The sequence below is a fragment of the Glycine soja genome, chromosome 15 (assembly GCF_004193775.1).
Source record: "Glycine soja cultivar W05 chromosome 15, ASM419377v2, whole genome shotgun sequence".
NCBI classification, from domain to species: Eukaryota; Viridiplantae; Streptophyta; class Magnoliopsida; order Fabales; family Fabaceae; genus Glycine; species Glycine soja.
In genome coordinates this window covers 44,049,183-44,100,360 of record NC_041016.1, presented here as the reverse complement: position 1 = coordinate 44,100,360, position 51,178 = coordinate 44,049,183, and the positions used below count along the sequence as shown (strand labels likewise).

The 51,178-nt window shown below is 31.1% G+C and overlaps 2 protein-coding genes and 2 long non-coding RNA genes across 5 annotated transcripts; 2 read left to right on the top strand and 2 right to left on the bottom strand.

Annotated features, from left to right (window-relative positions):
- The first annotated feature begins 468 nt into the window (after positions 1 to 468).
- LOC114387653 (protein LONG AFTER FAR-RED 3-like) lies at positions 469 to 13,053 on the top strand. Its single transcript, XM_028347860.1, has 13 exons — positions 469 to 640; positions 1,008 to 1,080; positions 1,596 to 1,702; positions 1,783 to 1,906; positions 2,884 to 3,078; positions 3,611 to 3,700; positions 4,745 to 4,851; positions 5,074 to 5,164; positions 5,247 to 5,312; positions 10,468 to 10,580; positions 11,583 to 11,714; positions 11,819 to 11,932; positions 12,605 to 13,053. The coding sequence occupies exons 2-13, from the start codon at positions 1,008 to 1,010 to the stop codon at positions 12,638 to 12,640; spliced, it is 1,248 nt and encodes a 415-aa protein (XP_028203661.1). The 5' UTR covers positions 469 to 640; the 3' UTR covers positions 12,641 to 13,053.
- A 5,529-nt stretch (positions 13,054 to 18,582) lies between these two features.
- Positions 18,583 to 21,041, bottom strand: LOC114386879. The gene is made up of 4 exons (XR_003661191.1): positions 20,720 to 21,041; positions 19,920 to 20,016; positions 19,297 to 19,330; positions 18,583 to 18,846 (listed from the first exon to the last, which is right to left on the bottom strand). It is a non-coding gene; the product is annotated as an uncharacterized LOC114386879 (long non-coding RNA).
- Positions 21,042 to 22,555: 1,514 nt separating this feature from the next.
- On the bottom strand, positions 22,556 to 24,272 carry LOC114386906. Its single transcript, XR_003661198.1, has 5 exons — positions 24,013 to 24,272; positions 23,670 to 23,715; positions 23,359 to 23,473; positions 23,048 to 23,196; positions 22,556 to 22,697 (listed from the first exon to the last, which is right to left on the bottom strand). It is a non-coding gene; the product is annotated as an uncharacterized LOC114386906 (long non-coding RNA).
- Positions 24,273 to 29,128: 4,856 nt separating this feature from the next.
- On the top strand, positions 29,129 to 35,815 carry LOC114387493 (protein LATERAL ROOT PRIMORDIUM 1-like). 2 transcript variants are annotated; one of them, XM_028347689.1, is made up of 4 exons: positions 29,129 to 30,252; positions 31,039 to 31,346; positions 34,489 to 34,518; positions 35,484 to 35,815. In XM_028347689.1, the coding sequence occupies exons 1-2, from the start codon at positions 29,589 to 29,591 to the stop codon at positions 31,332 to 31,334; spliced, it is 960 nt and encodes a 319-aa protein (XP_028203490.1). In that variant the 5' UTR covers positions 29,129 to 29,588; the 3' UTR covers positions 31,335 to 31,346; positions 34,489 to 34,518; positions 35,484 to 35,815. The 2 variants fall into 2 exon arrangements, with proteins under 2 accessions (XP_028203490.1, XP_028203489.1); XM_028347688.1 differs by lacking the exon at positions 35,484 to 35,815 and having other exon boundaries at positions 29,130 to 30,252; positions 34,489 to 34,683.
- The last annotated feature ends 15,363 nt before the right edge of the window (positions 35,816 to 51,178 follow it).

Sequence of the window (51,178 nt, the reverse complement as noted above, 5' to 3'; positions counted from 1 at the left end):
TAACATTTTGTTTAGATTTTTTTTCTTTTTCAGATTTTTGGGCTTGGAAGTCACAGTTGTCTCAGCCTGTGGCTGATTTGGTTTTGAGGAATGGGGTGATATATACCAGCGATGATTCTCTCCCATTTGCAGATTCCATGGCAGTGGCCAATGGGAGGGTTCTTCGTGTTGGCAACCGTTCATTTTTCCAGGTTATACTTGTTGTGCTGCTAAATACACTTCCCCATTTGTTAAAAAAACAAAAGAAAGAAGAGCAATTTTATTGGACTTTGATTTTTATGCACGGTCAGTGGATTTTTTTTATATTACTAACCAATTAGAAATCATCTTAGATACTACATTTAAAGTAGTCTTTGTAAAAGTCAACAAACTTGTTGTACATATGTGATTGGATGACATTGTAAAAATCTTTACACCCTCAATAGATTCTAATTTTAATTCATTGTATTGAACCTTGTTGTTGTTGCTGCTGCTCATATATGTGGCCTTCAGTTGCAAACTGGGTCTGATCCAGATGTGCTTTTCAACTTTTATGTAGGAGCTGGAAGGATATGGAACTCAAGTTTTGGACCTTGGTGGGAAGGTTGTGGTTCCTGGGTTCCTTGATTCCCATGTGCATTTCATTGATGGTGGATTGCAGGTTAAGTGCATGTCCCGGTTTTTTTAATGTTTCTTATGCCCCATTTCTTATTATGTGCTTGTGTCTGTTTATTTACCTAGTTTTTCTGAAATGATCTTATAGGATCGTCTGATAGTAAGAAGATTATAGTAATCTCTAATGTTTGATTCTTGAAGGCACTTATGCAAAACTACTAGTCTATCAATCAAGTGCAGTTCAGAAGTGTGCACAAGTTGTATTGTTTAGGATGGATTTTGGTTGTCTATAGGTTAGGATGCTTGAATCATTTGAATATGTAAACTTAATTTTGATTTTACTATCTGAGAAATCCTTTATGTTTGTGAATCTACAGTGTGTTCCTGTTTTAAAATCCTATTGGTAGTTACAGATGATGCAGGTGAAGCTGAGAGGTGTTAATAAAAAGGAAGAATTTATCAGAAGGATCAAAGATGCTGCGCAAAGTAAGTCTCAAGATTTTGCATGCTTTTTTCCTAGTTTTGAGTGCCTGCTCAAATGCAAAGTGTATTCTACTTTTCAAACTTGATTGAGATTCCAAAGCTAAAATTATCATCTAAATATTCTGTTGATACAACTAAAACAAATTGATGATACTTGTGGTTATGTTTCTATGTGTCGTAAAGCATATATTTGATTCCATTAATTCTTAGTTTGACTCCATCAGATATCTTAGTCTCATTTTGCCTTTTCATCTGGTAGTAGATTCATTGAAGTTGACTGCATTTACCTCTTGTTCCTTTAAGATGAAACTACTTAATGAGCTTTAAGAAAAGATTGCCATTCTTGCTCTGAGTAATAATAAGCTGGAATAGAAAGCTTAAAGGCATGTGGTTAAATCTGCACGAGTATGTTCATCGAATGAGAAAAATAACAGAGAACAATTTTCACCTTGGATGCATTCGAGTTCTAAATTATATTATATATCATGTTTACTCATTTTGTACATTTTCAACATTAGGCACAAAACAAGGTTCCTGGATTTTGGGTGGTGGATGGAACAATGATCTATGGGGAGGAGATCTTCCAGCTGCCTCTTGGATCTATGATGTTACTCCTAATAATCCTGTGAGCCCTATACTTATGTTCTTTCCCTTTTGAATATCTTCATTCACAGCAATATAATCTTATTTAAAGTACATGAGCAGGTTTGGCTGTCAAGAGTGGATGGCCACACGGGCTTGGCTAACTCAGTGGCACTTGTGTTGGCTGGGATTACAAATTTAACAGATGATCCAAGAGGGAGAACTATATTGAGGACTGCTAATGGAGGTAATACTCTATGATCTTTGTAATTAAAGGATTTTGATCATTCTGGTGGTTTCATTTTTTTGTTGATAGAGCGATGAAGTGAATTTCTAAAGAATATAAGACTGTGAGCATTAGACCATCATACAAATAATATGGGATTATCCTTTTTGGCCTTTTGCATATCCTACTCTTTAATTAACCATTTTTCTTTGTGAACTTGTAAATTTCGAAAGTCAATAACTTGAGCAACAAAAATTTTAGTTTCTGCATTTTTATGATGATTTTCCTGATGCTATATTGTGTGTTTTTACTTTTTAGTTTCCTTGACATGGTATCAAACCCACTATGACTAAGAGTCATGAATTTAATTCTTGCCATCCCCATTATTCTAAATCAAGTTGAAATTCAACTCAAGGTAAAACAATCTTGTGCATTTTCCATGCTTTAAAGTTCAAAGCCCAAAGGGCTCTTGCATGAGGGGGCATTTGAGTATGTCGGTGTCAGCAGTATTAATTGTATACTCGGAAAAAAAATACAATTACATCCTTTGATTCCAGAAATCAATATAACTTAATACAGTATCAAATCTATGATATGGTATGCTCTTTTAAACAGAAAATAGGAAAGTAATGATGAAAAAGATTTAAAGATATTCAGCAATATTCAACAAAATAAAACCATTCGTGAGTCTCTACCTAATAGCTTAAGGTTTTAGGAGCATCCTTATCAAGCATATTAGCATGTCTTATTGCCATTCCTTGTCAACCTTTGTTGACATTTCTAGTGTCATTTTCCTTACCATTACCATGTTATTACTCACTTGTTTGTCAGTCTGCTTCATGTGTTTTACAATGTGGATTTCATGTTTATTATGTTACAGTCAATATATGAATTTATTACAACAGGGACAAATGCTACTGCTAATTTCATTTCAATATTCTTTTTGGTTCTGTACTATTTAAACTGATACGGTGTAACTAATTGTAATCATCATGCAGAACCACCTGGAGTACTAATTGATTCAGCAAGGACACTTGTTACGTCCAAGATTCCAGAGGATTCAGTGGATGATAGAAGGGAGGCATTGCTTAGAGCAGGCAATCTTGCCCTAACAAGGGGGGTGACAACGGTTCTTGATATGGGAAGATATTATCCTGGGTTTTCAACTGAACTTTCTTGGGATGATTTTTCTGGTTTGATCTAAATGTTTGGGTTATATTTATAGCTCATAAGGTGATTCATTTATTTTTTTTGGTATTTTCTAATTTTTTTCCTTTTATTTTGTATATCAACTGAATATGTCTACTTAGTCATAAGCGGAAGATTGTTTAAATCTACAAAGAAGTCATATAGCAAGCAATTTCTGTTGTACTGCATATTGAACTATATTTGAAGAAACCCACGTAATCCATCCAAATGCAACATAAAGTAATGGATTTATAACGAGACTAGAAGATTCAACTTATTCCATTGCATAACTTCATTTGTGTAATATCTTGAGTTGATCTAATCATCTAAATTATATTATTTAGTATTTGAATTAATTAAGAAAAAGGGAGTAGGAAAACACACATGATGTAGTTTTAATCTGACTGATGCAAACCTAAAGCCAAGGTCCAAGGATAATGCCTTTGAAAATTTGAATTTTGATTGATGTTTACTCTGATTTTATTCTTGAGTTTAGGTGTATTCATTTTATTGTTTATTGTTTTTTGGATTGCACAGATGTTTATCAATGGGCCAATTCTATGTCAAAAATGAAAATTAGAGTGTGTTTATTTTTTTCAGTGGAGACATGGTCACGCTTGGTGGCACGTCTCCTTTCTGACATATGATTTATGAATGTTCAGTATATTATCACCCTTTCTCAATTTTTGGAACTTATTTTTATGTGCTCCTTCTTTTCTATCTTTCTTCCTTTTTTGATAAATTATTATATGTATAAGATTCATAGTCATATTTTGCCCAATGTCTTGGAGCTTATTCCGTAGATTTTTTCTTCAAGTGAGGAAGCTTAGGTGTGCCCCTCACAATTAGACAAACTCCTACTAATTGGATTAAAAGTGCTTCCCAAAGAACACCAGTAGAGTAGATTATAGTGGAACTTGTCTTATTTTGTTACTCTCAGAGCATTTGGATTGAGAGGAACTCTGGAAATTTAGTAATCAAAGCACCACTACTGGTAGATGCCCTTTTATAGTTCTTCAGAGATTACTGTCACTGCCCAGCATCCTCCATCATAACCAATGTTGATTGTACAGTCATATTTTTATTTCCAGTAAAATGATAACTAAATGTCTTAACTCTTACTATTATACGTTGTAGGTAGAACTCTTTTTGTTTTTTCATTAGTTTAGCTTTTATGGCTTTATGTTAATTTAAAATCCAACCAGTGGTCTTATTAGAATTGAGAAGAGATAAGACTTAACTTAATCTCAAAAGCTAACTTAAGAAGGGACAATTGTCCACGTCATTAAAAAGAGTAAATTTGTCATGTCCCAAGTTAATGTGGGATGTTAACTCATGATCAGTACTGAACATCTAAAACATGAAGTTTTGTGAGATTAGATATTTGTGGATGTCTCAACATTAGTCTGAGATAAACTTTGATATCATATTAAAATTAAGAATGGACTAGGCCGAAAAGCTAATTCAAGAGGAAGGATTGTATAAGTCATTATAAGGAGTACTTTCATCGTATATTGATGTGTGATCTTAATAGATGTCTCTCTCTATTCGCCTGAGTTTGGTATTACAATAATAATTGTTGTAAACTCTATCAAAAAAATATTGGAATATATTTATTTTATGTCCTGAAAATTTTAAAATTTGTCCGCTAAAGTTATTTTTCTACCTTAGGGTGTGATAACAAAGTCAGCCATGCCTTGAGCGAATGGATTTATATAGGTGGTGTCAAAGCTTTTTCTGATGGGTCTTTGGGTTCCAATAGTGCATTGCTTTATGAGGTGAGATCAGACATTCAAACTTCCCATTTAAATTATCTTAATAAAAAATTTCAAAATCCATTTACTTGTCCATTTTTCATCATGCTTTTTCTAAAGGATATGGGTATGGAGTGACAAGGAGAACATGTGTTTGTCGGGACAAAAATTTAGCTCCTAGTTTAACTATGCACATCTAATCATGTAGTTGTGATGGGATTAACCATGGCATTTCAAATTTTGTAGCCATATGTTGATCATCCTGACAATTATGGTGTACAAGTGATTGAACTTGAAGCTCTTCTCAACATGACCTTAGAGTCAAATTTAAATGGTCTTCTTTTGTTATTGGTTACCAAACTTTTTTTGTGTTTATATAACATTTCAGTTACCAGCTGGCTGCCTTACTGGTGATTCATTTCAGGTTGTTATTCATGCTATAGGGGACAAAGCAAATGACCTTATCTTGGACATGTATGTGGTGTGTGACTCAAAATCACAAATGGCACAAGTGGGAAGACTATAAGAGGTGTTGTCATAATTGAATTCAGTTATGATAACTGAATTGGTTTTGGTACCAAAGCATAGCTAGAGTGTATATATATATTCTTGATCATGTAATGCAGTGTGTGGTGGTTTTTTTTAGAGTGGTTGAAAAACAGAGAGGCTGAGAAATCAAAGTTGCTACAGAAAACAGAGAGTTCAATAGAGAGAGAGAGCTAGGTGATTGAGAGAGGTTTTCAGAAAGAAACCAAGAGAGATCAAAGCTAGTTGCTGCTTGTATTGAACTTGTAACTTCATGATCAATGAGATGATGAGGAGCTGCACTTTCCCGTGGATGTAGGCACATTGCCGAACCACATAAATCTTTGGGTCTTGCTCTACTGTGTATTGCTTTGCTGTGTTTGTTGTGTTTTCTTGTTTTTGATCTTGTGTAGGTTTAAGAGCAGCAGAAATTTTGCATAGAACCAACAAGTGGCGCCGTATGTGGGAAGATCAAGATCAAGAAATATGGGAACAACAAAGTACGACATTGAGAAGTTTTTAGGGGAAAATGACTTTGGGTTATGGAGAATCAAGATGGAAGCAATCTTGATTCAGCATGGCTGTGCAGAAGCTCTTAAAGGAGAAGAAAGGATGTTTGAATCTCTAAGCTCAAAGGAGAAATCAGAGATGATTGATAGAGCAAGAAGTGCAATCATTCTATGCCTTGGAGATAAAGTTTTAAGAGAAGTTGCAAGAGAAAAGACAGCAGCCTCAATGTGGTTGAAATTGGAGTCATTGTATATGACAAAGTCCCTTGCAAATCGACTATGCTTGAAGCAACTACTGTACACCTTCAAGATGACAGATTCAAGAACAGCCACTGAACAATTGGATGATTTCAACAAGATTCTTGATGATTTGGAAAATATTGAAGTAAAGCTTGAAGAGGAGGATAAAGCTCTTTTGCTTCTGAATTCCTTACCAAAATCCTTTGAACATTTCAAGGATGCAATTCTTTATGGAAAAGATCAAGACATTACCCTAGAAGAAGTCCAGACCTCAATAAGGACCAAGGAGATGCAAAAACAGCAAGACTCCAAATCTGAGGATAATGGTGAAAGCCTAAATATTTCACGGGGAAGGAGTGAAAAGAAGGGAACAAGAGGAAAGAAGTCCAGATCAAGGTCAAGGGATTCAAAGAATGACCAGAAAACAAAGTTCAAATGCTTTAATTGTCACAAAAATGGTCATTTCAAGAAAGACTGTCCAGACAAGAACAAGAAAGGATCTTTGGACTCTGCTGACATTGTTGAAGACTCTGAAGGTTATGAGAGTGCAGGTGTTTTAGTAGCTTCTAATACCAAAACACAAACAGAATGGATTATGGATTATGGATGCTCATATCACAACAGCCCGAGAAATAACTATTTTGAAACCTTGGAACTAAAACCAGCAGGAGCTGTACTGCTAGGAGACAACTACCCCTGCAAGGTACAAGGCATTGGAATTGTGAGATTGAAGATGTTTGATAATAGAGAGTATCTACTGAAAAATGTAAGGTACATTCCAGAACTCAAAAGAAATCTTATTTCCATAAACATGTTTGATGATCTAGGATATTCAACTAGAATTTTAAATGGTGTTCTTAAGATTTCAAATGGATCTTTAATCATAGCTAAGGGTAACAAGAATAAAAGTAATGGCTTGTTTATTCTTGAAGGTTCCACTATTGTTGGACATGCATCGGTAGCTAGTAATACTTTGATTGATAAAACAAAACTTTGGCATTTGAGATTAGGTCATGTTAGTGAAAGAGGATTACATGAACTTGAGAAACAAAATCTGCTAGGTGGTGATAAACTAGATAAACTTGAATTTTGTGATCATTGTGTGGTTGGTAAATCACATAGAATAAGCTTTGGCACGGGTATTCATGTTTCATCTAGGCCTTTTGAGTATGTGCATTCAGATTTATGGGGACCATCTAGAGTGAAAACTCATGGTGGAAGCTCATACTTTCTCACCATCATAGATGATTTCTTAAGAAGAGTATGGCTGTATGTTTTGAAAAATAAGTCAGAAGCTTTTCAAAAATTCAGAGAATGACATACTCTTGTTGGAGATCAACTTGGTACAAAATTAAAAGTTTTAAGAACTGACAATGACCTGGAGTTTGTTTTAGAGCAGTTCAATGAGTTTTGCAGGAAAATAGGCATCAAAAGGCATAAAATAGTCCCTCACACTCCACAACAGAATGGTTTGGCAGAAAGAATGAATAGGACCATTTTGGAAAGAGTGAGGTGCATGCTTCTAAGTGCAGGACTGCCAAAGACCTTTTGGGGAGAAGCTGCAAACACAACAACATATTTGATTAATAGATGTCCTTCATCAGCCTTAGATTTCAAGACACCAATGGAAGCTTGGAGTGGTGAACCACCTGATTACTCAGAATTAAAGGTGTTTGGATAACTGGCCTTTGCTCATGTTAAACAAGGAAAGCTGGATGCAAGGGCTATAAAGTGTGTATTCATTGGCTATCCTGAAGGAGTTAAAAGGTATAAGCTGTGAAAATTGGAACCGGGTGAGACAAGATGTATCATCAGTAGGGATGTGACCTTTGATGAGAGCAGAATGGCAATGCTAAATAAGGAGCAGAAGGATAACAACTCAAGTGGTGAGAGTACCAATTTTGAGGTGGAGCATTCTGAGTTTTTAGATCATGGCAGTGTAGATACTATTGATCACACTGATCAAGGAGAAGCTGGAGATAATGAAGAGCTAGCTACTCAGCATGACTTGTCCAATTATCAATTGACTAGAGATAGAGAAAAAAAGGTGATAAAGCCTCCAAAGAGGTATGGTCATGCTGATATTATTTGCTATGCCTTGGGTGTTGCTGAGGAGATTCAAAATTCAGAACCAAAGACCTGGAGGGAAGCAATTGAAAGTGAAGACAGCCAGCTGTGACTTCAGGCAATGAGTGAAGAAATGAAATCTTTGAGAAAGAACAAGACTTGGATACATGTGGATCAACCTAAGAAGCAGAAGGTTGTTGGATGTAAGTGGATTTTCAAGAATAAAGAAGGCATTGCAGGAGTAGAAAGGCCTACATTCAAGGCAAGATTGGTAGCAAAAGGCTTTAGACAGGTTGAAGGAATTGATTACAATGAGATTTTTTCACCAGTTGTGAAGCATTGCTCAATTAGAATCATACTTGGTCTGGTAAATCAGTATGATTTGGAACTTGAACAGCTGGAGGTTAAAACAGCTTTTCTCCATGGAAATCTGAAGGAAACCATTTACATGAACCAGCCTGAAGGTTTTGAAGAAGGGGAAAACAAGGTGTGCTTGCTGAAAAAAATCTTTTTATGAACTAAAGCAAAGTCCTCGAATGTGGTACCTGAAATTTGATGAGTTCTTGATCAGATATGGCTTCATTAGAAACAGATATGACAGCTGTGTATATATCCTGAAAAATGGGAAAGTGTGTGTTCTTTACCTTCTCTTGTATGTGGATGATATCCTCATAGCAAGTGCTAATAAGGAAGAGATTAGGAAACTCAAAGAAAGCTTGAACACAGAATTTGAGATGAAAGATCTAGGATCAGCTAGAAGAATACTCGGGATTGATATTCATAGGGATAGAGCAAAGGGTGAACTATTCCTATCCCAAAGCAATTACCTCAAGAAAGTGGTGGAAAGGTTTAGGAGGCATCAAAGCAAACCTGTTAGCACACCACTTGGTCATCATACAAAGCTATCTGTTATTCAAGCACCGAAAACAACTGAAGAAAGGTCTAAAATGAATCAAACACCCTATGACAGTGGTGTTGGAAGCATAATGTACAAAATGGTTTGCAGCAGACCTGACTTAGCTCATGTTGTAAGTATTATAAGCAGATTCATGGGAGATCCTGGCAGTGCACATTGGAAAGTTGTGAAGTGGACACTAAGGTATCTAAATGGATATTTGAAAGTTGGATTAAGGTACAAGAAGACAGCACATGAGGCAGCAATCACAAGCTATGTAGATGCAGATTTTGTAGGAAATGTAGACACAAGGAAATCTTTAACAGGATATGTGTTTACTTTGTTTGGTACAACAATCAGTTGGAAAGCAAATCAACAATCAGTTGTTGCTCTTTCAACAACTGAAGTAGAGTACATGGCCCTAGCTGAAGGAGTGAAGGAAGCAATCTGGCTTAAAGGTATGATAAATGAACTTGGAATAGCACAAGCTTGTGTCACGATTCACTGTGACAATCAAAGTGTCATTCACTTAGCAAATCACCAAATTTACCATGAGAGGACAAAGCACATAGATGTGAAATTACACTTCATCAGAAATGTGATTGAATCTGAGAAGGTGAAGGTAGAGAAGATTTCAACAGAAGAAAACCCGGCTGATATGTTTACAAAATCCCTCTGTAGTGTTAAGTTCAAGCACTACCTGGACTTGATCAATTTTGAAGATGCCTAAAGCAGATTGGTAGAAGTGCAGCCCTGAATCACAAGGTAGACACTTGCTGATTTGGAGTCAAGGTGGAGATTTGTGGTGTGTGACTAAAATCACAAATGGCACAAGTGGGAAGACTTTAAGAAGTGCTATCATAACTTAATTCAGTTATGATAACTGAATTGGTTTTGGCACCAAAGCATAGCTAGAGTGTATATATATATTCTTGATCATGTAATGTAGTGTGTGGTGGTTTTTTTGAGAGTGACTGAAAAACAGAGACTGAGAAATCAAAGTTGTTGTAGAAAACAGAGAGTTTAATAGAGAGAGAGAGCTAGGTGATTGAGAGAGGTTTTCAAAAAGAAACCAAGAGAGATCAAAGCTAGCTGCTGCTTGTATTGAACTTGTAACTTCATGATCAATGTGATGATGAGGAGGTGCACTTTCCCGTGGATGTAGGCACATTGCCGAACCACGTAAATCTTTGGGTCTTGCTCTGTTGTGTATTGTTTTGTTGTGTTTGCTGTGTTTTCTTGTTTTTGATCTTGTGCAGGTTTAAGAGCAGCAAAAATTTTGCATAGAACCAACAATGTATATTCAGGGTAACATTTTTTGCATAAACATAGAAAGCTTCAATAATTTTCTTTAGATAATGGGGAAATTTTGCTTCAGTAATGTTTGTTCTAATATAGTCATAGTGAAGCAAGTTAACAAGGAACTTAAACTCTGTTTTCAGATTGAGCATGCTCAGCAATTGGCATCTGGAACCCGCAGTCGATTTGGCAAACAACGGGTTGTTGCTTCCATGCAGGTTACTTATGAGTTATGATCATTATCTTGTGTTTTTTTCATTACTATTAATACTATAATGTCACAGACCTATATGGAAAAGGACATGAAATGTTTTATTGACGGAGTAGAATGTATTGCTGAGTGAATTCTATTCCAAGAGCAATGCTCCTACAAAGGTTCACAATATTGTCCACAACAGAAAAGCAGAAATTAACTTTTCCTCTCCCCTCTCCCACTACATAAGCATAACATGTTAATTGCTCTACCATAACTAATTCCTACTCTGCCCCTTTGTATTTCTCTTACTATGTGTTTTCCAAACCCATGGCCCATGATTGAGTTGGACTGGACCAACGGAACCATGGGGCCTGCCTGACAATATATGAACTGGTACTAGAACAATCACTAGAATGGCTGCAGTGCTCAATTAAAATGAGAGGGTTTGTCGCATGTCAGATCAATCCAGTAACTAAAATTTCCTTTTACAATGATTGTCTCATTTGAAACATGAATTATCTAATCTTAGTGCCTCTTTTTTCTAAAATAATTCAAGTGTTCTTGCAAATCCCAAGAACATGAAGATAAAGGCAAATGAAATCATGAAACAGTGTTCTACTTTCCACGCTGACAGTTGGAAATGTTTATATAAACATATTATGCACTTGCTAATCTCATGAACATAAAATTTCTATATGTACTAGTGCATTTGGCACTAAAGGTTCATTTCCTACAGCTTTGTGGAAAAAGAATTGCTGATTTTAGCAACCAATAATCATGTATATTCAGTTGCATCGAGAAAGTGCTTTTTCCAAATCCTTTGTCACTGTTATGAAATCTCTTCGATCTCTTCTCTACTTTGTTCCCCAAACTTGCTAGCAGCTCTCTTCTTGCTTCAATTTGTCTCGTTATTGTTCATACCTCAAAAGTGACTTAATGAACCCTTCCCTATTATATGTTTTGACAGTATAGACAATGCCCCTTACAAGATTTGTAATAATTTCTTACTACCAATCCTCAACAGCCAGATCAATTGTTGGATGATGCTGACTCTACTAGCAAAAAGCTTGGCAAGGATAGGGCTGAAAAGGAATCATATTTATTCCGGTCACTCTTAAATAACAATGCATTAGTGGCATTTGGTTCTGACTGGCCAGTAAGTATGTGGCATTTGTTAGTACTCATCACCTTGCACATTTTCATATTCTGTAACACTAGTTAAGAGGTACTTTTGCACAACATGATGTCTCTCTTTTACAGGTGGTAGACATCAATCCCTTAAGTGGTATTAAGACAGCAATGAAAAGGAGGGCCCCCAACTGGCAAAGTGCATGGATTCCATCTGAGTGCATTTCATTAGATGATGCAATAAAGGTGTAAGCAACATTAAAGCACTCTTGTCATATCTTGTCTACTTGTGTGTTGAGAGCCACTTTAAGTGGACTAGTGAGTGGCAAAATTTTGCATATGATAAAATGATAACCTTTCTAATACTTGATGCTTTCGTCAAACTCAGAAAAGTAGTCAAAATATCATATAGCATTAATATCATGATGTAGTACTCATGGCCTGCTCAATATTCATCTGTACTAAAGAAAATTTTGAATTGAGACAGGCATGAGAGTTTTTGAGGAATATAACAATAGCATCCAATAGATTGCACACTTAACTCTATAATCATTTGCATCTCAGAAGACAATTTCCTTAGTGCTCATGCCTATCTGAATTTGGTAGGTAGCAGGACCATTAAATGTATGGCTTTTAAATAGTGGAGAGACCACTTATCTTCTGTACTTTGTACTTCACAGAAAATTTCACCCACAGTGTTGTATTGTTCTTTTTGTTTTTTCTTCTGATAGTGTGATTACATGTTCCATGCACAACTTCTTCATATGATATTTTTAGTAAGTTTATTGCTGTATGTAATCTTTTAACTGCTTGAGTGGTGCACTTTCCTTATATGATCATATTCCAACTTCCAGTCTAAATACATGCTTTTCTTTTACTGTTCTTACATGATTCTAAAACTCTCTGTGACCTTGACAGTTACACCATTTCTGCTGCCCGTGCAAGCTTCCTTGACAAAGATCTTGGGTCCTTATCTCCTGGGAAACTCGCGGATTTTGTCATATTGTCCACTGATTCATGGAAAGACTTTGCTGAAGATGCTTCTGCATATATGTTATGTTGAGGAAGTATATGTTTCTGGTGTGAGAGCTTATCCTTGAAGCCTTTCCATTTTTAGTTAGATGATAAATTTTTGGTTAAATGATAAAATTCTTCAAAAAAAATAAAAATTAGTACGGATGAACTCAATTACTAGTATCTGATCCATACGATATGAAAGTAATGGGGTAGTAGGAAACATTTTGACCTACTAAGGTTCATGGATTTAATCAAAACACGTTCTTGGTCTTGGTCTTGGTCTTGGTTTTTGTAAAAAAAAGGGAGAATTTTCCTTTTCTCGTAATGGTGTTAGCTTGTGTTGTTTGGAATGGTTGTTTAATGATTCATCTTATACTTTGCTTTAATATGATATTTGAGACACCAAGTTGGAGTAATCTTTGTACCTCATGATAATTTTTCTTTTGCTATAAAAGAAAGATACAATAGATAAGAAAATAAAAGAAATTAAGAAAAAAATGGAAGAGTTATTACCTGATCTAGTATTATCCAATGGAGAAAAATAGAAGTGAAACTTCCATTCTTTTATAGTTTTATTTAGCTTTGTATAAAGGAATAATAGTCGATATAAATGATATTAGGTGCTTATCAAAAAGAAGATATTAATGATATTGGGTGAGATAAAAATGTAAACCATAATAGGGGAAATGGATTCTCTGCTGTCACTATTGTGAATGCATGAGATCTCAGCCTTCCAAAATAAATTATATATTTTAAAAAGTTAACTCAAAAAAGTATACACCCTTGGATATGACTGCAGGACCTAGCATTTGCTTTATGACTGCAGGAAATCAGGGTCCCATAGGTAACAAAGTTGGACTCAATTCTGCCAAACTCTAGAGATGATAATTGAATTGGACAATTTTTTTTTTCGAAAACCGAAATAAAATTGATCGTAGAAATTATATTAGATCCTTAATCAAATGTTTTTGTTTTCTTTAAATTATATAAATTTTTATTTGAAAGTATTATTTTAGATAAATAAAGCTTTACAGATAGATTATTAATATTTAACCTTTTGTTATTAATATTTTGTATGACATTATGACGCTTTTATATTAATTTGTAAGTTTATATAATTTTTTTTTACGATTTTATGTTACTTTCTTATAATGAAATAATGAAATTCACATATTCTATCATATGTCTCTTCTCTTTTCTTTTTCTTTCTCTTTTTATAAGAAAAACATGTGATTGCAAATTTGAAAGTTTTCATGGGAGGTAGGCATTTTTTTTACGTCTATCTTATTTATTTTTATATGAATATTCAGAGAGAAAATTGTAAAAATATAAAATAACCCTTTCAAACTAATTTGATTTTGTAAGACATCGTGTGACTGATTTAATTTTAAATAAAATTTCAATCTGACTTAAAGTTGGTTTATTTTTTTCTCAATTTTTATAATATATAATTTCATTAAATTATTTAATTTATTAAATACAATTTAAAATTAATTTATCAAATATATTAATATAAGTTAAAAAAATTCATTAAAATTATTTCAAATATAGTCTTAAGTTAATTAAGAATCCTATTAAATATGTCTAAAATTAAAAGAGGACATTAAATTTGAGTTGAAGTATAATAAAAATATTATTCTAAAGAAGACAAAGTTCTGATATTATTAATATCGGACAAGTCTTTAAAATTTGAAACTTGATATAATTTAATTATATTTTATCTTTAATTTTATTTATTGTATTTAAATTTTTATAATTTTTTTTTACTCTTTCTGTGTAAATTTGTATATCTCTTTGAAACATTACCGTATTATCAGCAGAAAATGCCAAGGTCTGCTACATTGCAGAATCTTGTAATTCAATTGTTTTGATTTTGTTACACTAAATATTCAATTTTCAATAGTAGTCTAAGCTATACCCTAGCCCTAGGGGCTAAGTTAGTCTTTTTACCTACTTTTGTCAAGTACGTACCTAGACTAGGGATAACTAAGGCACCCTCGACCTCTACTTTTCTTTGTTATGAATAACCTAAAATTCTAAATTCTAATGCTAGTAATATCTTACATATATTTCTTATTAAGAAAAATCAAACATATATATCAAACATATTTTTATTATTGGTTAAAATTTATTAAATAACTAAATTTAGATTTTATTTTTTAATTATTAAACTTTACTTGTGTTTTTTTAACAAATTTAATCAATAATAAAGTGTTTTAGAAAAAAATAATATCAGAGTTTCTAACTAGTACTCATCTTCTCAAATTATATCAGTTTATTAAGTTTATATTTGTTTTGTCTTTTGATATTAAAAAAATGTATCTTTTTAATAAACAAACAGACATCTTAATATTGATTTATGTTTAAAATCAATTAGCGCACATGTTTTTAATTATATTTAATAGAAAAAAAATTGTTTCCAAAATTATTTTTATCTAACATTAAAATAAGTAAACTACGAATATAATTATAGATATGCAGGATTATTTTTTTTAATGAATCTTATTTTAGGTTAAATTAATCTTCATTTCTCTGAACTATTTGATCATTTTTAATCAAATTATTTTTTGAATTATTTTTTCAATTGAGTCTTTAAACTTCTATTTGTTTTTTAATTAGGTCACGGTCATTTAATGACATAGACCTAATTAAGAAAAAAATACAAGATCTTGTTTAAAAAATTAATTAATTTTTTAATTAGTTTAAAAATTTGCTGAGTAATTTAAAAATAAAATTAAAAAAATATACAAAAATATCACTTAATTGAAGAATATATTTAGAAGGGGTGAATTAGGCTCATCCAAACAAAACCTATAAGGAGAAAGTAGAAGTGTAGTCAGGGAATTGATGCTTTTAGAGTTTGAGAATAATTAGTTTATACCCTGCAGATGAGAATATTAGTTGAGAGAGCTGAGAATACTTAGTGCAGATTTGTAGAGTTGAAAATATTAAGTTTAAAAGTAATCTACATAGGCTTGAGAAGAATACTATGAAAGCTTGAGTAAAAAATCCGAGAATTGCTCATTAGATCCTTGAATTATTTTAAAAAATTAATTAGATTCCTAAACAATTTTTTCAATTAGATATTACTCTACTCTGTAGATCCTTGAATTATTTGAAAATTTTTAATTAGGTCCTTAGACAAATTTTTCAATTAGATCTTTGAATTTATATATTTTTAAATTATGTTCCTGCCATTAAAGGTTAATGGAAAAGACCTAATTAAAAAACAAATAAAAATTTAGAATCCAATTGAAAAAAAAATAATTTAAGAACCTGATTAGAAATTATTAAATAATTTAGAACAAGCAAATTAATTTAACCTTTATTATACTTTTTGTTGCTTTATTTTTTTATCTTTTTACTTCGTGTAGAACTAGTGTAAAAGTATATCCTTGGATTAAAAAAAAAGAGCCTAGAATGTAGAGTGTCCGTAGCATAAAATGCTAGAGGCCCAATTGGCATCCAATGAAATTGTATATAGATGGCCAACCTTCTCTCATTTTTTTCCCGATTATCTATTCTATTTGGAGAGGCTTTAATTTAAAAATAGAGCAATTACTAGTTGTTCATAAATAATTTAATTAAAACATATTAATTGTAAATATTTTTTGTTATAATTTAATTATTAATTATCATATGTTTTTGGTCGAAATTAATAATATTTTTAAATAAATGTTTCGAATGAGTGAGAAAATGGGGACAATAAATTTAAATATATAAAATTAAGAGACAAAATATAAAATTTTAAAATACTTGTAATTTTCTCATAAGAAGGTGCATTTTTACACCTGAGTTCAATATAGGTCCACCACATACTAAATTTCACATATATTCATTAATGAATTATATATACAGTATACTGTGTGCATTCAAGCTATCAAACTTAGAAATAGTACAAAAATGATTCAACAATAAATTTATTATAAAAATATCAGAGAAATGGTTGAAGTTCATAATTATAAATTAAAACTAGGAGTGAGCGAGACTCAATTCGTCCACTAATCCAATAAATTGATATGGATGAATTTAAATTTTGAAATTAGAATTGATTGCATTTTTTAGGACGAGTTTGTATTGTGCTTGAGCTTGTCCCAATCCAGTTTAATGTCGTATGATCCAAGAGTAAAATATTTTTGAATAATTTTGTATTAATAATAATTTTATTTATTAGATAATATTTTTGTATTACATGATATTATATTTATAATAACATTAAAATATATAATGTTGATATTGATATATTATGTTAAAATATCATATTAACCCAATTTCATCTCATATATTTCGGATATTGATCGGGTAGGATTCAAATTTACATAAATTATCTGATCAAAATTTTGAATCAGATAAAAACAACGATAAACTCGTCTTAATCCATGATTTGCTCAGCTTAATTAAAACTATCTCAATAATATCTCGAGATGCTCATGGTTTTTACTTTTTAGGCATGGGACTAGATAGTATAGTATTACTGTGAGTGCGTATTGGTGTTCGTTTAAATTATTGCTATTGAAAACACAACTAAATTATTAAAAGCAAATTACCCACAACTAAATTCAACTAAGAAAGATATTGCACGCAATTTAGTGGTAATGCAATGTTGAAAAATATTCGTTTTTCATTGTAATTATTGAGTAAAGGTCAACATTTTGAATTAATATTTTTTAGATACCCCATCAGGGCAAACACTTCAATTTATTTTTTAATCTCTATTTTCTTATCACAAACAGCATATTGCTTTACTCTTCTATTTCTTTTTTTTCAGGTGTAGCTTAGTATTGGGGCATGTCCATACTAAAACTTAATTAACAGATAAATTAAGTTTGGTTTAGAATACTAAGTACATGTTTAAAAATCAGATGCAAAAATACTTTTGACTGCAAAAGGATCAAAACCTCTTGATTTTATTTTTATCCATTGAACTACATTAAAACATATATAATATATATTTGGGTCAATATATTTTAAAAAACAATCAGATATTTTTATAAAACATTTTGTAATGCTTTTTTTTTAAAAAAAAAAACTATTATTTTTTTTTTCTTTCAAATTTGGACTAGGTAAGCTGAACATATTACCGTACCATAGTAGCTAGTAGCTATGGCAGATTTGCAGTAATTAAAGATGGTACTACTAGTGTGTAGTAGATTTTCACATGCGTAATGTTATGTGTTGTGGGTACAAGGTGCGTAAACGACTCACCTAAACCTACACATGTTATATATATGTTTCTGCCTAATCCTACAAATATGAGACTGCCAAAAAAAGTTAGATGAAGGAGATTTTAATCACCTGCCTAGCTAGTTAATTAAGAGAGAGAACAAAAGAATAAATAGATTCTTTTTATAATTTAAAAAATATGGGACTTACACAATTAAATTCTACAATTTAATTAACTAAATATTAGTTACATTGTAAAATTATTAAATTTTATAATAAATAATAAACTGTCGATGACTGGTGAATTATTAGAGATGAAAAGATTAAAACTAATAATAATAATAATAATAATAATAATAATAATAATAATAATAATAGTGTAGTGATTGATTTTAATAATATTTTAGGTCATAAAATGATACCAAAATAATTTTGATATTAATAAATTTTAACTAATAATAAATAGAGTATATTAAAAATGTATTACTAGTATTTCATTCAAAGTTTACTAAAATTTAAAACTGAATTAAAAAAAAAGTTAACTTTTTGAATGTGAATTGCAAATAACTACAACCATTTTTTTCGTCTTACACTGATTCATCAAGAAGATAATGTTGATTGACCGGTCAGCCACGTATTATTTTATAGTATACTAGTCTGCAACCCATGCATATGCACGGGTTGTTTGGTAAGTATTTTTTACATGTTGATGGACATCAAAATGATAAAGCTGATTAACAGGGAAATGGAGATTAACACCAAAATACCATGGTGTTCATGTGAATTTAAAACCCGTGCATATGTATGGGCCACTTGATTAAGGAAACTTCAAATTAAAATTAAAATTATATAACAGTTAGTCAGTTATAATCAACTAAGCAAATGCCTCTTTAACAACATGATCTCATTCTAATTCTTCAGTGGTGAATCCCATAGCTAGCAGCAAAGGTTATTTAGCATAATATAATAAATATCATCCCCTGCAAGGATAAAGAAGGACAATTCATCAAAATCGTGTCCGTAATATAATGAATATCATCACGAATGAAAAAATTATTATAGATGTAGATGTACATCAACATCTTCATATTAGAAAATAGAATACTAAAATTAGTATTCAATATCAGGAAAAAATTAATTTATATGTATATTACTATAAAAGAACATAACAAAGCAAAAATGATCAAAATAGGATGAAAAATTTTGATTTCTTAATATCTATAAAAGATGAACCACTTTCCAAAGTGCATCCTTTTTTTAAGGAACCCAAAGAGACCAAACATACAATAGCAAAGTGGAATGTTGAAGTATCATAGTTCTGGATATAAGGTTTCTAAGTTAATGTGATGTATGTCTGTCATTTGTAATATATAAGACAAAGAAAACCATTATAAAAATGACATAAAATGAAAAGAAAAAAAAAGAGTTACCTTTTGTTGATATTGCACCTCAAGTTGCACACATCTGCTCAATAAAACAATAATTTATTTTCTGATTAGAAAACAAACTAAGAAACTATAAAAGAACAAAGCCTACATAATAATAATAATAATAATAATAATAATAATAATAATAAGAGATAGGAAATAATATAGGTCTTTTTTAAACTTATAAAATTGATTTAATTTTGAAATAAAATAAAATAGAATGCCATGTGTATTATGTATCTAGGGAGAATTCTTTTTGAATGAAAAACTGAGATAGGATCCAATCCAATAAGATCTCCCCCTTTCAAAATTGGATGTGAAGGTTTCCTTTCATCCTTTGACCTTTTGTAAGTTCTCCCATGCATTAATCTTGGCTTCCTCCCTTTTGGACATGGATATATAAAAATGCTGGAATTTCATATGAAACTACTTTGCCAAAAGAGTGACCATGCTTAGAGAAAACTATTTTGAAAAAATTAAAATACAAAAGGATGGCAGAATCCCATCATTACAAATTTATCATCATAAAAGTGCAGTACATCAGTGTATATCTAAAGCAAAGCTTACTTGAAAGCTTGGTCATAACTAAAGAACTGGACAGCAGAATTTAGGACAATTATTAGTACCATTTCCTATAAACAGCCCATGAAAACCTTAAGTTCTCCATATATATTTTAGACCTTGAATTGTTCCATTGTATTTAATTCCGTGTGGATCCTGAACCTGTAAATGGCAGAAGCACATCACATCACACGTATGATATTGATACATCCAAGCACAAAAGAAGCAACAAAAAAGGTAGCCTGTCAGATAAATGATCAGTATAATATGTGACTTGTAAAAAGATAGATATCTATACAAAAATTTATCCTAAATATTTCTGGACTGTTTCTAGATCTGAAGTTAGTAATGTAAGAAATACTTCGAGCAATTTGATTAAAATAACTAAATCAAGTTTTCCAAGGAAAAAAGTCAAAAATTCTAAGATTCAGAATTTTAAAAAACATATTTTTGTGATTTGAAGATTTTTAATGATTAGGTTCAAGGTACATAAAAAGGTTAGCTGCCAGTTAGAAAATTTTAAGTTTGAATTTATGGCAGAGAATCAAAATAACTGGAGCTTAATTTATATGCTAACAAATTTGCACAATATAAATTTGAATAACAAAAATATGTTGAATGTTCTACTGCCAAGAACAGTCACCAAAACATAACGCTCCCACAGATCGTTCTGCTCCCCTCTTCTCCAATTGTATGATAGCAGCAGTGAAAAGATTCTCAACAGGCTTGACAAGTAGTTCAAGAAAATATGTGTGTCATATTGTAAATTGTTGCTTATATTTTCTGTATTAGCTGGGTTTTTTTTGTTCTCTCCCTTTGCATTTTCATTTGAGATGATTAAGTACCACAACTCATGGATAAATACCTTATAAAGAGGAACTTTTAGGACAGCAGCACCAGCTCTATGGAGACTGCAAGAGAGACTGCCAATATGGCATTTGCTCCAAGCTAAAACAACAAAAAGTTCGCATTAGAATAATATGAACCACATTAAAATGCAAATTTCCAAACATAAAGTAAATATTGATTGTAGAATAACAGTTCCGTCAGCTTTGTAAATCATAGATGCAAAATTACATGATACTCTCCATAGCTACATTGTTCAAATACACAACCGTTAAAACCAAGAAATACTCATACAAATGTTTACAAAGCTGAGAGGAACACTTTTTCCCTGACCTGCTCATGGTGACAAATTTGAATCACGGGAATATCCTAAACAACACCCTAGCATAGTCATGATCACTTGACTTGAGTAGTGATAATAATAATAATAATAATAATAATAATAATAATAATAATAATAATAATTGAGGTGAAAAATCAGACTTACTATGAAATTTCTTGTGCATGTGCTTGCCGAATCCCCAAAACAAAAAAGATAATTACGGATTAATACGTAGTGAGTGTAAGAGAGCATGAAAAAATTAAAATAAAATAAAATTGAAATGAAAAAACAGACTTACTCTTAAATTTCTTGTGCATGTACTTGCCAAATCCCAAAAACAAAAAAGATCAGCTAGTGTGCTAGAGCATGAAAAATTCAAATAAAATAAAATTGAAACGAAAAATGAGAGGAACACTTACTTCTTCAAATCCCGTGGTTGTCCTGACCTGCTCATGGTAACAAATTTGAATCACGCATATATCCTAGGCAACACCCTAGCATAGTCATGGTCACTTGACTTCAATAATAATAATAATAATAATAATAATAATAATAATAATAATAATTCATCATCATCATAATAATAATAATAATAATAATAATAATAATAATAATAATAAGAGAATCCAAATTTAGTTAATCAAGCAAGTAGCAGGAGACTCACTGTTGCTCTTAATTGTTGATCGTTATATTTAGGGTCAATGTTGAGGCGGAAATGGGCTTCTACTGTTTCTACAAACTTGGTTTTAGCTGTTTCTTTAACCAAAGATATTGTTGTCTTCAAGTCATACTCTTTCTTACGCTCCCTCAATTGTTGAATTTCCAAGGACCTCTTAGATCTTGTCTGTTATGTCACCACACTTTCATCAAACGCTAGGCAAGTTCATTTCCAATAGATCATGGAAGTGTGAGCAACTTGTGCAAGCCATAATTGGCTCCAAATAAGCACAAGATACGCCAATTTTACTTATGAGCTACATAAGAGAAGTAGAAACAGAAGCCAAAAAAAGTATAAAAGAATTCTACTTAGAAGCAATTTTAATTATAAAAAAAAGTCAATTAATAAAAGAAATTGGAGATAGCCTACCCTGTCCCTCTTAAGAGGCTTAAGAGGCAAGGCCGGAACCAAAATGACAAATATACTGCGCATTGAAAGTAGAAAGTTATATAGGGGATGGTTAAGGTACTTGTTTATTAGCTGTTATTCATCAAGTTGTAAAAGAACACTCAGCAGTTATATATTTATTCTTTATACAGTTGCTATTTATGTATGGCATAATTCAACAAAAGAAAAGGTATTGCGTTATGATTACTTTTAAATTCGAATCATCTTATCTATTCAAGATACTTCACACCGAAATAGACCCCTAGGAAATGCACATGGATCGTGTCAAGATAAAAATCAGTAGTGTCAATCTCACAAAGAATTGAGTAAATTATCAACTAATAACAAATGTAGTGTATAGGAGACAATAACATTTAGCGAGAATCCTAATAACAAAATTACAATACAATTAGAATAGTTACAAATTGCAGCGATAGGGAGTGGATGAGAGGCAGTAGTGTGAAGCAGAGCACACAGCGGGAACCAGAAGTGAGGGAAAAGAATAGTATACGTGGTTGGAGTGAACCCGACAGAAACATCTTGACCCAGAATCCATGCCTCTTTCGGCCACTGCACACCATAGTAAAAACAAATGCCACAGGAACAAAGTTTAGAGTAGGATTTTCAATCAACAAAAAGAAAGTACACAAATTATTCAATATTGAATAAATTAGAGTGTATATATAATGTCATTATTGATAATGTAATGTGATCACTTCCACAACTGGCAATTTTATTCTCGTGCTTCCAACCAATAATATAACATGCATTCAACTATAAAATTTAGTAACTTCATTAATAATTTATGCAATTTTTTGAAGTGAAACATATTGATGTAATTAATTCATTAAAATTTTATGAGTATAATTTAATTCAATCTTTGCCCATTTGCTTAAATAAGATTCAGTACTAAAATAAACCTTCAAATTAGGCTTGATGGGCATGCAAGGCACATTGCGTGAATTTGGGTTTCGGGGATCTTTCGCTGCGTGATATTCTCAAACACTTGGTGAGCACCCTGCAAAGGGATTACTCATTGCTTTCTAAGAGTAGCACGACCCTGAACCATCTGCTCTCACACACAAATAGATAACAAAAAGAAAGCAATACATTAGAACCCCATTCAAGTCAAGGGCAAAAAAAAAAAAATTAAAGTCTTCACAAACAACAAAATAATATCAAATCATATATATTGTCAAGCAACTCTCTTGCCCTCTTCATCTCCACTCACACTCTCTATGTATCTTGTTTGTGTTTCTTTTTGGATTTGTTTCGCATGCATGAATCTCCTTGTCACTTGATTCTGGAGATCTTATAGAAATCTTTGATCTATTGGACAACGTCAACTGTTATCAATTTCCAAAAATAATCAGAATTTTAGGATTGAGATAATGAACTTTGGGATAAAACAAAATTTCAATAGACAAACACATAATAAATAAGGATCAAAATTATTTAAAATCACTTTGACATATATTTTTTTTGAACGAAAACTAAACTAATTATATATGGTATTATTAAAGAAAAAGATGGAGCTCACACCTTGCTTGAATTGAAGTTACAGAGAATCTCCAATAGTTTGAAGAGCCTATACAGAAAACATGCATGTAATTAGATTTCAGATTCAAGAAATTGAAAATCACACTCATATATATTGTTATAAAGTACGTGAACAGCTTTAACAGGAGAAGAATCTTGTGACTCAACCACAAAAATAAAATAAAAAGAGAGGGAAAATTATTACTTTTGGATCATTTCCTGCGATACCAAAATAATTTGCAACAGGCTTTCAAGGAAAAAATAGCAACGAAGCATCCAAAAAAACCACAAAAAATCAGACAAAAAAAACATAAACACAGTTTTAATAAAATCAAAATATAAGAACCTCTATTTTCTTCTTAACTTCTCCCACAAATTCTTTGCCAAAGCCGCCGTTGTTACTGTAACATGTTCCAAAAATAAAACCACAAAAAATCAGACCATTCAAAGAAAAAGAACCCGAAATAAAATCGCAAAAAATATAATGAAGATGGAAGCCCTCAGCAGCTCTAAAACTCAACCGAAAGCAAAAGGAAAAAGTGGAATTGAAGAAGACACCAAAATGAAGAAGAAAGAATGGAAACAGAGAAAACAAATTGGTGGGAAAATGACACAAATGAAGGAAGCAGGTTTGAAGTTGGTAGGGAAATGATCAGAAACGCTGGAGAAGAAGCCACGTGCATCACCAACAACAAAATGATCAAAGCTAAACACTCAACGTGGCATAAAACGTGACACAAAATGTAAAGCTGAAGGGGCATAAAATGACCAAAAAGCCAATAAAATGGACATGTGTCATCAGCTGAAGCACGGGCACACCAATAATTTTCCTGGAGTTCTCTTTTATAATATAGTAGATAGTAGATTAGATAATAAGACAAAACTTGGGTTATAGTTCTTGAGATATTTGTAGTATTATTTCCTAATTAAAATGAAAATTTTATCACAATAATTTACATCATAAAAATTTATATTCAAGATTAGTACGAGTTATTGAAGTGAAAATAATATCCAAAACTTATGTATAATTAAAAAAAATGTATTTAAATAATATCCAAAACATATAAAAACGAATTATTTAAATATATAATACTACTAACATGTATAAAAAGAATAAAGTTAATAATAATAAATAGATCAAGGATTCTTTATTTTCTTTTTTACTTTTAATTTGTTAAGTATAAAATGATCCTGATCGGCTAATCTCATTAGTCATTATCCCTTATTTTCTCTGTTCTCATTAATTTTTTAACGAGTGGTCAATAGGATGATTAGTAAAATCCTAATAGTAATAAATAGATAAAGAATCTCTTATTTAATTTTCTTTTTTATTTTTGATTTGTTAGCATAAAGGATCCTGACCTCATTATCCCACAATATACATCATTATCAATTGGCGAAAGTGCCAAACATGCATGAAAGAAGGGGCCAACTTTCATCCAGTAAAATTCATTGAGGTGCCCTAAGGTGGCTCATAGGCCTTGGTGATACGGGCTACTATTTGTTTCCAATAAGACCAATCTATGAATCACTTAGTGCTTGTTTGCTTTCAATTTTTTAATGTAATTAATTATGTCAAAACAGAAACGATAAATATTTATCTATGTGTAATGAGAATATTGGACATGAAAAGAAAATATCCGATCCACGTTATATAATTTGTTCCAAACATCCTGTTGATAAGTGTAGAGCTATGATTATGACCTGCATATGTAGACACACTCTCTAGTCTCTAGGTCTATGACCCCATTATAGACATAGATGCTGGCCCCTTGCCTACCCTTTTGCATTTTTGTTTTTTAGCACTATTATTTCAAATAATGATATATATATATATATATATATATATATATATATATATATATATATAATATTTAATTAATATTTTTTCTTTGTTTTTATTACATCATAAAATTTATTATTTTATTATTTTAAGATAACACCATGAGTATTTATCATATATTTTTTTTAATTATTTTTATTATGACAATTGAAAATGATTTTAGTCTTTTGTTTTCAGAACAATCGGCTAATGTCCGCAAATTTAATAATATTGTAATTAAAACTCTTCATAGGTTAATTTGTTAAATGTTTACACTTCACACATCTAGGTTGTTTATCTTTAAAAAAAATAATCTTAAAATTTGATTATATTAAGAGTTTAATCGACTTCACAACGCGTTGTCGGTATGATATCAATTAAAAATAATTTTTAATATAATTTTTTATATAATTATTATAGAAAAGAATATTGCATATATAATGATTTATAGTAGCATGATAATATATAATAAATTTTTATAGTATATATTATTTATTTTATATAAACATGTTAAATTTAAATTTTAAAAGATTAATATTGAAAACTTGTTAAATAGTTTACTTCTTTACATAATGATAAAAAAAAATTATCATTGTGATATTTTTATAATCTTATAACTAACTAAATAGAGTAACCAAAACAATATCTATTAGACTAAATAAGATAAGAATGACAAAACGGACGGGTAAGACCTATTTTGACTTGTCTCACCATTAACCCATCAAAAAATAGAGTGGAACAGACTAACTTACTCAAACTTAATGGGTTGAACATACTAGTTTGTCCCGCCCTTTAAAAAAAAACAAAAATTTTTAAAAAATTATTAACAATACAAAGTATTTAAAATAACAAATTAATCTTAAAATTTTAAATCACACGAAATATTAATAATCTTCAATAATAACTAATAATAATAAGTTTACTAAGTAACTAAATCATAACACAAAATCATAAACACTAAAATTATTTTTAAAATCTTAAACAATACAAAGTAATAAAATATAAATCAAATTATTTTTGTAATTTTGTTAGACATTAATATGACGTAACTAACAAACTTATAAATGTAATTTAATCATAAATAAATTAAAAAATTTGTAAAGGTTAAAATTTCCCAAAATAATGAATTAACAAATTTCTGAGCGTTAAAAACTCCAAAAAGTTACAATTTTATATCTTTTTGAATGATTTATTTGCATTTTCGGATGATATTAGGGAAAATAATGGAATAATAGTGGGTTCTAGTATCATATAAGTTTGTTTGAATAGTGGGTTCTAGTATCATATAAGTTTGTTTGAATAGTGGGTTCTAGTATCATATAAGTTTGTTTGAAAAGATAGAAAGAAAAAATAACTAAATGATAGTTACGTTAAAAAATTATCTAATAAAATTATCACTTGAAAACTAACAAAAATATATTTTATTTTTTAGAAACCAAATGAATATTTTTAAATTTTACAGTGAACATATTTGACTCTTTTTTTTATTGTTTTAGGATTAAAACATTATAATGAACATAACATCTGGTGAACATTTAATGCTATATTATTTAAGATGATTCCCGTCTCTATTATTATTATTATTATTATTATTATTATTATTATTATTATTATTATATCTTTGTTTCTATGCATAAAAAAATATATTTTATATATTTAAGTTCCTATTAAACCTTTAGAATATCTTATTTTTATAATTAAATATATTTCATTACAGTATTTATGTATTGTTTCTTTCACTGATAAAAAAATATTGTTTCTTTCCTTTTTTCCCCCCTTATTATTGTCATATTTTTGTTCCCATCTCTCTGTTTTTTTTCTCCCTTACCTTTCTATCTGTATCGTAGTTCGAATATTTTCTTCATTTTATTTATTGAATTTTTTTGGAAGAGGACTCTCATCGTCTTTTAAATTAGGGATTAATAATAATCAAAAGAAATATGCATATGATAGTAACTTTTTTGAATTTATAAAAAAAAGAGTAACTTTTTTTAAAGAAAAAAAAAGTAAAGGTCATTCTAAAATTTCTACCCATATTTTAAGCTAGAAGGTGTGTGTTTTGTATAACTTTGGAAAATTGATAAAACAATACTGATATTTAAAACAAGAAAAGAATTGTAAATAAAATATGTAAGTTGGCTATTTTCACCAAGTTCGAAGTTATTAATTAGTTATCAAACTAAATATATCACAGTAATAGAATGAACTGAAAATTGACGGCTACATATAATTATATGATAGGAGTTTGTCTATTTTTGTTTTGGTTCCAAACATCACTTCTAGTTGTATCTAAGTTTTTTCTAAGAATGCTGAACATAAATTAATATTTTTTTTATATAATGATAATAATGAAATTAAACTTATGACGTTATATAAATTATGTAAATCCTTTATCATTAACTCAATTTTAAGAAATTGAAAGTAAACCAGTATATAACTCAAACGATGGTGACACATATTTACCAAATTTCATACGAAATTAAGAAAAACTATGCTTAATTTTTTTAAAATTAACATGTATACAAAATTAAATTAAATAAACATTTAGAGAAATGTGAAAGAAAATTCAATCGCAAAAGTTGGATTCAATTTGCAATTATGTTTTTTTTTTTTTTTACAGAATTTTGCAATTACGTTAAGGTTAGATGAAATTGAAGTTCACCTTGATACGTAAACACACAGACTGACACGTTTTTAATTTTCTCAACAATAATTCCATGATAGGAGTTAGTCTATCATAGTAATTATCACATTAATATATAATAGAATGAACAGAAATAAAATAAACATTTAGGGTAATGTGAAAGAAGACTCTTCAAAAGAAAAAAAAAAAGGAAGAAAAAAAAATACTCAATTGCAAAAGTTGGATCCAATTTGCAATTGTGTGTTTTTTTTTTTACAGAATTTTGGAATTATGTAAAGGTTAGATGAAATTGAAGTTCACCGTATTACCGTAATAGGTAAACACAGACAGACAAGTCTTTAATTTTCTCAACAATAATTCCAAAAGTTACATTATTTCACAACAATGTTATATATTGAATAAAATATACATTTAAAAAAATTAAATATATTTTTAGTTCCTCAAATGATTTATTTTTTAATCTTTTAAATTAAATTTTGTCCTTTTTAGTTTATTAAATTTGAGAAATAATTTTTTAGTTCCTTACTGTAAAAGTTTAATAACATGTTAAATATAATTGAATTATAATATAGACGTTTTCACCAAATAAATTATTTTTTTTCTCATTCAAATATCTCACAACACAAATTCAGTTGAACTTATTTTAAAATAATAATAATTTTAACAAATATGTTGAGAGAATTTTGAAAAAACAGTTTGTTTGATTATGCTTTTGGCTTTACTTTTTGAAATTATTTTATAGAATAATTTCCAAAACTAATTTTCAAAGTATAGAAATGAGAGGAAAAATATGTTTAAAAAGTAATAACAGACATGAATAATAAAAACTTGAAAACATTTTATTTTAAAAATTAAAAAAATTATATTAGTCTTGAAAGTAGTAGTATTAAAAAATTATTCTTGTGAAACAATTTTGTCACCTTGAAACTCTTGCTTTTGCAGTTTTTCCTTGTTGAGTTTCTAACATAACAGAAGGCAATAATGATGACCCTTCTTCAGCAATGAATTCAGAACTAAAAACGTGTAAGAAACTATAAAGAAGGTTTAACTACACTTGCAGGCATCACAAAAACTCCACCCTGTAATTTCCACCCATTCCAAGAATCTGTTAAGTGGAGTTTCAGTGTCAGAAGAAAAACCTGTAGCAGTAATGTCTTTTTGCACCAAAACAAATACTAGTAAACCCCCCTTTTCTCAATCCTAAACAACACAAAATCACAAACACCAAATCATCACTCATACACCACAGTTTCCAATTTCCATCAAAGGGAATCTCAATCTCAATCTCACCCTCTCCTAAAACATTCTCCCTATAAAATCACCACATCCAACTCCAACAACACAACACCAACAACCTCAAAAAACATAATTAAACATTAACATTCAACGCCTTTTCTCTCACAAAATAAAGACCCTCTAAATTCTAAACCTCAAAGACTGCTAAAACTTTGTTACAATGAACATGTTAGGCCTTAGAGACCTATTTCTCATAGCTCCAACTCCTTCTCAACTTCACCACCATCAACAACACCAACACCAAAACCAACCCATTTCAGCAGAACACCATTCCAACCTCCCTTTGCCTTCACAAGCCTCTCTCAGCGTTGGCCTTGGCATTTTCCCTCTCCTAACAGTGCCACACACTAATGATGTTCATGCTCAGGTTCAAGACTGTGCCAACAACAACACTAACAACACCAACACCAACTATTGGAACCTGAAGATGTGTGGTCCCACTGAAGTGAATTCCACAAGAAAAGGTGTCATGAACATGGAGGATGAGGGGAGCAATAAGCAAATGATGGAGAGTGAGGAAAGTGGTGGTGAGTTCAGGGTGTGCCAAGATTGTGGCAATAGGGCCAAGAGGGATTGCAGCTTCAGAAGGTGCAGGACTTGTTGCAAGGGACGTGGCTTTGATTGCAGCACTCACGTTAAGAGCACGTGGGTCCCCGTGTCTCATAGACGCGGTGGCAGTAATAGTGGTGATGATCACAATGACGATGACGATGGTAATGCTTCCAAGAGGCTAAGAACTTTGGGGTCATCAAAGAATGTTGCTGCTACCTCTCACAGTTCCACTTCCAATGCTACCCCAACAAAGAGCTTTGATAGTCAACAAGGTGATTTCATTTTTCTCTTTTAATTCAAAGATGTTTAAGACCATTTCACAAATAGTTTAATTAAGTACTTATTTAATAAAGGTTTTAAATTGTGATGGTTTTGTCGTGTTTTTCTGATATTGTGAGAAATTGGAGATAAATAAAGCTGATGTAATTACAATTGTGGTTGCCAACACTTCAATAGGCCGAAAAATCGCAGCTGCAGACCATATTTCGAAACCTTGATTTCAAAGTTTTAAATTATATATGATCAGTCACAAATTCATTGTAATTCTTGATATTACGAAAACCCTAAAAACTTTGTTGTTATAACTAAACTTGCAGACCTGGTTTGAATATTTATTTATAAATTTGATTATAAAGTATGTTTTCAATCCTTGTATATTTGGAGAAAGTTTAGAATTAGTTTCTAAACTTTTACTTTGATTAATTTGATACTTAGAATTTTAGAAAAGTAGTGATCTTCATCCTTCCTCAAGATGAAAAGTGTCTATAAGAATGAAAAAAATCACTACTTTTATAAAGTTTAGGACATAATCAAAGTTAATTAAAGTACAGATATTAATATTAATTTTCATAAAAAAATATAAGAACTAAAAACATGTTTTATCTAATAAAATTTAATAAAACAAGTTAGAGAAGTGTTTTGAATTTTGATTAATTTTTCCTAGTACTTGTTAAAATAAGTTAATAAAAGGTTACAGGTTGTTTCTTTCTTTGGAACAACTCAAATGTGTGGTAAAATTTTTGGAGCTTGGATGTGTGAGTGATTTTGTTGAATTGCAGATGCTGGTTTCAAGCAGTCTTTGCCACGGCATGTGCGTGCACCCGCTGTGTTTAGGTGCCATAGAGTGTCTGCTATTGGGAGTGGTGAAGATGAGATTGCTTACATGGCCACGGTTCATATTAGTGGCCATGTGTTTAAGGGGTTTCTGTATGATCATGGTGCTGATACCAGAAATGATGTGCCTAGTGTCTCAGAACTGCAATTGGGAAACAATGGAAGTGGAAAGAATACCAATAGGGAATGTTCTTCTGCAATTGGGGTTCCAACTAGTGCTTACCCTGCTTCTGTTTGTTGAGATTGCTTAAAGGTACAAAATTGGCCTAGCTTTACTTCAAGTAACATTTAGCACCCTCCTTAGTGTGCTGTTAAAATTAATTGCTTCAGTATAAAATTTTAAAAAGGGTAAGATGAGTTTTAGATTCTCCAATTTTCGATTAAATTGGTTTTAGTCCTCTTATTTCTTTACAATTTGTGAATTTGGTTCCTCACTCTAATATTCTAAAAACAATAAGGAATAAAATCATATTAAGACCAATTTTTTTTTTTTAAAAAAATAGACTTTAAACACATGAAAAATAACTGAATTTTACTAAATTTTATGTACTGCTTCTTGGGTTGTCTGGTAATTAGCTAAAAAGTTCACTCTGCTGGTTATTACTAGGCAAAAACTTAGAAAATTCTTGTGTCTCAGAGTAGTGGTGACTTAAAAATGTCACTTTCAATCAAAGGACAATTAGACAAAGAATGCACGTACCCTTTTTATTGAGAATGTGTTGCATTTCCACTACCACATTATCATCTGTGTTACACTCATCTCATGTCATGCGTGTGATTGAGTGAGAAAGATTCAATTGCATTTTTGTATACAGATATTATCTTACATCTCGCAATCCACATCAACTTTGATTTTAATACACTTTGTTTTTTTTAGTTTTGACTTTTGATATTTACCACAGGACAAGAGAACTCTCATCTCCACTTCTCCTTTTCATTCACCCACCAAAAATTTAGAATCTTTAACATTTAGACACTTAATATTTCTAAACACCCTGTTCATACATCTCATTTTTTATATCACTTTTTCATATTATATCACCAACAATACTACCAGAGGATCTTATACTATTGTAACGTTGCTTTTCGGTACCTCAGAACCTTTTTAATATATTTGTTATTTGCCCAGCAAAATATAATAGTATGACTTATTTGTCCATTGTTATATATATATATATAGAGAGAGAGAGAGTTACCTGATGTAAAAAAATTAAATACAATATATTAACTGGTTTAAATTGTTTAAATTAAAAAAATAATATATTTGATAATTTTGATATAATATTTTTTAATAAAATTATATTTTTAGTTTCATATTAAATGTTCGTTAACACAATATAAAAACCCTTTCTAATATGTTTGAAAGTATAACATTATCTAATACCAAAAGGTAAATCTAATTATAATGTGTCATGAGGCCTTTCAATAGAGTTTATTGCTTTCTCTGTTTTTTCTTTCCATTTTTTCTGGTTTCATTGATATAAGTATGGCCATTATGTAAATGAATAGATTTAAATCTTTTTACGACATCTTACTATTTTCTTAGTAGATAAATCAAGTATTGAGTTTTTTTATGTTTTTATGATAAAAAATGTATTTATTTATTTAATTAATTCTTTTTTTATAAAATATTTAAAGAACTAGCTAGTATGAGGATATTATAAAAAAAAATATAACAATACTCTTCTTACTTCTCTTTTATTGTTTGCAACACTATTCTCTAACTAAAGTAACATGAACACGACATTTTCAATAGAATGTCACATCTCGTAGATATAATAAATTTCTTTTGACCATTCATTGCTATAATCCAATATCTATAGCAACATCACTCTTATGTAGTTGTATTGTTTTTTTCTTAGCATTTCACATTAGACATGTTACCTGGTGCTGATAAACGCATCCACCGGTTTAGTGGAAATGTTTAGGCTCACCTTCATTTGAAAATTGGGTTGATTTCAATTTTCAAGATGAAGTAAAAAATAAAATAAAATAAAAATCAAATTGTATTTTCAGTCTATATGTTGAGTGGTTAAGTAAGTGTGTGTTTGATTTGCATTTTCATTTTGTGTTTTTATTTTGTGTTTTTATTTTCTGAAAACTGTTTTTATTTTCAAAAGATTAGAATTCTGAAAATATGTTTAGTTTGACTTTTTGTTTTCTGTTTTTAGGAAATAAAAACACTAAAAATTTATGATATATTGACTTTTTGTTTTTTTTTTTGTATTTTTAGATTTGTTTAAAATTACATTTCTTCTCATCGCATTTTCATTTTATCCAAAATGAGGTTCATGTTTTCAACTGAAAACAAAATTTTATTGTTTTCATTTTCTGGTTATTTTCTGTTTTCATTTTTACTGAAAATATTTTCAAAAATCCAACCAAACACATTTTCATCACCATTTTCTGTTTTCAGTGAAAATGAAAACAAAAAACAGTCAAACCAAACACCCCCTAATTTTTCACTTGCCACCATCTCTTTCCACCCGTGTCAACACACTTGTGTGTTGTCTGATTCATTTTTCTTGCATACAAAGATTTCTCCCATAGTTGTTAAATCTTCCCATTTTGCATCTCAAATATTGGAGGAGGACTTTGTATTCTCATGATAGTTGTGCTTAATTTAGCAACCGATCATGTCTTGACATCATTCATGTCCATGATTCCTATTGTTGTGAGAGTGAAATGCCTTGAAAAGAAAGAAAAAATTGAAGACTCAATAAAGTGAAAATTAAGGATGTGAAAGAAAGTTAGAGACGGGGAAGTGGGGAATCCTGGAATAAGAGTATGAAAAAAGCACACCAGTGACTTGTTGACAATTGTTTTATAATTTTTATAGCTATATGCCATTTCGATCCTTGGTTGCTTTATTCCACTTATCTCGAGCCAAACTTGGTGTGGTTTGTTTGGGTCACCAAACAAACGGGTGTAAATAAATCGAGTTAAGAAAAACACTAAAAATTTAGATCTGACTTGTAAAAAAAATGATTTAAATTTGACTTATTTATTTAAATAAAATTAATTTAAAGTTTGAATTTGACTTATTTAAAAAATTGCTTATCTTAACTTGTTTAATTTATTTATAACAATTTTTTTAATTTGCAAAAAAAATTCTTAAATTATTTTTTAACTTAATCAATTTAGTATTTAATAAACATATTAATATTCGATAATAACCTACAAATAAAAATAAGTTAAACAGTAATATGATATTGAGAGATTTCTGTAATTTTAATTTTCTATGATATATAACGTGTTATTCATAAACTATTAAATATTGCCTCAACTCGCATTTGGTTAAGTTGTTGGTCAAACTACAAAGTTGCATTCTGTACTTGGTAGGCAATATTTAAATAACGGCTAACATATATAAACCTTTCATGTGCAAATGACAGGTGATGGATCGGTTATGTGACATACCGAAGGTAGTTCATTTTGCTGTTTTGCAGGGAAAGCTGACAATATATGCTCTTTTGTTATTATGTAAATTTCTCTTCTACAGAATGTTTTATGTTTATAACTTTATATGCATACATAGGGGACCTAGTTTCAATTTCTTGCATCAGAATAGAGACATTGATGTTGCGGAATTTCATATTCAATTCTTAATCAGAATTTTATTTGATCTTAATATTCTTCACAGTACAATTGTTTCAAAGTATAATATTATATTTTCAGAAATTACATTTCCAAGTATATTGTGTTTAGAGGTATTACTTAGTAAATTTTAGAAAAAAAATTAAAAGTTGTTTAATTAAAAATTGAAAAAAGAGTAGAAAAATGAATCTAGATAATTATTATAAAAAATAGCTTCATTGCGATGAGAATGTAGGATACTACTCATTTTTCTATCAGAAGATTGGAAAGGAAGGTAAATACGAGTATTTTATATTACTTTTTAAAAAACTTATGTCAAATATGAGAATATGATGTTCTTTAGAGAAATTTCAGTGAATTTTTTAAGTTGGTTCTTAAATGAAGAGCTTATGTTGAGTTCTACCGCATTGGAGTAAAAATTAGTGAGGGTTATTAAATCCCATGTGGTAAAGACCCACTAAAAGATACTTAAGAACCCAATTTGAATGTATGGTTCAAATAGAGCTATAACCAATGTCGTTAATAGCCCCAAACAATGCCATTAGGCAAAATAAGTTCAATGAACAAGGCAAGATTTAAGTCTAAAGTAAAAATGAAGATGATGGAATACATTGATGTGTCATATTCAATGACGGGAAGCCTTTAACTGATCTTCATCAATTTTTATATAGATTCTAGGAGGAATTTGACTCTTTTAAGACACAAGGGCATTTAAAATTGTAATGATTTTATAATTTATTGATTATAACTTTCTTAAGTGCATAATCTTCTATTTATAATCTTTTGTGATAAGAGTCCAAGGTGTAGAGGAAAGACCAATGGGATGGTGGTGGATGGATAGAGGATTCTGGCAAGTGATGGCGGCTCCAACAGGTACAGAACCTGCAATCACCTACATAGACCCTCTGATGCCAAAGTCAGAGCAAGAGATGTGTAAAGTGATATTAGATTGATACCTGTATGCATGAAATATTTTATATAGTAGTAGTTGGCAAATGAAGCAACAATGTAATTGTTCTGGACCTTGGGCCGTGTGGCAAGCTCGAAAGGAATTCATAAAAGTTGTCCCCAAATCAATATTCCTTAAAATAAGTAATGTTGACTTAAAAGATAAAGCCTCCATTGATATTACATGTTACAATAGTGCACATTATGCTAACTGCTAGATATAATTGTTTGGCTGAAAACTAAGAAATCAATACTGTATCCAAGTTTTCTTTAATGCCTATTGTGGTCAGTCCAGTTATGCACTATACTCCTTTATATTAACACTCCTTTATTGCATATAGTAACACTCTTGATTATTTGAAAAACATTACACTATACTCTTCTATAAGGGAGATTACTATAATTGTTTAAAAAAACAAAGAAAATAGTTTGTGTAATTTCATAAAAATTTAAGGGATGATTAGTGTAATTTATTCAAAAGTCTAATAATTTAAAGTTAACCAATAAATTTCAGGATTTCATAATCTGAAAAGTTATTCTATTTTTTTGTTTTTTGACAAAACAAAGCTTAAGCTGATTCATTCATACTAATATAAGAGATGCAATGAGGAATAGTATGATAGAAATAAGGACTAACATTGTTTGCAGCAGCCTTTGCAAGGGCATGGGCAGCTGCATTAGCTTTGTTGTAGAGAAAAGGTTGGTTGTAGCTTAACAACCTTAGAAATCAAGTGATCATAAATTTCGAAATATAGGGGGAGTAAATGCACATTTTATCTATATACAATTGTTTGTTGCTTGCTTTAATCTTGATTTCAGGTATTGTATTGTCATCATCAAAAAGGGGGAGATTGTAGATGCAATTGCTTTTGATGTTTTGATGATGATCATGATGATATGATGCAATTGATGTAAATGGGCTTTTCAAGATTAAATTCAAGACTACTTCAAGATTACAAGTCACAGCATCAAGATGATCACTAGTATATTAGGAAGGGAATTCCTAATTGAATTAGCAAAAGGTTTGGCCAAGTAATTTAAGTTAAAAAGTGTTTTACAAAGGTTTTACTCTCTAGTAATCGATTACCAGAGGATGTAATCGATTACCAGTGGTCAAATATATTTTATAACAGCTACTAAAATTTGAATTCGAAATTTTAGACTGTGTAATCGATTACACAATTTTGGTAATCGATTACCAGCAGTTAGTAAACGTTTTAATTCAAATTTTAAAAGATGTAATCGATTACACAATTACTGTAATCGATTACCAGACAGGATTTTCAGAAAAATAATTTTAAGAGTCACAACTTTTCAAAGGCTTTATTCATGACCACCAATGGTCTATATATATGTGACTTAAACACGAAATTGCTTAGAGAGTTTTTCAGAATAAAATTTTAAATTCCCAACATTCAGAGTCTCTGGTAATCGATTACATATGATGTGTAATCGATTACACACTTTCAAATCATTGGTAATCGATTACATGTATTGGCAATCGATTACATGTGCCTTGAATGACTTGAAACCTTTCATTGTGAGGCAAGGCTTGATCTTGAAGAAATCTTGAATCAAGACTTTGTTTGTTGAAACAATCTTGTATTAATCTTGAAGCAAAATGAGCCTTGTTTGATTCTTCTTTTGACATCATCAAAATCATGTATACATACATTCACATTCTCCCCCTTTTTGATGATGACAAACATGTGATTTCTTCTCAACGCCATCAAAGCTTGCATGATTTACATTCTCCCCCTTTCTCAAGCAAATTCTTAATTCTTCTTGACATCATCAAAATCTTCATGATTTACATTCTCCCCCTTTTTGATGATGACAACCACCTGTAGGTTAGGAGCAACAACAAAGAAAAAATATCTATTCGCATATAGTTTACTCCCCCTTGGTTTTGCAATGATTGCTTATATGAGACAGATAAAGATTTCATATTTTTCATATGTAAACAAATTGTCTCATAAACAATAGATAATTTTTCTTACTATTTTATCCTTTATCTTTCTCTCCCCCTTTGTCAACATCAAAAACAAATCATGAATAGAGAGGAGAAAGATGTTACCACTTGTTGCAATGTATTAGAATCAAGTGATACCAAAAGGCATTAAAACAATCATTCAATATTAATCAAGCAAAAACAAGTACAATAACACATCAATCAAACACAATCAAATACAATCAATCATCAAATATTTCAAATCAAATTAATTAAATTAATAATCAACTAACTATACACAATAATTTCTATTAAAAAATTCAAAATTCAAAATTCAAATTTAAAATTTAAAATTTAAAATTTAAAATTTTAAATTTTAAATTTCAAATTCCAACTTCCAACTTCAACTTTTAGTAACTTCCCCTTCCAACTTCCAACTTCCATTTTTAACTTTCAACTTCCAATAACTATTTCCAACTTCCAAATTTTAATTTTCAATTTTCAAATTTAACTTTTCAAATTTCAATTTTCAAATTTCAAATTTCAATTTCAAAATTTCCTTTTCTAAATTTGAAATAGTTTTCTTAAAACATGAAACTAATTTCAAAAGTTTCATAGATTCTTTAAAAACAATCAAAAACTCAATCAGGAACAAACATAAAAAACAATACAATAAAACACACAATCAAAAATACAATCAATCAATCATCAAATTCAATCACAATCATCAAGAACAGTCTAAACTCAAGTAGAAAACAAGCATCAAAAGTAATCAATCAAAGACAAGTGACCTGTTGGTATCATTTGATATTACTTGTTGGGGTTGTTGATCAAGTGGCCTTTGTTTGTTGTCTCCATATATCACATATTCACTTTTCTTGGGGAGAAATGTGGCCTTCGTTTGTTGTCTCCATAAATCACATATTCATTTATCTTGGAGAGAAAAATGAATAAACTTTGATGCATGCCATGTGTTTGGAGAAATTGCTATCAATGTATCGATTTTGCTCTTCTCCATTTTCATAGTCTTTCATCATGATATCCAGACTTATGATTTTCTTCTCTGAATCACTTGAATAATTTATGGCATTATCTTCCCAAGTGATATATCCTTTCTTTTCTTTCTTCTCTTTGAAATTCATCTTGTCGGATTTTTCCATTCTTCTTTTAAACACAGGACAATTGAATCTCATGTGTCCAAGTTGATTGCACTCAGCATTTTGGGGCTAAAGAGGAACCTTTTTCTTTCTTCTTTCATCATCATCTTCTTTCTTCTCTAGTTTTTTTTTTATGTAGTTGCATTTCTCTCTACCATTGTAGGAATAAATGAATCAAATTCAATGGCTTCCCATATCTTTAGATCTATGACTTCTATAAAGATATGCATTCGGGTTTTCCAATAATGATAACCCTCACCATTGAACATAAGAGTCTATTGATATAATTTCCCTCAGGAAATGGAAATTTGGATGAGGCCATATCTATTCTTGAAGTTTTTAAACTTTATACAAGAATCCTGCTCTGATACCACTTGTTGGACCTTGTGGCCTCAATAATCTTAAGAGGGATAGGCTTAGAATGCAGAAGAAGCAACAACAATCAATTTAATAATGTTCTATAAACATGCAAGGCAAAATTGATTGCAATAACATAAATGAGATAAGGGAAGAGAGAATGCAAACACAGTTTTATACTGGTTCGGCCATAACCCGTGCCTACGTCCAGTACTCAAGCAAATTCTTAATTCTTCTTGACATCACCAAAATCTTCATGATTTACAAGCTTGTCTCCTCACAAACTTAACACTAAAGTTTGGAAACTTATGAAGAATTAATGAACTGACAAAGTCGAAAAACTGATCCAACCTCATAATGATTTGATCTTTTGTCATGAATCTTGTCCACTACTCCTTTGCAGTCCAGTTAACTGCATGAGACAGATGCAGATCCTCCAACCACTCAAGGGCCAATAATTGCCCCACTGGATTCTCCTTCAAACACCTGGAAGTTGTGATCCTTCTAGACAACTTTTGTTGCCATGAAATTGCCATCTTAATTACAAACACAAAGACCCAGCTTGTATGATGTAAATGAGGGTCAAAAGCTGCATCCACATTGCATTTAACATATCCCAAGTCCAGAAGTGACCACTTATGCTCAGTGTGTAAAATTTTTAAGGATTTCCTAGATTAATAATGATAGGAAACCAACAAGAAAACCAATAAAATTTTGAAACCTATGATTCATACAAATAATAAATAAAAAAATAATATGTATCTTTCTTCATAGGAAGACTTCTCTCTGTTGCACTTTGATTTCCTTGGAAGATGAGAGATACAAGATTTCACTCCCTTGACTATTCTTTCTGTTTCTCTACGTTTGTGATGACTATAGATTAGAGAGAATATTTTTCTGTTAGGAAGGGGACCTTATTTCACATTAACTGGTATTAACCCCTTTTTATAACCACTACTTCCATCAAATAGCACAATTGTTTTTAGAAACTTCTCTTATTTAACCCAATTACAATTTAGTCCTTAATTATTAATTATTTATTTATTAGTTCCTATATAAGTCACATGTCTCTCACATGAGACATTAATTCTAACATTCTCTCACTTGACTCATGTGACATTACTAAACATTATAAATTAACTAAATAAATAGATTAAACTAACATAATGCGCATTAAAATGACTAAACAGTTTAATACATTGGGTATACCATAATTTCATGATTAAGAATAAGAACTAATTCGAGTCATAACGGTTATACATTACTTAATCGACATAGTCCCTTCCATGTACTAAAAATTAGTCTTCTTTTTAATATGACCATTAGTTAGGAGTACATAATTGGTCCAACATAATGTCTTTATTCAAGACAAAACCTGTTAACATTATTCTAACACAAACATGCATGCAAACATAGAGAACAGGTAATAAAAAACATATCATAATTGAGCTCAGAGTGTCACTAAAATGCATAAGATAAATTACACTTAATGATCATCAATAACAATAATGCCCATACTATTGCGGAGTTATCACAATACATTTTTAGCGACCTAGTAATACTATCAACAATTCCAAACCCTGAAATAAAGTTTTGTAGCCAATTAGCCTGAATTGTAACATCAAAACATGCTACAAATTCAGCTTTCATGGTAGATGCAACAACAACTTATGCATATAGAATTGCTTCCATTTGTTTTTGTTCCATATCATTTCTAGGACATTGTGTGAGACTAAATTTGTCTCCTTTCTAAATTAGAATAGGTGATGTTGAACACCTTTCCATCTTGAATCTCTCTAGTACTTTATTGATATATGCTTTCTAAGATAAGCCCAACAATCCTTGTAATCTATTACGGAATATTTTTATCCCTATCACACAGCTTACCTCACCCATATCTTTCACTTCAAATTTGCTAGAGAGAAACTTCTTGGTTTCATGAAGAAGACCAAGATCATTAATTGCAAGCAAGATATCATCAACATACATAATTAGAAAAATAACCTTACTCCCACTGACCTTCAGATATATACATTGATCAACAGTATTTTCCTTAAATCTAAAGGAAACAATAGTATCATTAAACCTCAAATACCATTGGCGAGAAGCTTGCTTTAAGACTGTATATTGATTTCTTTAATTTGCACACCATGTGTTCCTTTCCATCAACTGAAAACCCCATTGGTTAGTCCATATAAACATTCTCCTCTAAATCTCCATTAAGAAAGACAGTTTTCACATTCATCTGATGTAGTTCAAAGTCATAATGGGCTACTAATGTCATGATAATCCTAAAAGAATCTCTTTATAATCAATGTCATTTTTCTAAGTAAATCTCTTAGCAACAAGTATAGCCTTGTAATGTTCAAGGTTGCCATGAGAGTCACGCTTAGTCTTGAAGACCCACTTACAACCAACTCTCTTACAACCCTTTGACAATTCTACAAGGTCCCAAACACCATTATGTTCCATGGAATTTATCTCTTCTTTCATGGCATTTAACTACTTCTCAAAATTATCACAACTTACAACTTGTGAAAATGAAACTGGATCATTACCATTAATGCTTAAGTCTATTTCTGTTTCATGTAGGTATACCACATAGTCATTTGAAATAACTAGTCTCTTTTCTCTTTGAGACCTCCTTAATGCTACTTCTTATGGTTCTTCCACAATAGGTTCATTATGTATCATGAGCTCATTATTGTGCTGCTCTTCATCATTATTTTTTTTTTGAACAACAACTAAAGAAGTAATCACCTTATTGTTAGAGGCACAAGTTAAAGGGACTTGCACTCTAACTTCTTTAATTTCCACATCTTGTGGAACTGTACTCCCACTGATTTCACCATTTTCAACGAACCTTCCATTTCCAGTTTCGACAATTCTTATACTATGATAAGGACAATAAAACATATACCCCTTTGACTTTTCTGGATAATCAATGAAATATCCACTGATTGTTCTTGCATCCAATTTTCTTTCTTGTGGATTATGAATCCTTATATCTGCCTGACAACCCCAAACATGCAGGTGCCTTATACTAGATGTCCTATTCATCCACAGTTCAAAATGTGTCTTTGGAAATGCATTACTAGGAACCCTATTCAACAAATATATGACAGTTTTCAAGGCATACATCCACAAAGATACAGGTAAAGTTGAATTGATTAACATACTCCTAACCATATCCATTAAAGTTCTATTATGTCTTTCAGATACACCATTTTGTTGTGGTGTACTAGGCATTGTGTATTGTACACAAATGCCACATTTTTAAGAAGTTTTGCAAATGGACCTAGGTGTTGCCCAGTTTCATTGTATCTTTCATAATACTCACCACCTCTATCAGATCTAATAACTTTTACCTTTTTGTCTAATTGTCTTTCTACTTCATTCAAGTAAATTTCTAAGGCATCCACTGCCTGAGATTTCTCATGCAATAAGTAGACATAGCCATAACGTGAATAGTCATCAATAAAGGTAATAAAGTATCTTTTCTTTCCGAAAGAATTAACATCAAAAGGTCCACAAATATTAGTATGCACAATTTCAAGAAGCTGACCACTTCTTGTAGCTCTTTTCTTTATATGTTTTGTTTGTTTTCCCTTAATACAATCCACACAAATATTTAGATCCGTAAAATCTAGATCAAGAAGAATTTTATATTTTATTAATCTTTCCATCCTTTCTCTAGAAATGTGACCTAAACGTTTATGCCACAAGAAAGCAGATCGTTCATTCACTAAACTACGTTTAGTGCCAACATTATGATGCAGAGTTAAAATAGTTTCAGCATACAAACCATCTAATTTCAATTTATATAAACCATCACAAAGAATACTAGTACCAATGAGATGATTATGCTTAAATAAACTGAAACATCCATTACCAAAATTAAAAGAGTATCTAGTAACATCAAGTTTAAATAATAAAACTAAATTTCTAGATAAACTAGGTACATAAAGAGGTTCAAGTAAATCTAAATGATGTCCAGTGTTGAGTTTTAAACAATAAGTCTCGACTGCTTCCACCGGAGCTTTCATTCTATTCCCCATGAAGACGAACTTCTCATTTGGGCTTATGGCTTGGATTGTAAGGAATCTCTGCATAGTCTTAGAAACATGAGTCGTACATCCAGAATCAATCCACCATGTATTATGGGAAACTTTAGTTAAGTTTGATTCAAAACATACATGAACATTAAACTCACCTTTCTTTTTGAACCAAGACTTACACTTTAGGCAATCCTTCTGGAAATGTCCAAATTTTCTACAAAATTGATAATTATTTTCCTTTGATACCTTCTTTTGGATTTGCAAAGAGTCGTCATTGATCTTTAATGACCTTTTGCCTTTATCATGCTCCTTCATAAATTTCTTTTCAGCTCCTTGATTCCCTTAGTGGCTTACATAATGGAATGAGTGACTTCCTTGATTGTTAAGCCTCGTTTCTTCTTGAACTAACATATTATGCAATTCATGCACATTCCATTTATCTTTCATGGTATTATAGATAATTTAGAACGGGCCATACTCAGACGGTAATGAGTTCAAAATAAACTAAACAGGGAAGTTCTCATTCACATTCATTCTCAAGGTCTTTAGTATTGTTGCAATATTTGTCATCTCAATAACATGTTCATACATAGTACGTGAACCATCAAACTTCATGGTGGTCAATGTACTCATTAATGTCCCAGCAACAGACTTATCAGTTGTTTGAGAGCGCTCTCCCACTAATACTGTTCTCCTTTAGGGAGGGTTGTCTTAATACTGTTTGCAACATTCATTCTCATCAACATTAGGCTTAGTCTGTTAGGTCTTTCCCAAGCTTTATAATGAGTTTTCTCTTCATTGCTACTAGCATCAGTAATAGTAACAAACTTCTCTTCCAACATAGCAAGATCAAGATCCAAAATACCGAGATGAAATTGGACTTGCTCATTCCAGTCAGAGAAATTAAGCCCATTAAAATTGACACAGATCATACATGAGAATTCAGTGAATTGGGAACATGTATTGGATAATAAAATTCACATAAGTGTTTTGAGACATAAAACACATGTCATACATATGATTCATTCAGATAACAATCAATGTATATTGATGTTCTCCTTTGGGTGATACACCAATACACAACATACAAACATGATGATTTTGAGTAGTTTTGCTTAAATTTGGAACTTTTATGTTGGGGTTTAGTGTTAGGAAGTATTAGGGATTATTATTGATGAGTTTGGATGCTTGGGTAGCCATTAATGGAATCAAAAGCTTGGATTCACAAAGAAAGAATGTTACAGATTTTGTAGTTTGGGTGCTAAAATTTGTAGCTTCAGCTAATTTTTGTTAGATTTGGGTCTGCACAAATTTTGTTCAAACTAATTTTTTTTGCTAAGCTAAATTTGTGGCTGAGCTAAAATTGTTAGCAAAGCTAATTTCCGTTAATTGAATATGCACAAATTTAGCTTAAGCTAAATTTTTTGACTAAGCTAAATTTGTGGTAGATCTAAGTTTTCTAGCTTAAGCTAAATTAAGACATAACGTTTTATTTTACCTTGAATGCTTTCTTCAGAGTTTTCAAATTAATTTCAAATGTGTATATAATTGTTTTATGAACTATATAGAAGGAGTAAAGTTACTTTTATGAGGATTATTCTTTTGTTTGAGATATTGTCTTTGAAAGAAGAATGTTCATAATTATGAATCTTATAAATGTTGAAATAAATGTAGCAAGTTTATCTATAAGATAAGTACTTTATTGTTGAGATGGTTGAATGATTATTGAAATGTTATTTCTTGAGAAGAAGAGCTTGAATGAATTATCAAAATGTAACATGTTATTGATGATATGAAGATATGTATGATGCAAGTGTGGACTTGATGTTGGAATCATCCCTAGATATAATGAATGAATTGTTGTTGGTGTTGGTGTTGTTGTTTTTAGTGGTGGTGGCGGTGATGGTGTTGGTGTTGGTGGTATTGTTGTTGTTGTTGTGTGCACAAAAATGTATTGTCGTTGTCGTTAGTACACAATGGGTGTACAATTGGTGCATTGAAATGTATTGTTGTTGTTGCTAGTACATGGAGGGTGCACATAAATGTATTATTATCATTGGTATACAGGGCGTGCACAAAATATAAGTAGACACGAAAGTTGAAGGTTCTAGGTGAGCTTTCAACCTAGTGTTGGAGGTTTTCGTGGTGGCTAACGAGAATGGGCCTATAGAACAAACAAGTGGGAAAATCTCTATAGATGTATAGTCTTGCAAACCTATAAAGGTAAACTAATACTCACACTTGTCTATATTTGATAAAATCACATTTCCTCTGTAGGGTTGGCCCAAGAAACTCCTTAAGGGTTAGAGTGAGAGTACCATGTTAGGGGATGAGATTCATGGGGGGGGGGCACTCGTATTGTGTTGAAAACTCCATAGAGTAGAGTCAGTGATGAGCTTTGAGTTTGAGGTGACCTAGTTGGCTGCTAGTGTATGACAATTGTGATGATTGAGCTTGATGAGAAATTGATAGGATTGATTATTATATATATATATATATGACTATGTTGATCAGAGTATGTTGTTGACGATGTTGTTTAAGTCAGATGTTATGATGAATGTTGATGATTGGGTGATGACGATAACTTTTGATAGTTAATGTTTGAATTCACATGGTGATGTTTGGTGATTGATCTATGATATTGTGGTCTGCTGGTATTTATTGATGTACACACACACACACATGTATATATATATATATATATATATATATATATATATATATATATATATATATATATATATATATAAGATAACTTTTTATGAAATGAGTTAGGTTATAAACTATTGATTATTATATGCCTTGTTTTTGAAGTATATAAAACCTAGTTCTATTTCCTTTTTCCTTGGTTGGAATTTGCTTATGTTATGTGTATCAATGGGTCTAACTTATGGTTATTATGCAATTGACTTGTAGAGAGAAAATATGCTTGATAGAGAGGTGATGAAAGCCCTAATTAGGTAGTTAGAAAAAGAAAATGTTATACACACTTTCCATTCTAGGTAATAATGAAGTGAGATCCTAGTGACTGATCAAAGGTTAAAGAATGATGTTTAGGTGTCATAGGACACTAGGGGCCTTAGAGATGGTCAAGGTGATAAGCTCTAGGTTCCTAAGTGAAGGTTAAGGTGTGGTCCAAAGAGATAGAAACGATAAGGAAATGGAATAATGGTTGTGAGATGGAAGTGCTTAAGAAACTAAAAGGAGAAACCACGAGAGTTATGAAAATAATCTCTAGAATAGAGAGTCAATCTAGAGTCCTTAGAACACTCATTGAGACATTATGTCTCATTCCTTTAAGCTTCATGTTTTTACAGGTTAAGCAAGTAGACATGCTTATAGGAAAAGCTAGGAGCATGAAGTTGTTTATGTGGAAGAAGATTAGTATAATTTGTATCTCTCAATGTATGTGAATTGACTCATGTTTCATGTACCTTGGTCATGGTTTGTAAGACACTAAGTGCAAAAGGATTTGTATAAGTTTTGTCCTTATGATGTATGTTTTAGTTTTAGTTTTCACACATTTAACTATGACATTCTTATATTTTATGTTTTCAAATACTAATATAAGCAGATAAAAGGTAACATTCTTTAAGATGCTACATAGTGTGTGTGTGTTTGCGAATAAAAGAGTCATAAGGCTAAAGGAAAGGAAAGGAAATTATATACAAAATAGAACATTAGAATCACTACTACAAAAGTGTGATTCAACATCGTTGAATCTAAGTCGGTTATAAAAAAATTGATGTAATAAAGCTTGCGGTGGCATTTTTGAAATAAATAGCAACTTTTTATAAAACTTAACGACGGTTTTTTAAAAGCGCCTTTGATACAAATTTTACGAAAACGGTTTTATAAAAACCGCACTTATTTGTATGCCTATTACTACGGTTTTTAGAAAAAAAACCGCCTTTGTCTCATTTGCAATTACTTTATTATTCTTTTCTGTGTTTTGGAACGCGCCTTTCCATCTCCCTCTCGCCCTTCACCCCTATCGTGACCTCCGCACATCTCACTCTCGTCCTTCACCTTGCCGTGACCTCCGCAAGCTCGTCGTGGACATTCCCCAACCTGTGCTTCGTCCCGTCGGCGGCGTTGCTCTCGCACACCATGCACAACACCTTCACCAGTGGCAAGAAAATTCCCCCCGCCCTCTCCGACACCGAGGGAATCATCGGTGCAAGAAGCGCCTCGCTGAAGACCAAGCTGTAACCTAGCCCTAACGAGGAGCTGCAAAAGAGTTTAACGAATTGGTACGTGACACAGTTTTCGAGGCCGGTTTTGATAAAACCTTTGGCGAAGAAGAAAGTGAGGGCGATGAGCCAGGGCATAGGATCGCTGAAGCCAGAGAATGAGGCGGCGAAGGGTAGGGTTTTGGTAAAATAATTTTCTTTTTTTGTTTGCTATGTTGATTAAGGTAATGTGATTAGTTACTTTTGAATTACTTGAAATACAGAGGAACTCTAAACTTTGTGAAACTTGTGTTGAAATTTAGGAGTATAAAAGAACAACTGAATAAGAATTCAAATTCATAAAAGTCAAAATTGCGTTCCTATGGTAATGTGGGGTTTAGTCATATATTTGAAGTTTAAGGAGTCAAGAAAATTGGACTTTGCAAGTTTTCATGGTGAGAAGGCGATGGAGTATATATGGAGTGGTGAATTGGTAGTGCTAGAGCTAGATGTGACATTTGCAAGCACGATCTCTATTATCATGTGGCTGTTGCAGTGTGCGAGTTTTGAATAAATATGATTATATGAATTCAAAGTTAGGATTTTGTGTAATTGGCTTGTGTCAAATGTACCAGGTTACCCAAGGATAAATTATTTTAAAGGTCAATTAGCAGTACACCAATATTTATATCATTTTTCATCCTCTTGATAGAAGCTATGCTAACTTAAGTTTGTTCTTGTACAGTATATACTTGGAAATACATAGCTGAGGTAGCAGAATATAAGTATATAACTCTGATCTTGTGGTATTACAGGATTTGTTCAGGAGGCAAGGTGAATCCACTACATAATCTGTTTTGCTCAGGGGATGATTGTAAAATGTACGTGCAATCATTTGTCAATACAAATAAGCTATGATTCCTGATCCAGGTGTATGTACAAGGTGCTCTATTGAGATAGTTTTCTTCAAGTAAGCTTTGGATTATTCGTTAAAAGCTGTGCGATTTGTTCAATGCCTATTTATTGTCTTTGAATTAGGGGGGAGCTGGTTGTGTTATGTAAGCTGGTTTAATGGTCAGACATTTATTTTTTTGGCATAAAACCGCGGAATCATGTCATGAAATATAGGTTTAGACCGTAATTAATGTATGCTGAAATCTTAGGTTCATTAACTATTGTAGCATATAGTTTCCTTTCCAATATGTAACTATTGCATTTTCCGTTCTTTAAGAAAAAAAATTAATGGCAGAGGGTGAGCCATGGATAAATGGTAGGTTGTTCTTGGCATGTATAATACTGCTATTAGGCAAACAAATGACATTTTTTTCGTTCAGATTACCTTAGATTTTTTTATACAATTCTGAACAGTTTTCATTTTGTTATGCAAGAATAAGTAGAGGGATATATGAACTAATCTGGGCTATTTGGATGATGATAATTACTTAGTGATTCTTTTTATCCAATCCTTTTATGTGCAAAGATTGATTTACTTCACCCTGTTGATCTTTTATTTTCTTTGTTTCTATTACAAGAATATATCTCATCCTATGATATTGTTGTTTGTAAGGCTGGTCCAGTTGGTCTCTTTTTGCTGTTAAGTTCTCTACTGATCCTTTTGTGCAGTAAAATTCTAGTGCATGCTTTGATGAGAAATCATGGTTTTGTGTTGGAACAAATAGTCTTGCATTGAGAGCCAAGATCCTGTAATTAATGCTATTGGCTTACAAAGCCTTGCCTTCCTTTGTGAAGCAGATGTGATTGGTAATTTTCTTAAAATATATTTGGAATAATTTTCTATATTAGTGACATCACAGGCTACAATGGTTTTGTGTTTGCAGGCTACAACTACCATTAAACCCATACAAGTTGAAGTGTGATAAAGAACCCTTGAACTCTAGGTAGTTCCTGTTCATAATAGCATTTTTTAAAAATTATTGCCTACTTTTACTTCTTGATTAACTTACTAGTACCAGGCTCTATTAGGGGGAATATTTTCATATTGCGCTGTTAAAATACAAAAAAAATGCATGTATGATGTTTTCCCCTTCCCCACCTTGTATCAGCTTATGTTTTTTCTTGGAGGAGGAATGTACTATCCACATTTGGAAGGTAACCTCTAATGTTGACCCTACAACTGAGTTTTGTACATTTAGGACTCTCAGAGTCGCGGTACTTGGTCAGATAAAATGTGAGAGTAGTTCTCCAACAGCTGCACAAAGTAAATTATTGCTTGCTATGCAACTTGAAGATACAATTGCAGCAATATTAGGATAAGAACAAGGCCAAAATGACAAATAATATTCCAATCAGTTAATAATGTGAAGGTTACCTTTTTCAGAGTCCAATTGCTGAGGTACTAGTCAGGTTTATGCAGATTATTCAACAAACGTAGATAATGTTTTTTCACGCATCGTTGAAACCACAAGGCATCCAGCTGCTGCAATGTCATTTGCTTCAATAATGTTTGCTTTCTGATTGTTAATAATATAAGGTATATTTCAGTTGTTTATGTTTATTCAATTAGATATTGTTTAACATGCTTACCCTTTTCTTTTTTTCTAATTTGTTGGTCCTAAACAGGAACATTAAACCAACATATAGATATGAAAATTCTACAAGAAAGGATTTGATGGTTGAACTCAAGGAAATTATAACTCATCATCCTCTTTTACGTGGAAAACTAAAATTTCCGATCATTGAAAGTCGTATGCTATGGTATATTCTCAATCAAAGGTTTCACTCTATTTTCTTAATTTCATAATTTGAAGTTCATATGCTACATTTCATTCACATTTGCCTTGCCTTCACATTTTCAAAGGTTTTAACATTGTGCTACCGCACAAATTATTTATATATTATTTTTACTACTATTCTTGATTTGTGGATATGCATTAATATTTCTGCTACACGTAAAACTTATAGACTATTCTATTTATTAGCTTAAAATTTCAGTGGCTTCAAAATCATAATCAAGAACTAAACCTTTTAATGCACCATTGTAATTCAGAAGCATCTACATCAGCTCCAAAAAATTCAGGTATAGGCTTTAATATTTTTGTTAGGCAATCAATTTGATGCTTGTTTATCATTGGTTATTACATCTTGCAATTTTGTATGGGGAAAAAAAACTCAATGCAAATTTTGTTTCCGTGTCCTATGTTTTTCTTTCTTTAATCTTTATATTGAGATCACGCTTGTTGCTTTTATTTTGCTACTTACAATGATGTTTTTGTTATTATATTTAACCTAATGTTATTGTTTAAAAAAATGATGTTAATTTTATATTTAACTTAATGTATGTCACACATTTGCCTTACGCAGACTTTGACAACTATAATGTCTCCACCACCTATAGTAACATCTCTTGCCTACTATCCCAAAGATAATATATTTGGTATTTGCTTTGATGACTCTACTATATATACTAGTTTTGAAAGAAAAGAAAATTAAAGAAAAAAGGTTGAAAATATTTTCTTAATAATTAATTGCTAACAATATATAATTTTAAAAAATGTTATATGGAAGGACTACATGTGCTTAAAAGTTAATAGTTCAAATAAACTTGATTTATATAAAATAGTTCAAATATGAAGATTTATAACCAATGGATTTCTATAAAATAGTTCAAATATGAAGATTTATATATTGTCTTCTTGCAGGAGAGAATTCAACTTGAAACTACTCGGTTGTATAAACTTGATTGATATAATTCAAACTTTCATGCTCAAGGTAAATATTGATTATCTAAGATGGAAAGCTATACAGTTCTGATTTTGCTATTTTCTTGTTTTATTGTTATAAAAATGACAAAAGGTTATTGGGGTTGAATGCTTGGAATTTGGAAA

Coding starts and splice junctions, on each gene's coding strand:
- LOC114387653 (XM_028347860.1), top strand. CDS start 1,008: ATGATGCAGGTGAAGCTGAGAGGTGTTAATAAAAAGGAAGAATTTATC. Junction 5,165..5,246: donor AGAGTCAAATTTAAATGGTC/TTCTTTTGTTAT, acceptor CTGGTGATTCAT/TTCAGGTTGTTATTCATGCT. Junction 11,933..12,604: donor CATTAGATGATGCAATAAAG/GTGTAAGCAACA, acceptor TGACCTTGACAG/TTACACCATTTCTGCTGCCC.
- LOC114387493 (XM_028347689.1), top strand. CDS start 29,589: ATGAACATGTTAGGCCTTAGAGACCTATTTCTCATAGCTCCAACTCCT. Junction 30,253..31,038: donor GAGCTTTGATAGTCAACAAG/GTGATTTCATTT, acceptor GTTGAATTGCAG/ATGCTGGTTTCAAGCAGTCT.